Source organism: Onychomys torridus, chromosome 7 (assembly GCF_903995425.1).
Source record: "Onychomys torridus chromosome 7, mOncTor1.1, whole genome shotgun sequence".
NCBI lineage: Eukaryota > Metazoa > Chordata > Mammalia > Rodentia > Cricetidae > Onychomys > Onychomys torridus.
This window is the reverse complement of record NC_050449.1, coordinates 29,688,417-29,742,998: the sequence shown is the minus strand read 5'-3', so window position 1 is coordinate 29,742,998 and position 54,582 is coordinate 29,688,417. Positions and strand designations below refer to the sequence as shown.

Sequence of the window (54,582 nt, the reverse complement as noted above, 5' to 3'; positions counted from 1 at the left end):
TTTCAGCAAAAAAGGACTATATATAATATATATATATATATAATATATATTATATATATGAAAAAAACTTATGTAAAATTACAAAAGTTGGAGAAAAATGCAAAATGGTTTAAGTACCCACTGTTAGAAAATAACAGCCAAGAAATAAAACGGCTTGTAGATTTATTTTAAAAACATTCCTTCCACGCCTACACGCGAGTAGGGATGTTAATGTAAACCGTCAGTATTTAACACTGTGTGTCCATCACACAGAGCCCAAAGGTGTTTCCAGTTTCCCCGCCTTGGGCGCTGGGCAGAGGTGGGCCCTCTCCACTGCCACAAACCGTAGCCAGCCTCCTTAGGACCTCGCCGCCTTCCTTTCCCTTCCCCACTCCCTGCCCGCAGGACCAGGAGCTGGACTAGGACTCGAACTATATTTGTCCCCCCACAAAAGTCATTAGTAGACCCTGCACCCAAGCAGGTGCAAAACCCGCAGAAGCCGAGTGAGACGCGAAGCACGCCGGGAAATGGAGTAGCGGCCTGGTCTCCCAGAGCATGCCGGGAGTTGAAGTCCAACCCCTCACAGGCTGTGAGGGAGCGCAAGGGGCGTGGGCAGCGGCTCAGACGTGTAGGCGCGTACGGCTCTCCCAGGCAGCATGGCGGATACGGCCCCTCAACTCAAAAGAAAGCGCGACCCCGAGGCAGAGGAGGCAGAAACCCCCAGCACAGACGAGAAGGAAGCAGGCGTTGGCAATGGTGCCTCTGCCCCTGTCCGCTTACCGTTCTCCGGCTTTAGAGTACAGAAAGTGCTGAGGGAGTCTGCGCGGGACAAAATCATTTTCCTGCACGGGAAGGTACCATTAAGCACAGGGGTTAGGGGACGGAACACCGCAGGAAAGAGGGAACCAATCTGCGAGCGGAGTTTTTTCACTCCGGGAACTACCAATCACGTTAGTCGGGCAAGGTGGAGTTACCACCACTAGGATGCGTGGGGCGACAAGATTGCCGGAGGGATTAAAGAGTGCACACATCTAGGTCTGTTTGCTCCAATTTCTCCTTCCCTGCAACTATCCGCCAGTGTCAGAACCGCGGGTTAAATTCCCCACACCATTCATGATCATTCATCGTACGTATAAAGGCGCCAGGAACTCGGCAAATATGTGCTCCGGGCCCTGTCCCTGAAGATGACGAGATTCAACTATGAGATGTGGTGCCTGCTCCCCACGACCTCAGCCCACGTTGTTAACCCATTCCACACGCTGTGCGCTCCCAAGTGTGAAAGGGACCCAGGGGTGTGTTTGGGATGTGGAGATGATAGATGGTTCCTGGACTGCAGAGCGTGTCTGTGGAGGTAGATATGTTGCTGGCTCTAACACTGCTTAGCTATCTAGCAGCAGAGTTGGAGACCATCCCAAACTACTGAGGAGGCCTAGTCAAGGCAGATGTCAAGGTTTCTCTAGAATGGACTGCCTAAAACTTTTCCACTCGTGACTTAATTCTGCTGAGAATGGTTTACACAACCCTGGGTATACAGGCGTATAAAACAGGTATTCAAATCAAACATTTACTGATCATGACTCATAAGGAAATTCATTTTTCCCCCAAGACAGCGTTTCTCTGTGTAGCCCTGGAACTCACTGTAGACCAGGCTGGCCTCGAACTCAGAGATCCACCTGCCTTTGCCTCCCAAGCATTGGTATTAAAGGCGAGTGCCACCACCACCCAGCCTGGAAATTAATTTTTAAACAATTCTTTGGTGTCTATATAATTTTTATTAAAGATGTCAACAAATTTGCATGCTAATGAGATGGATTGCTTGCTTATAAAGAATGAGATCTTGGCTGAATATTTACTACTGCTGAATATAGAGCATCTTATTAATTTGTGTGTGTGAGCGTGTGCGTGTGTGTGTGTGTGTGTGTGTGTGTGTGTGTGTGTGTTTGAATGTGTGTTCATGTGGAGACCAGAAGTCATCCTCAGATATTGTTTCTTTTTTTTTTTTTTTTTTTTTTGGTTTTTCAAGACAGGGTTTCTCTGTGTAGCTTCCTGGAACTCGCTCTGTAGACCAGGCTGGCCTCAAACTCACAAAGATCCGCCTGTCTCTGCCTCCCGAGTGCTGGGATTAAAGGTGTGTGCCACCACCGCCTGGCTTTCAGGTATAGTTTCTGTCTTGGTGGTTTGGTTTGTTTTTTGTTTTGTTTTTGCTTACTTGTGTTGGATAAGGTTTCTCACTACTGAAGAGCTCACTAATTAGGCTAGACTGGCTAGTTAGGAGGCCCCAGGGGTCCACTTATCTTTGCCTTCCCGCTTCCAGGATTTTAAGTAGCAACATCACGCCCAGCTTTTTGACATGGGTTCTGGGGATGGAACTCAGGTCTTCATGCTTACATGGAATGCACTTTACCAAGAAAACTGTTTCCTAGCCCCAAGTGCTGGGATTTCAGAGGCTTTGGAGGCTTCTGCTTGTGGTGTGCAGCTTTTCTAGTGGCGTTGGTCGTGGACCCACTGTTGATGTCTCTGCCTGCAGGTGAATGAGGACTCTGGGGACACACATGGAGAAGATGCTGTTGTGATCCTGGAGAAGACACCATTTCAGGTAGAACACGTGGCACAACTCCTAACAGGCAGCCCTGAACTCAAGCTGCAATTCTCCAATGATATCTACAGCACCTATAACCTGTTTCCTCCAAGGCATCTGAGTGGTGAGCAAATAGTGGTTGCATGTGGGGAGAATGGGGTGGTGGGAAACCAAGGGCTCTTTCAAATTTGAAAATTCTAATACAGTAATTCTAAATGAAAGAGGGAGGGCTTTTCCCTCCAGAGAACCCGGCAATCTCTGAAAACAATCTTGGTTGTTGGAACAGGATGTGTATGTGCTACTGGCATCTAGTACATGGAGGATAGGCATGCTGTGAGACATCCCACCATTCTTAGGATGGGCTGCCACAACAAAGAACTGCCATGACCGCTAAGGTTGATACATACTTCATGGTGCAGTACAATTGGGAGAGTAAGTGATTCACTGGATGGAATAGTAAATTCATCTTTTTTTTTTCTGAGACACGGTTTCTCTGTGTAGCCCTGACTGTCCTGGAACTCAATGTGTAGACCAGGCTGGTCTCGAACTCAGAGAGACCTGCCTGCTTCTGCCTCCCAAGTATTGGGATTAAAGATGTGCACCACTATGGCCCGGCAATAAATTCATCTATTAGTGAACATAACTGACAATTCCCAACACTTTCAAAACCCTTACTATTATACTAACTTGGGATGTAGCATTTTAATACATTGCATCCATGGAACAACACTATTGTGAGAGGACTTTATAGGTGAGGAAAAGCTAAGTAACCAATTCAAAATCACAGAGCAGTAGGTGGCAGGAAAGTGAAGTATTTCTTTTTTTAAAAAAAAATTTATTTATTTATTGTGCATTGGTGTTTTGCCTGTGTAAGGGTGTCAGTTCCCTGGAACTGGAGTTACAAACAGTCGTGAGGTAACCATGTGGGTGCTGGGAATTGAACCTGGGTCCTCTGGAAGAGCAATCAGTGCTCTTAACCACTAGGCTGTCTCTCCAGCCCCAAAATGAAGTATTTCAGTAGACTAGATCTCCACCATGTACTGTGGCAGCGTGCTGGAAGCTGCACAGGTCTCCACTTCCCTGAAGAACCCCACTTCCTGGTGAGAGAGACAAACTGTATGATCAAGCAGAATGAGCTTGGGTAGGGCAGAAACATACGGGTAACAGAAATTTGTTTTGATTAAAAACATTCGTGTGTGTGTATGGGTGTACGGGTGTTGGCGTGTATGTCTGTACACCGTGTGTATGCAGTGCCCACAGAGGCCAGAGTGTTGGGTCCCTGGGACTGGAGTTACAGAGACTCAAGAGCCTCCATATGGGTGCTAGGAATCAAACCCAAGTCTTCTGGAAGAGCAGCCAGTGAATGCTTAAACAGAGCCCTCTCTCCAGCCCTGAAAGCATTTTTTAATTCACTAAAAAGACAAACATTCCATGCCCCAATCAAGACATGATGTGTCAAGATTTTTGTAGGCAACACATGAGGGAAAAGGGTTGACCTTAACGGTTCCCAACCAGGAAATTCTAGGCTGTGTTTTGCACACATGGTGATTTGGTCACATCCTTGTGTATTCTCATTTGACCCTTGGCATTTAAGAACAGTTTGGCTTGCCAGATATCCTGTGCCAATGTCTCTTTCATAGTATTTCCCACAGCTCTATAAATGAGGGCTATTGTTCTTTGAAAATGCACGTGATCACTTGATGACAAGCAAACCTTTCAGAACAGATCCTGCTCTTCACTCAGCGGCAGCCAGATTCTTTGCTTTAAGGTGATGGGAATGGGCAGCTGTATTTATTTTCTTAAGCGTTGACCTTCAAGTAAAGTGTTCCATGGCATGGGGTAGCAGAAGCGTGACGGATGGCACCTTAGCCAGGCGTGGCTCACAGAAGCCACCCAACTATAGACTGTGGGCCGTGACTTCACTACCATCCTCTTTCCCTCCTCCTCCTCCATCCCGTCCACTCCCCTTCCCACTCCTAGCCAGAATTCAGGAGGTTCTGTTGCTGGGATCAACCTGCGGCATCCACAAAGTCTCCTTTGTTGTTGTTGTTTTTCCTTTCAATAGTACTTCTGTGACACTGCACATAAGTGGAAGTGATCACTGCCCTCTGTTTTTCTTCCAAGATGAGTATTGATAGTGGCAGTTGGTGAGGGCTCCTCCCCACCCAGCCCCACATGTTTCCATAACCCTTTCCTCATGGTCACCCCTGCCTACCTGGGAGTCTGGGATGGGAGCTCTTCTTTCCCTGCTTTGTTAGCACAGGTGCCTTTTTTTGTGGCTTGCCTTCCCTACCTACACCTGGCCTAGAGATTTGGAAGTCACAACAGTTGGCTTCAGGGCCTGATCTGGGTTCCTTCCTTGTTTGACTCTTTGTCCTGTCTGCTGGGTGACTTCATAAATGAGTGAGCTGGCAGGCTCTTTTGGTAAAGAACCGAAGTAAATGTTCTGAGCTTTGAAGCATGGATGGTCTCGGACTCCTCATTCCTTCTCTTCCTCCATGTCTCTAAAAATGAATGTATCACCTGTAGCTTGCTGGGTGTTCACTCAGGTAGTGGGTCAAATAGCACCTATAGGCCATAGTTTTTCAGTCCATTTCCCAGGGTTTTGCCATTCAGAATGTGATCTGTGGAACAGTGCTCTAAGCACCGCCTAGGAGCTTTTCATGCACAGAATTCCAGACCCTAATGCAGGCTACAGAACTGGAGCCTATGTGCTAGCTAGATTTTCTACAAGTCATATGCACATTATAATTAGAAAGATAATGGTTTTTACTCTTTGCTAAGGATGCCTGCCTTTATTTCTGAGTCATTGGCCTCTTCAAGAACTCCCAGCTGGTATTGAAATAAACATCTACTTGTGGTTTGCATTTGAAATTCTCATAGGTACTGTGTAGGTAAAATTCAGGAATGCAGTATGTGATCTATGCAGAAGCAGTCAGCACCTATTTAATAGTAGCTGCTGTTACTGCTTTAGTGTGCTTGGCTCAGTGCTAAGTACCATTACTTCAGAGTTCAGTAAGATGCCATCTCTGCCCGTAGGTATGTTTCGGGCAGTGGCAAGAGGACCACATATTACTGTGAAGAGATAGGCAAATGCTGTGGTTCCTTCTACCTGGATGGAGACTGTAGGTAAGAATCCAGCTTTGGGCATAGGCCGTAGTCCTAACTACTGGAAGGCTGAGGCGGAGGCTCAAAAGTTTTAAGGTCTCTGTGGGCCATAGAGCAAGTTCCAGACTAGCCTGGACAACTTAGTGAGACCCTATGTCAAAATAAAAGTGAAAGAACGCTGAGGTTGTAGCTTAGCAGTAGACCACTTGCACAAGTGTGGGCGGGGCCGAGGTTTAATCTCCTTCACCGCACAGAGAAAGAAAAGGAGTCAAGTCACGGTGGTTGCGGAGAAACTCTTCCTGTGGGGTCTCTGGCGCTTTTATATCCCGTGTTTGACAGCAGTGAGCAGTAGCAGCAGGCACGCAGACATAGCAGCACAGGTACCCTCCTGATTAGAATTCAGTGTTCCCATCCTTGTTCAGGCCTCAGGTTAAAGAGCTTGTGTAAGGCAGGATTCCATAGAATTTGATACCAGCCAGTCTTCGATCTTTTGGCCTAGGGTGTCTGAGAATGTTTGTTTTAATGAATTGACAGTTTTCTGGAACTCTTCTAGCAATCAGAGTCTGTAGTTTTTCTTCTCTGATCCTTATAGTCTTTTATCCCCTTTCACCCTCTGCCCCTTCTTGCGTTCTCTCTACTTAAAAAAAAAAAAATGTTTATTTTTATGTACGTGGGTGGGTGTTTGCTTGCATGTATGTCTGTGCACCACCTGTGGTCAGTGCTCTTGGAGGCCAGAAGATGGCATCGGATTCCTTGGAACTGGAATTACATATGGTTGGTTATAGGGATCAAGTGGGGAGCTGGGGACAAACTCCAATCTTCAGGAAGAGCACTGAGTCACCTCTCCAGTTCCCTCCTCTCTACATCTTGTTTCTCTCAGCCTTCTTTTCTTTGTCTGTCCACTCCTGAACTACGCAGCTGCTGCTTCTACTGTCCAGCAGCCAGCTGCCTTGCTGCTTCTGCAGCTCGGCTTGTGGGCTGGTCTGCCGTTGCCAGTCTGCTTCCTCTGTGGTTGCTGCCATGCTGCTGTGTCTGTTGCTTCTCTCCCTATGTTGCCAGCTCAGCTGCATTAACAAAAGTAGGCAAGAAAAGACCACTCATGGGAAGACATTTATTGGGTCTAATTGGGCAGAAGAGTGTCTTTTAGCCTGTCTGCTCATATAGCCGAAGAGGGGATGGTGCCTCAATTATGCAAATGGAGGTTTGTGTTTCCCATGAATCATGGCATTGTCCCTTTTGTACCAGTCACAGCCATCCCTCTGCCAGCCCATCAGGATAAATGCTCCTTTTCTAGCCTGGTTATAGGATATCACAGCCCACTGAGGGTTGTGATGGCAAAAAGCCTGGTGCAAACTCTGAAATGGTTGTGGCTGGGACTGTACCTTCAAGAATTACCTCTCAGTTTACTTAAATGAACTGAATTGCTGCTCCCAGCCAGAGAGGGCATGGAAAAAAATCACAATACACCTCACATGCAAATGAAGGTTTGTGTTTGTGCCAATTACAAGTATTCCTTTGGCTAGGCCACTAGAATAAATGCTCCATCTATGGCCCATGGGTAAATGGTTGCAGAGTCCTCTAGAGTTCAGCAAAGCTTGTGATAGCAAAAAGTCTGTTATAAACCACTTGAAATAGCCAAAGCTGAGTGAGCTGCCCATCAGGAACCCTTAGCTGTGATTGTTGAATAGTTTCTTCACTTCATCTATGTAGCTTTTAAAATAAATGGTCAGTGCTGACTGGCTGGCTGACTGACAGCCCTTTTGCGCAAGGCAGCCAGGGCAGCAGGAGTCCAGCACCTCACAGTTATGCAATCAGGTTGCCCCATTACCCAGTGACTTGGCTTATTTACAGAAAAATGAACATCAGAAGTAATGTTTACTATAGAGACGAACCAAAATTATTATTAGCACTGACAATAGTTTTAACAGATTTCAGCAGTACAAAGAGAATTAACAAGTGATCTATCCATAGAGTCCTTTCTCTGTGAGACAGGCATTCCATAGCCACAAGGTGGCAGCGTTACCAAGGTATTCCACCCACTCTCCAGCTCCTGGCATTCTAGTCAGGGCCTACCTAGAACCTTGTATGGCCCTTGCCTCTCTGTCCTGTTTCAGATTTACAGCTCACCATTGCTACCTCATGTACCTTAAAGTGAAGTTCCTGCAACCTTAGTCCTCTGTGCCCAGTACACAGTTGTATCTTTGAAGTTTTTTGCAGATCTCTGGCTGCCTCTCTAGCCTTCCTTCCCATAATATCACTTGACTAGGAGTGAACCCCACCCTTTATTTTCTGAGCTGGTTGCAATCCTGGACTCAGCATAGAGCATGTGTTTGACTGATTTCTTTTGTTATTTCTTCAATGACTGGTAATGTTTTCCTCTTGTTCAAATCTGAGAGTGTGCAGTCTCCTCTCTGATTTCTCCCTCCACATTCTCAGCTGACCACAAGGGGCAGCCTCTGGAAAGCCACCATGGTGGGAGCATGGGCTTAGGAACTAGGCTTACTTCAGCTCTATCCCGGTGCTAACACTTTCCTAATGGTACAGGGTAAGGATCAAGTATTGGGTCAGGCAGATTAGGTTTGGAGTCCTGGCTCCGGCCTTGGCCAATGAAAAGCCTGGGGCATTCCTTGTTCACTTAACAGTTGTGAGGTTCTGCTCTGTCCAGTTGCTCTAGTGGGTGATGCAAACAATGTGTCCGTTCCCTTTTGGAAGGGAAGACAGACAGCAAACAAGTGAACAGTGTCTCAGTTGCTGAGGTCAAGAGCTGCCCAGACTGGGGGCTCTAGGGGGCTCTGCAACTAGACGTCACACACAAGCAGAGACCTGATGGTTGAAAAGGAACTAGCTCAGGAAGGATAAGGGGAGAGTGTTCTAGGTTCTGAGCACAGCATGTGGTCTGGAGAAGAAAGAGGAACAGAAAAGAGGCTGTGGTGTTGAAAATGCAGGTGAGAACAGTGGCTGAGGCGTGGGGCACAGGGGAAGTTGATGAGGTGACGTTAGCTGTTTTCTTTGTTAAATGGGATTAGTAACTGAATACATCTCGATGGGACAGTTCTGGGATGGATAAGGAAGTATTTTGCAACAGTTTCTAGTCTCTATCCTCAGTGAGAGGTACATTTTATGTTATGATTCTGAACATATGAATAAATGTACACGAATATAAGCAGACCAGAAATTTCCCAAGACAAAAGGCCAAAGATAGAGCATTAACTCTAGTGACCTAGCAAGACTTTATAGTGTAATCACCAGCCTTATTTACCACTTATTTCTAGTCTTATTTGTTCCTTTTTGAAATGCTGGGTTAACCTCCTCAAAGTGATGTCATAGGTTCCAAACCACTGAGATAAGTCAGTTGTACAAAGCTCCTAACACCATGGTGGGCATATGGCACAGATCTAAGGGCGTCACTATCCAAACCACGGAGATAAGTAAGGTGTACAAAGCTCTTTTTTTTTTTTTTTTTTTTTTTTTTTTTTTTAAACAAAGTTCTTAACACCATGGCGGGCATATGGTACAGATCTAAGAGCGTCACTATCCAAACCATGGAGATAAGTAAGTAAGTAAGGTGTACAAAGCTCTTTTTTTTTTTTTTTTTTTTTTTAACAAAGTTCTTAACACCATGGCGGGCATATGGTACAGATCTAAGAGTGTCACTGTCATGTTACCACTTACTGCTTTTCAGCTTTCTCTTATCTGACTGACCCTTGAGAGATAAGACAGGAAATGTGGCTGGTTCTGGTCACGGCAGGTGGCAAACATGAAGAGCCTGTGGGGCATCATGTTGGCATCTCACATGGTTGGTCTTCCTATGCCATCCTGGTAGCGCAAAGCCTGTGTTGGCTCCTGCAGCCTGTTAATGGAGACTTTCTCTAAGGTCTGTGTTCCCTGACCCAGGGAAGAAGCTGGGGAGATAATAGGCGAGAGGTGTGGCTCAGAAATACAGGCTGCCTTTTAAAAGGCCAATTGTTTACCTGTTATAAAGCAGGGTGTGGAATCTCAGGTTTACTGGAGAAGACAGAAGTCTGTCTATGTGTGAGAGGCCAGGCCAGGAAGCAGAGGGCTGGGATCCTGGGAATCACTCTGTTGGTTGCCTAAAACACTCAGTACTTTAGCCACAGGCCAGGTTTTTCTGCTTTGTTTCAAAGGAGCAATTTATTTATTTATTTTTTATTTATTTTTTTTATTTTTTTTGAGTTTCCCTGTGTAAGAGCCCTATCTATCCTAGAAATCGCTTGTAGACCAGGCTGGCCTCAAACTCACAGGGATCCTCCTGCTTTTTTGTCTCCTGAGTGCTGGGATCAAAGGTGTGCGCCACCATGCCCACTCAGCTCAGGAAAGGACATTTTAAAAGATCCTCATACGAGTTTTTCTGGCTGAGCCGTTCATGATTTTAAAAAACAAAACAAAACTAGAGTTAGTCAGGTAGCAGTGTCAGTAGCCAAGATCAATACTTAGTCAATAGCCAAGGTATCGTCCCAATGTGGACTCTCTCTGGCAAGGGAAATGAACTATAGCTGCACGTATCCATGGTGGCTAAATCACCAGGTGGGGCAAGAAAGCCAGAAGTGCATGTGATGTGATTCTGGCCACATAAACAAGCAGATCTAAACAGTATTCTACTTGGCAGGCATGCATTTATAATGACACTGTGAGGACAACAAAGAAATGATTAACCCTGAAGTCAAAATGGTGGGGCAGGGCCAGGAAGTTCAGGTAACATTCTGTTCTGAATTGTGGATATTCTTTTTATTTTAGTCTTTATGTGAGATATCTCTTTCCCTCTCCCTCTCCTACCCCCCTTACCGGGGATGGGGACTTAGAGTTAGAGGCCAGTCTGGACTACATAGTGAGGCCCTGTCAGACAAAGAAACTAAGTCACCACTACAGAAACAACAGCAGCAGCAACAACAACAAAAACAATGAAGTTCCTGGGGTTTGTGCTCCTGCTGGCTTCCTTCAAACATTAACGATAAATATTCAATTATTCAATTTTTTTTGTGGGGTGTGGTTTTTAGAGACAGGGTTTCTCTGTCCTAGAACTCATTCTGTAGACCAGGCTGGCCTCACACACATAGATCCACCTGCCTCTGCCTCTCGAGTGCTGGGAATAAAGGCATATGCCACCACCACCCAACAGTTATTCAGTTCTTTCTTGATTCATTAAGAAAGTAAAATATTGTTGGGCTTGGTAGTGCACGCAGGTGGATCTCTGAGTTCGAGGCCAGCCTGGTCTACAGAGGGAGTTCCAAGATAGCCAGGGCTACGCAGAGAAACCCTGACTCAAGAAGAAAGGAAGGAAGGAAGAAGGAAGGAAAGAAAGAACAGTATCAATTCCTTTTCCTTGTCCCTCATTCCCTGCACTCCCGGTGTATATCTGCCTTCAGAACCCCAAGTGTCTTTAAACCTATCCTTTCTTATGCAAATCAGGTAAAAATATGAGTGCAGCCAGTGTTTCCACGATCTCTTCTGCCTTCCACTGTCTCTTAACTCCCCTCACTGTCTTTTGAACTTTCATCTTCACAGTGTCAGTGTGTTCTGGTAGATGGTCTTTGCTTGTCTTTGTTACACAAGGGATTGAACCTGGGGCCTCGAGCATGCTAGGCAAGTGCTCGACCACTCAGCTCCATCTCTGGCTCTGTTGGGTGATCTTCCATGCTTTGCCTCAATGTTGGGTCTAGGTTGAAAACCACTGAACAGTGCCTGCCTTATTTTGGCATATTAATGTTTGCTGCATGCTAGAACTGGAGCTTCTTTCCCATCTGCATAGTGAATATCACCGTGCCGTGCAGAGTGCCTGTGATAGCCCAGTTCAGGGATTGTCATTTCCTAGGCCCCAGCAGCTCCTCTGAATCCTACTGCTTTTTAGTCTGAGTAATACTTGAACCACTGCTTTTTAATCACCTTTTACTTTTTTTCATTGGGTTTCTGATTGCCTCTCTTTGCCGTGTTTGAAAGAACACTATACCTTTTCTCTCTACTCTAATACATTTGGCTTTAGTTTGATAATCATTCATGGCATCTCCTTTCCGTTTGCAGAAAGCCCTTCCCTGTTCCTCCAGTCTGGACAGCTGATGCTGTGGGCATGCTATGTAGCTCTCAATCAGAAACTTCTTTTCACAACTTCCCTACATCAGACAGTCTTCTAAATTCTCTATCTTTTTCTGTCTTGCTTTCCTTTCTTGATTGTTTTCTTGATTAGCTGAAGCAATTATTAAATAAATTCCTCAGAAAGAATATGTGGGAGGTAAATTCTGAAACCCTTGTTTTGTTGTTGCTTTTGGTTGATTTAGTCTAACTAAATTTATTTTCCCTCAAAACACTAACAGCACTGATCTGTTGACTTCAGGCCATCTGTGTCACTGTTAAGATATCTGATACCAGGACTGGAGAGATGGCTCAGACGTCCAAGGCTAGGCTCATAACCAAGAAGACAACATAGCCGATACCAGCCTGATTCTCATTGATTCAAAGATACCTTGGGGTGGGTTATTTTCATTTTGTCTCCTTCATTGGGTGTATACAATATATTCTGTTGATCTTTGTTTTAGGTTGTTGTTTGACTCTTTTTTGCTCTTTGGGGGCCCACCATCCAGCTCCCAAATAAAGCACATATGGAGGCTTATTCTTTTTTTTTTTTTTTTTGGAGCTGAGGATCTAACCCAGGGCCTTGCAAGCACTCTACCACTGAGCTAAATCCCCAACCCATGGAGGCTTATTCTTAATTATCAATGCCCAGCCTTAGCTTGGCTTATTTTCTTGCCAGCTTTCCTTAACTTATTCCGACTACCTTTTGCTTCTGGGCTTTTCCCATTCTCTAACTTCTGTAAACCTTACTCTTTCTCCGTGGCTTGCTGTGTGGCTGGGTGGCTGACTCCTGGAGTCCTCCTCCTTCTCTGGCTTCTAGATCTTAGATCTTTCCTCCCAGATTTCTCTTTCTATATATTCTCTCTGACTGCCAGCCCCACCTTTCCTTCCTCCTGCCTTGCTATTGGCCAGTTATTTATTAAACCATCAGGTGTTATACACAGACACAGTAACACAGCTTCACAGAGTTAAACAAATGCAATGTAAACAAGAGTCACGCATCTTATAATACTCCAAGGATTTTTTGTTGTGTTGTTTTTTTCTGTCTCTGTCTACGTTGAACTTTCTCAACTACTGCTCTGAGCAATCTTTGGCCGTTCAGTTTGAAGTCTTTGGGCATTCTTCTGTATACATTTTTCCCTCCCTGCTTTGATGATTTTTTTTCATCCATTTCTTTTAGTTTGACAGCCCCTTTGGTGGTTTGAATGAAATGGCCCCCATAGGTCCATAGGGAGTGGCACTATTAGGGGATGTGGCTTTGTTGGAGGAAGTATAGCACTGAGGGCAGGCTTTGAGGTCTCAGAAACTCAAGACAGGCTTAGTGGCTCACAGTCTCTTTCTGCTGCTTGCAGATCAAGATGTAGAATTCAGCTCCTTCTCCAGCATCATATTTGCCTGCATGTCAACATGCTCCCTGCCATGATGATCATGGACTAGACCTCTGAACTGTAAGCCAGCCCCAATTAAATGTTTTCCTTTATAAAAGTTGCCATCACTGGGTGGTGGTGGTGGTGGCGGCGGCGGCGGCGGCGGCAGCAGCGGCGGCAGTGGCGCACGCCTTTAATCCTAGCACTCGGGAGGCAGAGCCAGGCGGATCTCTGTGAGTTCCAGGCCAGCCTGGGCTACCAAGTGAGTTCCAGGAAAGGCGCAAAGCTACACAGAGAAACCTTGTCTCGAAACCCCCCCCCCCCAAAAAAAAAGTTGCCATGGTCGTGGTGTCTCTTCACAGCAATAAATCCCTAATTAAGACACCTCCCCACCACCACCACATTAGGCTCAAACTCAGGTTCTTATGTGTGCTATTAATGAGTAGACTTCCAAGATTGAGCACATGTGCCTTTCAGTTGTCTTTCCCCGCCTCTCTTCTGACTATGGTTTAATGCATTGTCTTCACTTCCTCCTCCAGGTGCTCTAGTCTAGGTATTAATTTGGCAGTGATACTTTTAAATTCTCTTCCCTCTGGTCCTCCAGTTTCATACTCCTAGCATCTTGCTCTTGCTTTGTGGAAGCTAAATTGTGTTGGGTTTCTCTGACACACTAATTAGAGTTGTTGTTTTTAAATTATCTCCTGACCCTGAAACCGCTTCATTCCTCTGGGATCTGGTTCCCTTGTTTATCTTGGTCATTCTTCTTCAGGCTTCTGTTTTTCCTCAGTGTCTGCTGATGCACAGTAGCTCATTCATACTTAAGAATGAAGCAGTGGTGGATATTCCTGAGAGCTGATGTTTCAGTTGCTAGCACAGTAGTGGATCACTTTCCACAGTGGGCCTCTGCCCTGGGTGTGAACTACTGTGGTACTGCATGGTTGGGAAAGGGGCTTATTGGCTGCCAGACTATCTTAATGGTATGGTCTGACTTACTGTTAGCTCATGCTCCCCAATGAAGAATAGGAGCTAGAGACCCCTTCTGGCCTACAAAGCCTGAGGTATTTACTAGCTGGCTCTTTATAGAAGTTTGTCAACTTCTGCTCTAGTCCATTGGTTTAATATTTTGGAGGTTGGCCCTCCTGTTTTTACCTAACATTAGCTGCCTTCCCTGGGACATGACAACGACAGAGCCAATTAGTGCACTTGTTCTGCAGGCGGCCCTCAAGTTGATCTCAGTGTTGCGCTTCATTTCCCTTCCTGTCCTCGGTAGTTGTTTCTCAGAACCCAGATTCCCTCCTGGATTCTCTGGGCAGGTCTGAGGAGCACCTCCATGTAGCCCACTAACTGCCCATGTGGCAGCTTCCTCCTGTGCTGTCTTGTACATTCACATTCGAACTTCAAGAAGTGAATTGGTCCCGTTCCTCCTGCCTCCCACCTTGTTCTTGTCATCATTGTCACTTTATTCGTTTTATTTCCATTGTGGTGGACCTTTTTTATTTTTAAAGACTATATAGCCTTGGCTGTCCTTGAACTCACAGAGATCCACCTGCCTCTGCCTCTTGAGTGCTAGGATTAAAGTTGAGCGCCACCCCACCCCAGCCCACCCCACTCCGGCTGTGGTGGGCTCTTTTAATGACCAAAGAGTCACCATTAAATAAGAATTGAGTATCTCCCACATATGTCTGCATTTGATGGCTGAAGGCCCTGTAGATATCTGTAGCATAGAGCACAAGCAAGTTACCTCATTGAGAGTACACCAGAGAAAACAGGACAGATGGAGACCTCAACGTCTCCCTAATTGTCATGCTCCTGTGCAGTGGGTATAGATGAACATTAGACATGACCAGATCCATGGACATCCACCTTTGTTAAAATAATACATCCCTTTGAGCTAGCTTTTCCACTTCTTATATCTGGCTTATATATATGCTCATATGTATGCATACAGGGGTAGAAAATATTCATTGCTGCATCATTTGTGATTAAAAAAAACACAAGAAAAACAACTTATGACCCTGTGTGATCATTAAAGCATTGTGTATGCATATTACGGGCTGCTCCACAGTATTACAGAGAAGAGAAAGATCCTTGTGGACCCTGGAAATCTCAGGTGATCACTTGTGCTTAGAGAGAACTAAATATGTGTATGCTCATATTAATATAACTCATAAAAGGTAAGGCTGAGATAATGAAGATCTAACAAATATTAATATTGAAGAGGACTGGGGCAGGCTGGGTGTGGCGGCGCAAGCCTTTGATTGCAGCTCTTGGAAAGTGAGTGGATCTCTGTGAGTTTGAGGCAAGCTTGGTTTACATAATGAATGCAGGCCAGGTTAGGATACATAGTGGGTCCCTCCCTACTAAATAAATAAATAAAAATAAATAAATAAATATAAGTGAATGAATGAATGAATGGAAAGAAAAGGAGTGGGTCTATACCTGACAGTTCTTCAAGACTAGTCATGTGATGCTTGAACACCTAGATAATCATGTGATACTTGAACACAGATAATTTTTAGATTGCTAACTCAACAACTAAGACAAAGGAGAAAAATAAAAGCCTGTCTGAGGCTTCTGTTGCCTCCTTTGCAGCACGCCTGTGACTCTGGTCAAGTGAAACCTATCAGTTGACCACTAAGTATTGCTTAGCCCCAAACCATGTGTGTTCCAGCTTTGATGATGACCTACGCCTACCTTTAGGGCAATGGTTCTCAACCTTCCTAATGTTGTGACCCTTTAATACAGTTCCTCATGTTGTGGTGACCCCAACCATAAAAATGATTTTTGTTGCTACTTTATAACTGTAATACTGTTATGAATCATAATGTAAATATCTGATAGGGGTCACAACCCATAGAGCAGCTGCTCTAGGGTACATAATCTGTGAGATGCTAAATTAAGTGAGGTGGTTGCAGAGTGGGCAGCCCTGGAGAAGCCTTGGGCTGGAGGTTCCTGCTGTAGGGACAGGTGTGGGTAGCCTTGCCCAGATGGACTGTGTTTAATGATGTGGAGAGCTGGAGGTAGACAGGGTAGCAATGTTGCTTCTTCTTCTTTTTTTTTTTTTTTTTTTTGGTTTTTCAAGACAGGGTTTCTCTGTGTAGCTTTGTGCCTTTCCTGGAACTCACTTAGTAGCCCAGGCTGGCCTGGAACTCACAGAGATCCACCTGGCTCTGCCTCCCGAGTGCTGGGATTAAAGGTGTGCGCCGCCACCGCCCAGCTGCAATGTTGCTTTATTAATAGGATTGGAAATGAGTTCTACTTTTAAATGACAGGTTTCTCTTCTGCTCTTCCCTGGTGTGTTCAAAGCATCTAACCTGAGTGCACCAGGGCCCTCTGGCCTTAGTGGGACCGAGGAAGACAGTAAGCAGAAGGATTCCACGGTGGGGAAGTCCCTGATCCCCAGTTCAAATTCTTGACCCACGATCTGTGCCCCTTCTCCTGATTGTTTGGCTCATGTCTCTTCCACTAGCCTCCAACAGCAGAGGCGTCTCTCTTCAGTACTCTCTTTAAATGCTGGAGGAACCATTGCATTCAGAGCACTTTAGAAATGGATAGTTCTAGGGTACCGAGAAGTAGCCACCACAGCAAGAACTCCCTCACATGGGACAAGGCCCCAAGACTGTGGCATTCGTAAGGCATGAGTCAGCAGGAAAGTTGGCTTACCCAGTCCAGTGGGTGAAAGCTGATTACCCACAGCCAGACCCTCCCACACACTGCTTTGCACCACTCGTGATGGCAGCTAGTTCTGTTTTCGTTCCTCACTCGTACGTCTTAGTAGGTAACAATCTTGAATTCTCAGATCCTCTCTTCGGGATTTATCCTGTGCCTTGGCCTTCTTTCCCACATGGGGTCCAGGGGTGCTATGTTGAGAACTGACACCCATATCCCTCTGAGTGAACCAAGCAAATACTTTGAATACAAAAGTTGAAAGAAGGGCGGTATTTTGGAGTGTTTGGCTCTTGTGGTCTGGTGTACTCAGTCAGCACCAAAACTAGTTTCTTCCTACATATAGGGAAGCAGGTGAGTTCTCAGCTCTAAGGCCAGGACTGTCATCCAACAATTCATCTCACCGTGGATCAGCTCTCTGACTTAGGCTAAAGTGGAGCTTTTCTGAGAGCTCTTTGCCCCACTGTAGCGTTCCCTGTGCCCAAAGACTACCACCCCAGCTAGCCATATTTACAACTGCCAAATTTGTCTAGGGACACGGACACCTAGGGGTTTTGTTTTCAGGTGCTGTCACATGCTCCTTCTGGACTCCAGATGCAGAGGAGTTGGCTACAGTCTTGCTTATGGTCTTGCTAAAGTCAGCATCTGCCTCCCCTCTGTGCAGTACCCCTGTGCTTTCACAGAGACAGCTTATTAGCAGCCCCACCCTCAGCCACGTCAATCCTTCATGTGGAGGTCTCTTCAGTCCTCTGCCGAGTGTTTCCAGCATCCCAAAGTGCAGGACAGTGGAACCCGCCCAAGCCTGTGACCCACGGCCAGCCTCTGCCTCACGCTCTGATCCAGCCAGAGGACATCTACAGAGGACTGTGAATACAGATCCAGCAGGTAGCTCTCCCACCTGCCTCTCCTGAAGGCTTCCTCTAGGAGTCTTTCTACCCAGTGCCTTACTGGGCCTCCTGGGTTGTGCAGGGAGGCTCTCGCAGAGGCAGACATTACACTCCAGTCATGTTCTGCTCTTGCTTCTCTTCTCTCCCAGGGCCGCATCTGGGTCAAATCAGTGGAAACTGGCTCATCAGAATGAAGGGAAAGCAAAAGCCACAGACAGAGCCATTGAAATGACCTCATCCCGCCAAAGTCCGGGGCTTGGCTGGGGAAGCAGCCTTGTTTGAACATGTGCATAGGAAGGAGAGCAGACTGTCTGTGGTCTGCGTTTTCATGTTCATGTGCTGCAGCATTTTCCTGGGGATTTGGCTAAGCTAGCCTTGGCAGCGAGTAGCGAGGCAGCTGCTCTTAACTTTCTTCTGGAGAGCTCTGTCTCCCACCTCTGAGAGCAGTTGCGTTTCTGTGTCCAGCTTGGGGACAGGGTGGCTTTATTTGCTGGAGAAGGCCTGGCAGGCAACCCACAAGGTCTTAGCGGTCAAGGTGGAGCCTCACTAGCCTGCTCATGTGAGCCACAGAGAGGACTATGGGCTGCTGTTCAGCTGGGGTGCATCAGTGTGACCATCCCACTGCTAGAACATTCCTGTGGATAATGAGCTGCTGCCAGAGCCCAAGGGCTGGGAACACAACCACCGGGCTGCTCTTCTGAAACTCTCTACCCCATGCCTCTGTCCTCACGAGCTCACACTAGTGATGGGGAAGGAGTGGAGGGGGCTTGGTGCCACCCATGTTAACAGTGTTCGCAGTTGCTGCCAGGAACAGTCAGCTAGAGCAGGGTCCTTTCCAGTTCCGCTCTGGATACTCCAGGGCCTATTTCCCAGTCACAGCTGGCTGGAGTGTGTGTACCATGCCCAAGAAAGGAGGGGAGTAGGGTTTGGGTGTTCTACTTCCCAGGAATCATCCTGGTGAGACAGGTACAGTGGTAGTCCTCTCTCTACACTTTGATCAACACCAACACCACCCCACCCCCGTTTGCACTCCGGTCACACTGGCATCTCCTGCCTGATGGTTTTCCTGGCAGCTGTCTTTGTGTCTAGGAGTTGGGTTGGGACTGTCATGTTTCTCCTATCTGATAGGGCTGCTTTTGGAAAACATGGCCACAGCACAGAAGAGCATGGTCCTATGGGATGAGGGAGATTGTATTGCATAAAGGAGCAGATTCCCTGGATTCTGACCCCAACCCTTCCACTTGATAGCTGTGTGACCCTGGGCAGATTCCTTAACCTCTCTAGGACTGTTGGTTTTTGAGACAGGTCTCACCATATAGCCTACCCTGCCGTGAACCTTGTGGTGCAGCCCAGGGCAGCTTTGAACTTGTAGTCCCGCTTCTACCTCCTAAGGACTGGGTGATAGGTACACACTGCCACACCCTACTTTTTTGTTGTTTTGTATTTTTTTGTTTGTTTTTGTGTGTGTTTTCGGTTGGTTGGTTGGTTGGTTTTTGGTTTGGTTTGGTTTTTGACGCTGTGTCTTGCTATGTAGCCCAGCTGGCTTTTAATTTGGGGCTGTTTAAAAGAATGGCTTATTTTTCTGTTTCTGATTTTTTTTTTTAATGTGCATTGGTATTTTGCTTGCATCTGTGTCTGTATGAAGATGTCAGATCCACTGGAACTGGAGTTACAGACAGTTGTGAGCTGCCATGTGGGTCCCCTGGAAGAGTAGCAAGTGCTCTTAGCCACTGAGTCATCTCTACACATTCACACACACACACACACACACACACACCTTTTTTCTTTCTGTCTTTTGAGACAGGGTTTCTCTGTAGCCCTGGCTCTCCTGGAAGTAGCTCTGTAGACCAGGCTGACCTCAGCTCACAGAGATCTACCTCCCCTTGTCTCCTGAATGCTGGGGTAAGTGTGTACTGCCACTGCCCAGCTGGGATCTACTTTTTTTTTTCCTTTTTTTTTTTTTTTTTTAAGACAGGGTTTCTCTGTGTAGTTTTGGTGCCTGTCCCGGATTTCACTCTGTAGACTAGGCTGGCCTCAATCTGCCTGGCTCTGCCTCCCGAGTGTTGGGATTAAAGGTGTGCACCACCACCACCACCCACTTTTTAAAAAAATATTTAGTTATTTTGTATATAGTATTCTGTCTGCATGCATGCCTACATGCCAGAAGAGAGTATCAGATCTCATTATAGATGGTTGTGAGCCACCATATAGTTGCTGGGAATTGAACTTAGGGCCTCTGGAAGAACAGCTAGTGCTCTTAACCACTGAGCCATCTCTTCAGCCTTTTCCACTGTATTTTTATATAGTGATTCATATTTATTTTGGAAAACTATAATAATAAAATGATTTTTAATTTTTGTTGTTGGTGTTGTGTTTTGTTTTGTTTTTGTTTTTTGAGATAAGGTTTCTCATGTAGCTTTGGAGTCTGTCCTGGAACTCACTCTGTAGACCAGGTTGGCCTCGAACTCACAGATACCCACCTGCCTCTGCCTCATGAGTGCTGGGATTAAAGGTGTGTGCCACCACTGGCCAGCTGATTTTTAAATTTTTGATTCTATTGAAAGAAGTAAACTGCCAGCAGGTGCTTTCTCAACATGCTGGAGTATGTCCTTCCAACCTCTTGGTGCTTATGTGTATGCAGTTGTGTGTGCACATACTTAAAGTGCTTTATAATGCATTTTCTCTTCTTTAGACTGTATTGATCCAGGTTGGTTCTGTAGGTAGATTGTGGCCTCGCACAGCAAAGCACCTGGGTTCCCCAGCACCTTCTCAGTTGGGATGCTAGCACACAACAAAGCTGCTGCTCTCAGGAGCCGTGCTTGAGATCGCCTTTCAGGCCTGGCGGTGGAAACAACAAGATTTCAAGCTTGGGAAGCAGAGGAGGAGACCCAGACCTAACAGATGTGTGAGCTGCTTAAGCGGCAGAAGCTCATCAGCCTTGGGATCTCTACTCCAAAACTGAGTGAGTGGGTGGGCAAGAGTGGCCAGAATGCCGAGTAAGGCCTCAGTTGAAAAAGACAGACAAAAATAAGACAAAATTTGGAGGGTGTAGAGAACTGTACAGCAAAAAGGAGGTTTCCAAAGCTATTAGTAATGTCAGGAAAGTGCAGTATATCAAATAATACCGAGAGTGGGGTTTCTAGTATTTATTTTTATGTGTAGGAATATTTTGTTTATAGTATGTATGTATGCACACCACAAGATTGCCTGGTACCTACGGAGGTCAGAAGAGGGAGGGAGTTGGATTCCCGAGAACAGAATTTTCCAGAACTCAGAAATTAGAATACAGCAGAAACAAAATCTAAAAAAATGGAAGAGTAGATGAAGTTAAGTCATCCCCTCCCCCATCTCTCTGGCCACCTTTTGGTAGTGTTGGTGATTGATTGAACCCAGAACCCTGCACTTGTTAGTGAAGTGTTCCAGCATTGAGCAGCCCCAAGAAAAAATGGGAGAGAAAAGTGAAGAAAGAAATCTGGACAAATCCAGGAAGATAAAATATCCAAGTGAGAATTCCAGAAGAAAAATCAGAGTTTGTTCACGGCTGCTTCCCAGGACTGAAGATGACTTCTAAGATTAAAACTCCCTGTGTCCCCCATAAAAAGAAAGAGCCCAGCAGTTGGCTATCATGGTGGATGAAAATAAAACTCAGTGCAGTGCCCAGCGATGTGATTAACACATTGGGAACAGATAGAAACAAAGAGGCTGCATGACAGAATCAGAATGACCTTAGACTCCTCAACAGTAGCTTTAGGATTTTGAGTGACTGTTTTCCATCTTAGAATTCTTACTGTTTTAAAACATTTTAAAAGAAAATTTAGTGTTTGTGTGTGTCTGTGTAAATGAATTCAGGTGCTGGCAGAGGTCACAGGAATCAGATGATCCCCTGGAGCTGAAATTACAGGTGGTTATAAGCTGCCCAACATGGATGCAGGGAGTCTAACTCTGGTCCCCCATGAGAGCAGTATATGCTCTTAACCACTGAGCCATTTCTCTAGCTCCCCCAAATTTACTCTATTATTATGACTACTTCATATTTATTTTGTGTGTAGGAGAAGGTCAGGTGTGCCACAGCATACATGTAGAGGTCACAGGACAATTTTTGGAGTTCAGTCTCTCCTTCCACCCTGTGGGTTCTGGGGCTCAAACTCATCGTCAGATTTGTCAGCAAGCATCCTTGCCCTCTGAACCATCTCTACAGCTCTCCATCCTAGAATTCTTCAGAAGCGTGACTATGGAATGCAAACATTTTGAGATTCTTCAAGTTGCATGTTAATCTCATTGCACCATCACCGTGGAAGCAGCTTGAGCGTGTGCTTTTGCCCAGTTGTTCTGCATGTGTGGTCCCTGGGCCAGCAGCATCAAGCCACCTGGGGACTTGTTAGACATACAGATTCTCTGGCTCTGCCCCAGGCCTCACAAGACAGGTGGCTGTCCTGCACATGGAGACTTGGTGAGTGAGTTTTTTGGCTGGTAAATGTTCCTTGTTTACGTTTAACATGCTGATGAATATACACAGCTTTATATACAGCAAAAAGAAACATAAACTAAGATTCGTAATTTACAAATTGGATGATTCTATACTCTTGACAGTAATAACAGGAGGTATTTTAATCCTCTTATCTGGAAAGCTGTTCAAAATACAATTTCTCTTCCCTTGACCAATAGAAATCAGCTTTAAAAACATTGGGCTGGGGTAGGGGTATAACTCAGTGATAGAGTGCTTGTCTGCCATGCACAAGAGCCTGGGTTCATTCTCCAGTATAGCAGAACAATAATAAAAATAACTATCAGATGTGGTGTTACACACCTGTGATCTCAACACTTAGAAGACAGAGACAGGAGGATTGCTGCAAAATTGAGGCCAGCCTAGCCTCTATAGCAAGTTCTAGATCAGCCAGGGCCCTATAGCAAGACTTTTCTCAAAATAACAACAACAATAATATGTTTTTCTGTCAGCTTAGCAGCTGCACATGAATCTGCTGATATTTTAATTTTTGTCTGCAGCCTGACGGGGCTTCAGGTCCTGTGGCCCTGGCTCTGCCTTAGCCCTGATGTATAGGTTTGAATTAAGTCTCTATTGTTCTATTTACCAACAAAGACTTGGAAGTCAGATGTGGGGGTGAAAACCTGCTACATCAGAGAAGCCGAGCTGACCTTGCTTTTTGGTTGGAGACCTAATCCTCGCCCTTTCCTTCCTGTACATTTTCTCTATCCAAATTGCTGGCTTCTCTATGGTTAATTCCAGTGAGGTAGTCGCTGGCTCCACCCCCTGATACAGGGTAAACTTTATTGACAGTATAGAGTGTCACACTATGATCCAAATATCCCACAACCATAATTGTTTACTGTTAATTTATTTTTGTTTTTTAAGACAGGGTTTCTCTGTGTAGTTTTTGGTGCCTGTCCTGGTTCTCGCTCTGTAGACCAGGCTAGCCTTGAACTCACAGAGATCTGCCTGGCTCTGCCTCCTACGTGCTGGGATTAATGGCATGCGCCACCGCTGCTCAGCTTACTTTTAATTTATATATGCCACTGACTTCATGTGTTTTCAAAACAGGGATACTGTAATGGTAAATGCAGCATATATATGTTGTAAACTTTGGCGCTAAAAGTTGTCTTGTACTTGGCGTGTTAGTGCACACCTTTAGCTAGCTAGAGGCAGGTGGATCTCTGAGTTCAAGGCCAGCCTGGTTTACAAAGTGGGTTTCAGACCATCCAGAGCTATACAGTGAGACACTGTCTCAAAAAAAAGAAAAAGGTTTGTTAATTAGACAAAATAGTGGGCTTCTTTAGGACATTCTCACACATGTATATTATCTTAGTTAGGGTTTCTGTTGCTGTGATAAAACACCATGAGCAAAAGCAAGTTGGGGAGGAAAGGGTTTATTACACTTCCATAGAACTGTTCATCATCAAAGGAAGTAAGGACAGGAACTCAAACTGGACAGGAACCTGGAGGCAGGAGCTGATGAAGTGGCCATCAAGGGGTGCTACTCACTGGCTTGCTCCCCATGACTTGCTCAGCCAACTTTCTTGCAGAACCTAGAACCATCAGCCCAGGAGTGGCACCACCTGGTCCCTCCCCCTTCAGTCACTAATTAAGAAAATGCCCTACAACTGGATCTTATGGAGGCATTTTCTTAATTGATGTTCCCTTCTTTCAGACAACTCTAGCTTGTGTCAAGTTGACATAAAACTGTCCAGCATGTGTATGTTGATCACATTCACTCTTATTCTCTTTCTCCTCCTCCCCTTCCCTTGGAGAGCCAAATGTAATATTTGCTCTCTCCTCAGACAGTCCCAACAACAAGCCAAGTTGCGATTCCCCCAGAGTGAACTCTGGGGAACCAGTGAGTTTATTGGGTTTACTCACAGAGCAGTCAGTGAGGGGTTGCAGGCAGGAGCATGGGTGACTTCAAAGTAGCCACACTGGAAGGTCTACACGCAACATGCATGAGCACACCCCTTGACTGTGTAGATGGAGACCCTCCCCATTTCCTTTCCTGTCCGTATCCTTTAGTCCCTCCCAGAGACTACCAGGCCATGTGCAGTTAGGGCAGAATTACATACACACAGCTTGTTGGCAGGATGGCTGGATACTTAGGTAAGGATCCCATAACTCTCCCCGCCCCCTCCTTCAAAGACAGAACTCAACAGTCAACAAGCCCAGCTATGATGATTTTTGGTAAGTAGGCCTAACCAAACTCCTAAAGATGGAAGCAGTTTGACTCAGAGGATGGTCCTGTATAATGAATGGTCCCCTTCTACTTAAATGACTTCTTTACAAACTTAGATTCCTGAGGTTCCTATCTCCAGATCTTCAAATGTGAGTACATAACCTAGAGTAACTGCAGAAACCAGGAAAGTAAAAAGGAACCATTGCTGGGGGGTTGGCAACAGATGTTCTCCAGTTCTCTCAGTATCACTGCAAAAGACGTAAGTTCACCTTTTTTTAAAATGGGATTTTTGTTTTTTGAAACAAGGCTTGCTATGGCAGCCTAACTGGTCTAGAACTCATGATGATTCTCCTGCCATAGCTTCCAGCGTCTTGGGTGTGTTTTGCTGGAGACTGAATCCATGGCCTTTTGCTTGTTAGGTAAGCACACAACTATAGAGCCATATCACATAGGGGCCTGTTTTAAGCACTGCCCCCAGGGTATCATCGTGTAACCTTGACTGTCCTGGAAACTCTGTTTAGACCAGGTTGGCCACAAACTCAGAGATCTGCTAACCTTTGCCTCCCAGGTACCAGGACTAAAGGTACCCACACCCAACCCTTAAGATTTGTTTTGTGTTTCATTTGTATTACACTGAAAATGATCTTGTACATATATTTGTGTGTATGTGGAGGGCACATGGGAAGCTCCGTCAGAGACAGCTTTCAGTTGTTCTTCTCCTTCCACCGTGTGGATCCCAGGACTGGAACTCCAGAGAGAAGGCCATCAGGCACCTTATCCACAGAGCCATCCCACAGGCCCTTATTTTTATTTTTTAAATTATGTCAGTGTGGCTATGTCTGTGTGGGTTTGTGCACATGAGCATGTATTGGTAAGTCGAGATGAGGGCAGCAGATCCTGTGGAGCTGGAGCTATAAACCCTTGTGAGTTGTCTGATTATGGGTGCTAAGAACCACACTGGTCCTCTGTAAGAACAGAATGTGCTCCTAATTGCTGAGCTGTCTCTAGGCCCCTGCCCCGCCCAACTTTATCTTTTTAGTGGCTGAATAATATCCCATTGTATGTGCTTTTAAATTCTGCCTGAGCACTGCTTCAGCAAAATAAGGAAATAATACAGAAGAGGAAGATTATCTTTCTAGTGCCCAGTTCCAGACAAAGGGGACAACAGTACCAGGATGGTTAGTACCTTGGCAGAGGCTCCAGGAAGACATATTCATTGCTCATATTCCTGATGAGTTGAACATGTCTAAAGATTTATGTAAACAGGACAGTGAGTTTTGAGATGGCCCTGGGTTTTGGTTTGCCACGGTTTCCTTGTGGTGGATTTGGGGTCTGCATTAGCAGTGAGGTTGAGAAGGGGTATATTTTTCCTATATAATCATTGAGTAACCTGTGGGAAATGCAGAGGTTGCATATATGTCTCCTGTTCCCCAGCTTTTTGTTTTGTTTTCCAAGACAGGGTTTCTCTGTCGTTTGGGTGCCTGTCCTGGATCTCGCTCTGTAGACCAGTCTGGCCTTGAACTCACAGAGATCTGCCTGGCTCTGCCTCCCAAGTGCTAGGATTAAAGGCATGTGTCACCACACCTGGCTCCCCAGCAATTTTTTCTTTTTTTTTTTGGTTTTTCGAGACAGGGTTTCTCTGTGTAGCTTTGTGCCTTTTCCTGGATCTCACTTGGTAGCCCAGGCTGGCTTTGAACTCACAGAGATCCTCCTGCCTCTGCCTCCCAAGTGCTAGGATTAAAGGCGTGTGCCACTACCGCCCGGCTCCCCAGCATATTTTAACAGATATTTTTGTGTGTTTACAGATCATTGATTCTTGACCAAACTCTTAAAGTGATGATCTTAACAGAAAATTAACCAAGTAAAATAATAATTACTAATTTTGAACATTAGAAATTATGGTAAGAAGGAAAAACAGTGGTAGCATTGACCATCAGTTTATCAAAAACTGATGTTGCTACAGTGAGAAGGGGGCCTGGGAGACGTGGCCAGATGTGTGTTTGTGTGTGCATAAGCACCAGGTGGAGGACCAGCTGGAGGACAATTTTATCTTCCAGAAAGAGCGGCCAGGGCAGTGATAGCACACCTCAAAAGTCAGGTAGGAATGAGAAAAGTGAGTGGAGTGTATGGGCGTGTATGGGGCTAGAGACGGGGAGCAGGGGCAGCGAGGAATTGTGAAGCAACCACTACTGGACTCTCCATTCAGCCTCTGCAAATGCAGCTTGGGTACAAAATAAAAAGTAAAATTTAACAGAACATGACAGGAGGAGTCTTTGTGTGGAGTCCCATGGAATTATTTATTATATTGTGGACATTCAAGGGGTGAGCTTTGGGAGGATTTAAGGCTGTCCTGGTGTGATCTTTTAAAGGACGCCAGCAGGAGGGCATGGCTGAGGATCTCCTTGTTACTTCTTATGCTACACAAACAGGAAAGGTTTGGGGTGCGAGAGTTGTGGGGTATGGACCACGCCAAGAAGAGTTGTGGGGTATGGACCATGCCAAGAAGAGCAGGTGATCCCTCAAGCCAACTTGCCTGGTGGCATCTGCCAAAGAGGAATCCCAAGTAGTTTTGTCTATTGGCTGGACAAGGCTGCCACTATGGTGCCAAGGGCCTCAGGACTACTCAAGCTTTAGCATCTGTTTCCTCATATGTAGAATGGGACCATTGTAATACCCAGTCCCTTTGCTTGTGAGAAACAAACGTGTTAATACACTTACTGGCTTAACATGGAGTCTGGTACATCTGTTAGTAACTCAAGCCAAGGTTCTAAAGGATATTGATACCTTTTCTGTTTTGTTAAGCACTTACTTTGAAAAAAATGAAAAGACAACAGTAACAAAAACATCCTACAGGAAAGTAGTGGAAACGATCGAAGACCTCCCTGTCTCTCTTTGCTTTAGATACAGTGCTGTTCTGGATGCAAGTCTGAAAAGTGACAAACTATTCATTTTAGAAAATCGCACATTTTTTAATTTTATTTTTATTTTAAGGGGTGTGTGTGTGTGTGTGTGTGCACATACATGTGTGTGTATGTGTGTTTGCTCGAGAACATGTGTGGGTACAGGTGCTTGCAGAGGTCAAGGAGTCAGGTCCCACTGAAGCTGGAGTTAAAGGCAGTTGAGAGCCACCAGCTTTGGGTGCTAGAAATTGAATGAGCTTGGATCCTCTGGAAGAACATGCCGCCAGATTTCACATTTATACAAAGTTGTTCCATGCAGTAGGGTCCATGATTAACTGTGCCTGTTTCAGTGTTCTGTGTAAAGCAGGACTTTTGTTCCACACAGAATCTGCTGCAACCCCCTCAGGTACATCTGTTTAGTCTCTTCTGGAGCAACTCCTTGGCCTTTCTCTTTTCTAGCTTTAACATTTTGGATTGTTTTGTTTATTGAGAGGGGGTCTCCTATATTGCCCATGCTGGCTCAAAATCCTGGGCTCAGCCTCCCAAATGGTGGGGCTGCAGGCATGCACCATTGCATCCTTAACGTGGACCTTTTGGAAGAGTATTAAAGCCACTCTTGATGGGAAATGTTCTTGGGGTTTGATTTGCTGGGGTTTCTTTGTGATTGTGAATTCAGTGTCTGCACTAACAGTAAGGTTGAGGAGAGGGCCTTGTATTCTTGTGTAATTATTAGTGACCTGTGGGAGCTGTAGCGATTGTACAGGTGTCTCCTGCTCTCCAGCATATTTTTAATAGGCGTCTGTGTGTTTATTGATCATCAACTTTTGACCAAACTCCTCAAGTTCAACTGCAGGTGAGACTCTGGAGGTGGTTTGGAGGCTGCCAGTGGAAAACAGTATTGAGAAAGAAGCATTGATTTTTTTTTTTTTTTTTTTTTAATCAAAGAGACTTTATTCCATTTGGGACACAAATGTCCTTCCAAGGTTTAAAGTCTGAAAAAGCCAAATTCACGTGTCCATTTGTGTAGTAATTATTATTGAGTGTTTCCTGCTTGCAGGTTCCAGGAATAAATAGTAAAAATAAATAAGTCAAATCTCTTATTGGACTCTTTGTTCTCATGGGGAGGTAGACAGGAAAACTGTGCAGTAAGTCAGTGGTAGGGGGAGAATAGACCAAGGAGGGTCATGGAATCTGACCAGGCTGTCAAGCTGGCCTGAAACCCAAGGGAGGCAAAGAAGCTTCAGGAATCCTCTGCTGGGAAGATCTGGTTGGCACTGGGAATTGCCACACCAGGCTTAGAGAGAGGCACTTGTCAGTGAAGTGTTAGATGACTGAGCAGAGGCAGAGGAAAGAGGGTTGGATGGAGTGACTGGGCCCTAGCCTCACACTGGCAGGCAGGACTCCAAGAGGGCTACCTGTGGGGTTCCAGCAGCTTTGGGGGAAGGAAGGTCCACGCCTCGGGAGTTTCTCAGCACTGAGGTGGGTGGAAGGCAGGTGAGGGCTGGCTTGGTAAGATTCTTGTCTCCTTGCACTCTGGGTGGCTGGGCTGGATTCTTGACAAGCCTGGGCAGACCAGGGCTCGCTCTCAGAAACATCTAGGAGCCCCAGGCTATATGCCCAGGGCTGTGTGCCCCCTGCCAGCAGAGTCAGGCTGTTTTCCAGTGTCAACCTCACCTTTGTTCCAGGATCCCTTCCCAGCTTTCACAGATTTCCCTTGCCAAGGCACAGCTCTCTCCAGTTCAAGCAACTGACAGCACAATAAAACGTGGGTAGACAGACACTGGTGTCTGTCTGTCCCTCCTGTGTGTGAGAGAGAGTTCCTAAATATCTTCTGCCCACTGACTTCTGTAGTTCTCATACCAACACTGCCAGGATGATGCTGTTGTTGTGACCCCCAGGTCATGTGGGTGAGGGGAATTAAGCAACAGAAAGGGTTGGCCACTTGCCCTTGATCACGCAGCTAGTGAATGCAGACTTAGGGTTTACACTCTGGCTGCTTGGCCCCAGACCTCTGTTTTCATCCTCTGCCTAGCACTACAGATGCCACAGTATTTTTCCTCGAGGCCCCTGCCAGTTCCAGGGTGGTGCCCTTCAGCCTGTTTCAGGCAGTCTCTTGCCTCTTGAAATGTATGTGCTTGGTGTCTAACCATAGGTTATTAGGGAGTCGTGAAGAGTGAAAAGCAAGAGTCCTTTTTTCCAGAAGATTGTGAGGATTGTGTGCCGCCTTTTCAGGGTCAGGTCCAGAGAATTGGGCTAATGCCTCTGGTGATCCAGATGACATGCTTTACTTAGTGCCAACAACAGCTGGGAGGCAGTTTTTGTGATCACCCTTTAACAGGAGAAGAATCTGAGCCTCTAGGAGCCATATGCCCAGACTCACCCAGCAGAAAAGGTGAGCAGTTTGGCTTCTCTGATCCCAAACTTGGGTCTCCCCACCATGCTACCTTGCCCCAGAGCTGATGGAATGGAATGCTTTGTGTTCGCTGGAAGTCATGTGCTTGGTGTGTTACCTGCATGTGTTGACTGACTTGGCTTTAGAAGAATTCGACCACTATCTTGAAAAAACACTCAGTTTTAGGCTAAGATGTTGTCTTAAAGTTTCTGTTGTTGTGAAAAGACACCATGACCACAGCAGTTCTTTTTTTTTGTTTTGTTTTGTTTTTTTTTGAGACAGGGTTTCTCTGTAGCTTTGGAGCCTGTCCCGGACTAGCTCTGTAGACCAGGGTGGCCTCGAACTCACAGAGATCCTCCTGCCTCTGCCTCCCGAGTGCTGGGATTACAGGCACGTGCCACCGCCCGGCTACAGCAGTTCTTATAAAAAAAAACATTTAATTGGGGTGGCTCACTTACAGCCCAGAGGTTCAGTCCATTATCATCATGGCAGGGAGCATGGCAGAGTGCAGGCAGACATGGTGTTTGCGAAGTAGCTGAGAGTCCCACATCTTGCAGACAACAGGAAGTGGTCTGAAAGTCACACTGAGGGAAGCTTGAGCAAAAGAGACCTCAAAGTCCACCCCTATAGTGACACACTTCCTCTGACAAGACCACACCTCCTAATAGTGCCACTTCCTATGAGCTTATGGAGGCCAGTTACATTAAACCACCACAGGCAACCTTTGTTCCAGTCTTGCCTCTGCTGTGTCTCCAGAACCACACTGGATGAGCTTGGAGTCCCTGCCACTCTCCTGTCTTATTCACAAAGTGCAGTAGAACGACCCGCATCCTCAGACCCAGTCAGAAAGTATAGGCTGCTGGTTCTTAGCTGGGTGCTGATGTATAGAACGAGTGGTATGCCCTAGAAGGGCATATCTGAATCCCACATAATGGGGCATGTGGGCCTCTTCAGAAACATCCAGCTGATTTGGCAACACCTAGGTCACCATCCTTCCCTCCCCTGGCAGTCTTTGTTGAGGCACCAGCTGTGCCAGATGTTATCGACAATAATGGGGAGGACTTAACCATAGGCAGGTGGTGCTAGGCCGGGGCATTCAGCTATAATCTGCTAAAGAAAATCCACAGGATTTCTTTGAGTTTTGGTTTTTCGATGGGGTTTCTCTGTGTAACAGCCCTGGCTGTCCTGGAACTCACTGTGTAGGCCAGACTTGCCTACATAGACATCTGCCTGTCTCTGCCTCCAGAGACTGGATTAAAGGCACGTGCCCTCACATCCGGCTCAGGATTTCTTGCTGATTAAAACTGTTATGACAAAGGCAAGATCTCCACATGTTCTACTCCAGCCTGATCTACATGGTGATGTCCAGGCCAGCCTGGACTACAAAGTGAGACTATATCAATTAAACAGACACACAAATAGACAAACACTGTCCTTGTTAGGGTTGCTATTGCTAAGATGAAACACCATGACCAAAAGCAAGTTGAGGAGGAAGTTAATTTGGTTATACCTTCCACAGCATTATTCATCTCTGAAGGAAGTCAGGACAGGAACTCAAACAGGGCAGGAACCTGGAGGCAGGAGCTGATGCAGAGGCCATGGAGGGGTGCTGCTTACTGGCTTGCTCCCCATGGCCTGCTTTCTTATAGAACCCAGGACCACCAGCCCAGGGGTGGCACCACCTGGTCCCTCCCCCTGCAGTCACTAATTAAGAAAATGCCCTACAACCGGATCTTATGGAGGCATTTTCTTAATTGAGTTTCCCTTCTTTCAGACGACTCTAGCTTGTGTCAAGTTGACATACAACTATCCAGCACAGTTGATGCCTTGTCACCTTGACACCACACACATCACTGTTAAACTGTAACTTTTCCTTTCTTAATCATCTCCAAATCATACATTAGTAAAACTACAATATAAAATATTTTACAAAATTAAAAATTCCCAGTCTTTACAAATTGAAACACTTTAAAATTAAATCTCTTTTAAAATCCAAAGTCTCTTTTAAAACCTAAAATCTCTTGAAAAATTCCAAAGGACATTTTGGAAATGTCTGGAGACATGTGGTTGTTACAGAGGAAGGGGACACTAGCATCCAAGTTGAGGCTGGCCTGCTGCTGAAGTAGACGTGTTGTGTACATTGCACCAAAGAGCCATCCAAACCAAAGTATCGATGGTGTCAACTGAGAAACCTGGATTGAATGTCCAGTGCTTTATGCTTTATATTTATATGTGTGTGTGTGTGTGTGTGTGTGTGTGTGTGTGTGTGTGTGTACATGCCACAGTATATCTATAGAGGTCAGATCCCAACTTGCAAGAGTTGGTTTTCTCCATCTACCATGTGGATCCCAGGATTTAATCAAGTCATCAGGCTTAGCATCATGTGCCTTTATCCCCTGAGCCATCCCACAAGCACCCCATCCAGCACTTATGAAGTGTTTCTTAGCAGCAGACATTGTTCTAAGTGTTTCTCAGGTAACTAACTCAATTCTTCTTCTAGTATTGTGCCATAAGAACTGTTGCTATCTTCATTTGGTATATGGGACAGTCAGAGCACACGGAGGTTAGGTAAATAGACCAAATTTCCAACTTGGAGTCACAATCCCACTCAGAGTGAGTGAGGAGCAGGCAGAGGCAAGCCTTGAGCCTAGACAGCCTGGCTCCAGAGTCCACATTGAGCCTCTGAGCTGCACTGTATTACCCCTCCTTAAGGGAACCAGTGGGCTTCAAGCCACACTTCCAGCTTTGCATCCAAAAAGCCACATACCTAGACATTTGTGTGTAAGAAGTGAGAATCCTTTGGTCATTGTGCCTAGAACGTGGAGGTGGAGGGTGGATATAGTTAATGTCATGAGGGGCCAGTGAGCCATCAGCCAAAGCCTTGTCCTGTGAGGGGTGTGGTTCAGCTCATGAACTTAATGGTCTTTCTTTCTAGTTACCCTGTGCTCTGTCATTGTAGATATAAAGACAACTGTGGTGTACCCTGCCACAGAGAAACACCTGCAAAAATACATGCGTCAGGATCTCCGCCTGATCCAAGAGACTGGAGACGACTACAGGAGCATCACTTTACCCCACCTGGAGTCCCAGAGCCTCAGCATCCAGGTGACTAGCTGCAGGGACTCAGGATCTCTGCATCCTGGAGCTGCTTTCTCTTCTTGCAAGCACCTGTTGGGGCCATCGCAGAGATAGTGCGCAAACACCCTGGGTCTGGGCAGTATATGTGACCGAGACTGCAAAGAGGAACATGGGCAGAGCCTCCTGGTGTGGGCTGGTTGCCGTTTTATCCAGGACAGTCAGGGCAGGCTTTGTGATCTTGGGCCCTTTGTGAGGTACTGATGTTCTCTGAGAAATCCATCCTGCACGAGAAATCTTCCCTGCTCTGCAGTAGCCCTGTATAGCCTGACTGTGTCTTCACTAAAGATCTGTGGGCAGGTAAAAGCCTTCTGTTGGATTAGGTGACCTTGATCCAGCCTCGGATCCCTAGTCTTTCCTGCAAGAGACAAGTCTTAGAGCTAAAACTTCCCTGCCCCTCCTCCCCTTGCATTCATTCCACAGCAGACTGTCCCCTGTCGTCCCTAGTGTGTGTTTGGTATAGACCTGTGTATACAGGGTGACAGAGTGCTCTGGCTGAGCCAGAGACAGGATGCTTAGCTCAGAGAGCCTGGCAGTTCTTTGGGTTTAGGCCGAGTGCCAGCCAGAGCCTCTGCCTGGAATTGGCCCCATGTGACTACTCACAGTTAAATATGATGAATGCATATTGATGAGTCACTTCCTTGCCCACTCACTGGCATTCTCTGGTTCCTTCTCATTATCGCTCACTCATGTTTTCTTTGGGCCTATTTTACTACTCTTCCCATACTTGGGGTACATGGTAGAGAGTATTCTTATGTGGGAAGCTCACAGCCATTCCTCAGACGAACGGCGGACACCAGGCTTGAGGGTGCTGTTCTATCAGTTGTCACAGAGAGAAATCAGGAGCGGGAGGCTGTCAGTGTCGGAGGAAAGCAGGTCCCCTGGGAGAGCATGTGCTGACAACCCTCTTCCCAGTGTGTGAGACTGGGAAGTCCAGTCATGACCACCCGCAGCAGCACTTGTTCACAGTTCCACTGGCTCAAGATCTTTTATTGTCTCCTCTTTTCTAAAATTTGAGGCAAGGTGCCCTAGTTTCATTTCAGTGGCTGTGATGAAAATATCCTGATAAAAAGCAACCTGGGGTGGGAACTGTTAGCTCACAATTCCAGATTATAGTTCACCACTGTGGGGAAGTCCGTGTCAGGAGCCGAGACACCCGATGGCATCACATCCGAGCAGAGAGAATGAATACATGCCCGCTTAGTGATCAGCTTACCTTGTCGGCTTTTATACAGTCCAGGGCTCCAAATCAGGGAATGTTGCTGTCCACAGACCGAATCTTCCCACATCAATTAAATCAATCAAGATGATTCCCTACAGCAGTGGTCCTCAACCTTCCTTATGCTGGAACCCTTTAATACAGCTCCTCATGTAGTGGTGACCCCTAACCGTAAAATCATTCTGTTGCTACTTCATAACTGGAATTTTGCCACTGTTATGAATCATAATGCAAATATCTGGCATGCAGGATATCTGATGTGTGACCCCTGTGAAAGGGTCATCAAGCACCTTAGGGATCGTGACCCATAGGTTGAGAACCACTGCTGCAGGCATGCACACAAGCTGATCTAGGCAAGCCCTCTTTGAGACTTTCTCTTTCCACATGATTTTGGTTTTGTCAAGTTGACAAAACCAACAATCATGCAGTGGTGGCGCACGCCTTTAGTCCCAGCAGTTAGGCTGCAGAGGCAGGCAATCTCTGAGTTCAAGGCCAGCCTGGTCGGCAGGTCAAGTTCCAGGACAGCCGGGACTACACAGAGAAACCCTGTCTCAGAAAAACAAAAAACGAGCAACAACAAAATTTAACTATCACACAAGGTGTCATACAGCCCAGGCTGGCCTCTGACTCATTGTGTAGCAGAAGATGACCTTGAACTTCAGATCTTCCTGCCTCTGCTTTCCCACTCCCCAGATGCTAGGGGCACAGATGTGTATCATCACACTCGGTTTACGTGATACTGGAGGTTACTAGGTAAACTGTAGCTGAGCTACACCCCCAACCCCTTTCTTTTTAAAAAACGTACTGGCATTTGTTTTGTCTTCTGGGTGGAAAGGTGTCTCTCTACATTGGTAGATAACTTGTGTTTAGGATCCTAGAGGGGCCTTCTGGGACATAAGTTCTGTGGGACTGTTTGTATGTATCTGGGATCCAAGAGACGAGGCCCTCGTCTAGCTGATGTGAGTCATGTAACTACCTTACGGTACACCATTACCCAGTTTGCAAACAAAAGTCATTCAGCAGAACTCCTTTCTTCCAAATCCTGATTGACACAAACTTCTAGCGTAACTGGCAGCAGTCTTTGTATTATTGAGTATCTGCTGTGCTCTAGGCCCTGTGCAGGGCTTTAAGGAGACTCCAGCTGTCAAGCCCTTGCTAGTGTCTGAAGTCTCAGGGAAGATGGACATGCAGATAGACAGTAGTAATAATGACACAGGCCCACCGGTGGGGCATGTGAGTGTAGTGGTGATGCAGTGAGAGGGACCAGTGTAGACATGGGGTCACATAGATGGAATCCTTCCCCAGAGTTTTAGGAGACATGTAGAAGTTGACAAGATGGACAAGGCAGAGGAAGGAACAGGTCCAGAGGTTTGGTATTGGTATGACTGGGCACAGGTTACACGGGCTCAGTGGGGATGGCCCTGAGTGACCTGGAGGAGGTCTGTAGACTGTGTTCAGGAGGCCAGAAGTTTACAAGTACTGGAGGACATTCTTAAATATAACAGCAGGAGATTCTGGTTTTTATCCACTGTCTGGCCCTTCAAGGACTAAACCTGGTGCATGTGCATTTTATTTTCTTAATGAATATTTTACATTTAATTTATTTTTATTTTATTATGTATGTGTGTGTATACATATGTGTGCACTATAGTGTACAGGTGGAAGTCAGAGGACAGCTTGTGGGTTCTGGGGGTCAGACTCAGGCCATCAAGGTTGGTAATAAATGCCTTTATCTATAAACCATTTTGACAGCCCCACATGTATATTTTAAAAATCTATGCTCTTTTTTTTTTGGCATGTGTACAGGTGTCTAGTGTGTGTACATATGTATATAGATATTCACATCTGTGTGGGTGCACATGTATGTAGATGCAGGTACACATGTCTGCTGCTTATGGCAGCCAGAGGTCTCCATTATTCTCCACTTTATTTGCTGAACTGAGAGAGTGCAGATTCAGTTAGCTTAGCTAGCCAGCTTGCCCTTGGGACCCCTGTCTCCGCCTCCTGAGCACTGATACAGATTACTACCAGCAGCTTTTTTATGTGGATGCTAGGGATATGAACTCTGGTTGGCCCTTTTGCTTATGTGGCAGGTGCTTTATCTCCTGAGCCATTCTTCAAGCCCTAAATATCTGTGATGTTTCTAAAGATTTAGATAGTGTGGCCAAATGTAGCAAGTGCAAATGGAGGAGGACTAGAGACCAGCATGGATCCAAAGCAGGGAGAGACAGGAGCCACTCAGGAGGAAGCCCCCGCTGGGTTACAAGGCTCAGAATGGTGCTACAGAGAGGAAGGACTGTGGGGTGACGCTGGGTCCTACTAGAATGAAGAATGGACAGTGGAGCCTTTGTTAACGAGGGCAGGATGTTGACTGTTGGGGAGGCGGGGGGGGGGGGGGGGGGACCTTATGTGGAAGACAGCATGTTCAGTTTGGGATTTATTGAGCACGTGCAGGATGCCAGGAACTGATGTAGGCATTTTACATGCATTACCTCAGTCTCCACACAGGTCTTTTCAGAGGCATGACAGAAAACCAGGCTGTCTGGTTTCAGTGTCTGGGTTCTTAGAAAATGACTTTGTCTGGTTCCTCAAGTTTGAAGTACTTCTAACTTCAGTAAAGGTTCAATAAAAGACAGGAAATGGCAGTGCTGTGTCCTGACCAGAAGCCTTCAAGATCATCTGGCTAAAAATGTCCATTTGCAAGCCATCACATTCAGCTTCTGCATCTGCTGGTATTTGGATTCTCACTCTTCTGGCCGAAAGCAGTGGGGCATTTTCCTTAACCCCTGAGCCCCAGTTTCCTTGTCTGGAAGTTGTGCCTCACACATCCTCCCAGTTAGGTTTGTGAGAACTCAGAGGCATCCCATTGACCATGTGCCCACCGCTGTTGCCAGCACTGGAAAGGGTTCTGAGTGGAGCTGCCATCACCACACACACATAGTGTAGGGGAACAGGGAAGAAGTATGCTGTGCAGACAGCTGGATGGCATAGACAGGAGGGAAAGCATGGCCAGAGGAGAGAGCAGGATATGTGAACAGAGTGGAGAACGGAGAGGGAATGGAAAGGGACCATATGTCCCTTGAGAGGTCCATGGAGGAAAGAGGGTGTAGAAGTTGTAGTCAGTGTAACACTGCAGCTCCGTGGAGTCTAAACTGCCCACCAGGACTGGCTTTCAAGGGCAGTCCTCCCATTCCTGACTCTGTGTAATTGGTGTGAGTTTTGTGTGAATTTCATTCCCTTCTTTCCCTGCCTTTCTTCTCTGGGCTGCTGGCCATGCCACTTCCTGTGGTTGCAGGTTCCTGCTCTTGGCCTGGCCTTTCCCAGGAGGCAGGATGTGCTGTGCCCTGGTTCCTAGGCTTGGAATTGTATGGGCTTGCCTGAACTTCCTCATGCCTGCTTCTTCCTCACCTGCAAACCGGGGATGATGGTAGCAGGTTGCTGTGGCCACTCAGCCTCCAACCACCCCTTTCTCATTTTGCCTCCTCCATTAAACTTCCCCATTGTCACCTCCGCACTGTTGCTGTGTCTTGGGCACCTTCTTCATGCAGGCTCTGGGATAGTGCTTTTAAGTGCATGTCCTGGTTAAAATCTTCCTCCGAGCCTCATGCATAGACCTTAGGAGACTGTTTTGGGTAAGAGGGGTTCAAGTTGTTTGCCCATGGTGGAAGGAAGCAAGTCAGAGTGGAGCTGAGGACGGGCTGTCATGCTCCAGAGCTCATTCGTGCTTTGTGACAGTATGTGTTGCTCTCCAGTGGGAGAGGTGTGTGCCTCTGGGCAAGGGATAGTCCTAGAGGACAGCTGTGAGGTGCACCAGGACTTTCCATGATAGAAGTCGCCGGGGTCTCCCTCCTTCCTGTTTCTGGGAGGCTTTAGTTAGCTTTGCTGGCTCCTTTTCTTCCAGCAGCACATCCCCAAAGATGTCTCTGGTGGCAGAGGAAATGCTTCTGGAATCTCGACCCTCAGCCGCAGGCATTTGTGAAGAAGCCATCTCCAAGTTGAAGGGCTCTAGCAGGCCTGGGCATGGCAAACATGGCGCTGGCAAGCCTTGCCCTTCCTCCTTCCTTCTCCCTTGTAAACCACAGATTACATCCTTAAAGCTAGCCACCAAGGTCTGTTCCCTTATTTGGACACTTTGTCTTGCCAGACTCATTCCTAAGGCTGATTACCAAGGTCCAGCTATCAAAGTATTGAAGTCTAACAATCAAAAGCTCCCTTTTTGGCTACCCTAATTAACATGCCCAATCAAAACATGCCATCACATCCTAGCCCATTCTAACACAGATCTCCCCTTTTTTCCTCTTAAAAATCACACACACACACACACACACACACACACACACACACACACACATACACACACCTGCAAGGTCATTTGCTGCTGTTTTCTGCCTGAGTCCGAAATCAGCCACTTTGCTTTCCCTCTTGATAAAGAATCTCTCTGTGAAAATAGATGTTTGGATGTGGTTTGTTCCTAATCCAGGATATGCTGTGTGCAAACTGGTACCTTTACAAGTGTTCTCCAGACAACTTCCAGGAAGTGGCTCATCCTGGCTTGTTCTAGGGAGGCCCTTTGACACATTGGTCTGTCCTGCAAATCTAATAGGGTCTGCAAGCCCTCTGAACTGAAGTGTCTCCTTGAATAATTGTTGGGACCCCAGAAGCCCAGGTATCTCCAGCGGATGTCCTCTACCCTCTGCCCTTATTCCAGCTGGGTACTGACTAGATGGGTACAGACCCCAGGCCAGCCCCCTGCTTTTAGCTTTTGGGGACACTGCCTATGCCAGCACCTCTGAGAGTGGGAAGAGGATTTTCAAGGCCTTGCCTCTATCCATGAACCTGGAAGTCCTCTGTCTCGGAGAAAGAAGGGGTAGTAGTTCATTTCACCCCATTTACTCACAGATGTGTCTTTTGGATGTGGGGCACCCCTGGGTGCAAAGGGTTCTCACAGCTGGGGAAATAGAGGTGAACCAGAGGCCCTGGGCTCTTGAGTGCTGTGAACTCGGGAGCCCCTCAGCCTAACCTTGAAGTCTGGTTTCCTCACAAATATCCCCCCCACACACACACACACACTCCCTAAGATGTAACTATACATCCTTGGAGTCTATTCAGGACTAGGGAAGGGTCCTCCAAAGACTGTCAGCTGCTAATCAAAAGGTAGTAAGAGGGCTGGAAATCCCGTGAGAGTATCATTGAAACCTCCCGTGCCTGTGTGACTTTCTGTTTTGCTTTGACTTGGGGGGCCATCAGCGAGGCCTGCTGATACATAGCATTTCCAGCATCTCCAGGTTACAGTTCTCACTCACTGGCCTGTAGAACCAAAGGCTTTACTGCAGTGTGCCTGGCTGCCATTACAGAAAGAAACTGCTGTCCTTTTGGCCTCCTTGATTTGTCTATAGTGTCTCCCCTGCTCTGGTAGGCACTGGACAGGTTAGTACAGGGGCAGGGATGGGGTGTGTCTGTCTATGTTGACCTGGAGAAACCTAAAGGGCCCAACCCCGTCTGAGCTGCAGAGACCTGAATCACTGGTAACAGTGATAGCTAGGATTCAGCTGTGGTAGAAGTGGAGTGTCTTCCAATGCCAGTGATTGCACATCCTGAGTTTGTAGCCTTTTAGAGTGGGACCATTGTTCTCGGAAGGCCCCAGTCAGCTAGAGTGAATCTGTAAACCCTTTCTTTCTCTCCTTCCAGTGGGTGTATAACATTCTTGACAAGAAGGCTGAAGCTGACCGGATTGTTTTTGAGAACCCAGACCCTTCTGATGGCTTTGTCCTCATCCCAGACCTCAAGTGGAACCAGCAACAGGTAAACACCAGGTGCTGGAGCACTCCAGCTTCTAAGCTCCTGCCTCCCTGCTGCTGGCCTGCCTTTGGGGGCCTTGCTCCCTTACAGCGCTGATTACTGTTATCCAGTAAGGAATGGCCTGGGCTCCTCCAACTGACAGCGCATAGCTGTCCTAGGCAACCACTTGTGCTTCCATGGATCATCTTAAAGCCTTTTCTGACTCTGCTCTTAGCCAAAAGGTAGCATGGGGGGGATGTTTGCCTCCATGGCTATAGGCTGTGTGTCCCTTTAGGCAGCCTTGCACCTGGAAATTCTGGGTTAAAGCCTAGTTAGTCATGGGAAGTAGGTGTGGACAGGAAGAACTGCCTCATGGGACTCCTGAAGACCAAAGAGCTTGTGACTGCAAGGAGATTACAGCCTAGGGATCACAGAGAGACATCAAGGTAGACTTGTACACTTCCATTACAGAAGCCCTGAATGCGCTTGAGCTGGTGGCACAGAGAACAGAAATCATCAGCATCTGGCCCAGGGTTGTCAGGCATCTTTCCGCCTAGTGGCAGAGCTTCCCATTTCCTGTTCTCTTTAAGGTAGGGAAGGCTGTGGACTCTGCGCTGGGCCCCGCTACATGGCTGGAACTCCTCACTGCAGGAGCAGTGGAGGGCCACCTTAAGTGTTACACCTGGCTTCACAGTGGAGGCTGGCCCTTCCTAACCTTTCCTTAGTTGTGTTCATGGTGCCGTATTTTATTCAGTGCCTCAGCTCCTTGACTTGTGACAGCAGTGAACTTCATCGCTCCTTTAGAACTTGGCAGCGTCCCCAGCAGTAAGACAGGGCATAGCTGAGCTTCTGACTCTTGTTCTAAGGGTCAAAGGAAGAATCAAGGAGATGGAGGATCCTTCCTGGAACCGCTTGCCACATTCTCCTGGAAACATTGTTCTCCTCTCCCTTTCTGCTGAGAGTCAAACCTAAGATGCCAAACACAGTAGGCAAGAGCTCTAGCCGTGAGCTGTGTCTCTAGCCTTAGAAGTAGGTTTGTTGTCCCCAAACAGGTGGCCCTGGTTGTATCCATTTGTTCTTGCTTTCATCCATTCATCAAATGTGTAGCAAGTGTCTCATGTTGCTAGAGGTTATGCCTTCCTAGGTCATGCTCCACCTAGTCCTTGCCTTGTTTAGTGTATACATTGTCTTGATCTCTAGCCCAAGCTAAGCTCAAATTTGTGATTCCCCGGCCTTCATGAGGACTGTGTGCCACCACAGTTCTGTTAAGTTCTATTAAGAGATTGCCTATATGTTGGACAGTGGTGGCACACGCCTTTAATCCCACCACTTGGGAGGCAGAGGCAGGTGGTTCTCCATGAGTTCGAAGCCAGCCTGGTCTACAGAGTGAGTTCCAGGTCAGCCAGGGCTACACAGAGAAACCCTTGTCTCAAGGGAAGAGAGAGAGACAGACAGACAGACAGAGAAAAAAGAGAGAAAGAGATAGAAAGACAGACAGAGAGAGACAGACAGAGAGACAGAGAGAAAGAGATAGAGATAGAAAGACAGAGAGACAGAGTGAGAGCTAGAGAGAAAGAGAGAGAGAGAGAGAGAGAGAGACACACACAGAGAGAGAGAGAGAGAGAGAGAGAGAGAGAGATTGCCTATATGTTCTTTTGTGATTCTTTTGTTGTTATTGCATGCCCATGGTTAAAATATATCTGATACAAAGGCTGTGAAGGAAGGGTAGATTCCCTCACTCCACATTCCTCAGAACCCCTTGTTCAGAAACCACTACTGTCACCTCATCTTAGCCTCCAGAAGTAATCCTTGTATATCGTGACTATAAATATGTCACACAGCTTAAACTTTCCCTTGACCAGAAAACTTATTTTGATTTTTTTTCCCCCATCCTGCTTTATAAAAAGTCTCCCCAGCATGACCAATGAGCCACCTTCTGGAGTACTGGTCTGAAGCCTCACCTGTTCTTGTCTAGCTTTTCTTGGGTTATTCCTCTGTGCCAGGAGAATCTGGCTGCCTGCAGAAAACCTCTCATCATGAGTAATGTCAAAGAATGATTCCTTCTCCTTCTCGCACCCAACCTGCGAGCTGACACTCAGCACCAGGCCCCATGCCTCGTTCCATGCCAGTAGAGCAGAGAGATACTGTTTAGTGTGGTGTTTGGGATCTTTTAACTGATATCATTTAAAACAAGTGCTTTATTATTTTGAGTGTCCCGTGACAGTAATATATCCTACAGCCAAAATATATGCTCAAAATCAAGCACTTGTGTTTCCTGGTTTCCCCTTGGTCTGCTCACTAATGTGAAAGTACATTACCTGGACACAAGACATGCAGGAAGACTCCAGATGGGACTTTTGTAAAGAAAGGCCTAATGAGCATAGCTCTGACAACAGCTTAGGGGCAGAGCCCAGATTCTTGGAACTCTGTGGGAAGAATGACTGCCACGAATAGAATGACATACTTGGACACCAGGCATTGTATGGATGCTCTCGTTCCCATTTCTCAAGTTAGGGCTTTTGGGGATTTGGCTGGGTGACTCATGGTCTCCAAATAATCTCCTTGAGGAATCTAGCAGGTCAGACCTCAGGACTAGGGGCCGGCCGTTGGATTCTTTCTGGACTTCACTCCTTGGCCTGGCACATGGCTGTGATAACCAAGCAAGGCCAAGGATTGGGGAGCAGGGAGAGTGTGGGAAGGGTTTCTGGGAAGGAGAAAGCGTTCATTTGCTCTCTGGCATAAGATCTTGTTGACACGGGCTCTGTGCTCTGTTGTGACCTCCAGGTTTTCAGCCAGGCACCATTGCAGGAAGGACTGCAGGAAGGGCCTTCTGTGAACTGAGATAGGGAAGAGAGAAAGAGCTGACAGTTACTGTGGCGCTTGGTGCGAACAGACCCCTGGCCTCCTTCCCTCCATGTGTCCCCCACACCCTCGTGTGCACCTTTGACTCTGTGTACATTCAGCTGCTTCCCTCTGGGTCTTCACTGTCATAGTTCTCTCCAGATCCATTCCCCTGCCTTTTCCAGGAGCACTTTCTGGGTCACCCAGCTAGCTGGAGTCTCTTCCCTCTTGTGTGTGGTTACTTTATGTCACAGGGAAGCAGCTCACTAAGAGAGATTGTGAGAGGCATGCAGAAGACCCTGGGTTCTGTTCTCAGTACTACAAAAAGAGAAAAGCTGCCATGCTTTATTTCATACAGTAGAACGACATGGCTTAGGTTGTAAATTCTTCAGGGCAAAGACTTATGCTTGTCTGTTTCCAAACTTGCCTGTCTCTCCCTGTCAGCTCTGTAGAGTAGTATATAGACATTCCCAGATGATGGGTTTTGTTTTTTGAGAGATAAACTTTCGTTTGTTTCTGTTTTTGTTTCTTTTTCTTCCTTCCTTTTCTTTCTTGATTTCTTTCCCCCCCCCCCCCCCCCCCCCGAGCTGAGGACCAAACCCAGGGCCTTGTGCTTGCTAGGCAAGCACTCTACCACAGATCTAAATCCCCAACCCCTTTTTTCTACTTTTTGAGAAAGGGTCTTGTTGTGTAGCCCAGACTGGCCTTAAACTCTCAGTCCTTCTGCTTGAGTGCTGGGTTTACAGGCATGTATCACCACACCTTGTAGTTGGAGTTTTCCTGCCTGGCCCACAGTCAGGACAAATCTCTCTTACCCGTCAGTCCCACGGTCGCTTAGACCCAACCAAGTAAACACACAGAAACTTATATTGCTTATAAACTGTATGGCCGTGGCAGGCTGCTTGTTATCTACTTCTTCTATCTTAAATTAACCCATTTCTGTTAGTCTATACTTTGCCACATGGCTTGTGGCTTACCAGTGTCTTTACATGTTGCTTCTCATGGTGGCGGCTGGCAGTGTCTCCCCTCCCCAGCCTTCCACCTCCCACAATTCTCTTCTCTGCTTGTCCCACCTATATTTCCTGCCTGGCTACTGGCCAATCAGCATTTTATTTATACAGAGTGATATCCACAGCAACACCTACATCTTAAAGATGTTTTAACAGGAAGAATACATAGAAATCCTGTTTTTCGGCTGGTCTTGTCATCCAGGTTAGACAGACTCCTATAGTACCTGCTCACTGGTCCTGCTGTAGGGTCTCCTGGATGGGCCTGTGGGTAGGTGTGCCCTGGCTGGTGGCCTCCCTGCTGAACCGAGCACCGTCCCCTTTCTCTTTTGGTGTCTGCATAGCTTGATGACCTGTACTTGATCGCCATCTGCCATCGCCGGGGTATCAAGTCACTTCGGGACCTCACTCCAGAGCACCTGCCACTACTGAGGAACATTCTCCGAGAAGGACAAGTGAGTGAGTTGCTTCACAACACCCAGGCTTCCAGCAGATTCCAGTGTGTCCCCTGGGTCTTTTTCCTCACTCTTCTCAAAGTCCGTCTGGATTTCAGTCGTGAACGCTCCTAGAACTCACTAGGTTGGGCCACGGGTGGTCCTGCCCGACACTCCAGCGCTTCTCTCACCTGCTTCCCTCGCCCCAGACTTGCCCTCCCCTGCCTTTGTCTGCAGGTCTCACGTAGGATGCTCCTCTTCCCCATAGATTGAGTCCCTCTCAGCCCAGAGTCACCTGTCTTGTTCATGACAACCACCTTGTGCCGGACAAGTTCCTTGGCTGTTGGTCACATGACTTGTATATGTGCACACACCTTCTCACCTAGACTGAAGGCCAGCTAATTCTGCAGCACCTAATATTCCAGAGGCACTTTATCAGGGACATTATGGGATAGGGAAAGGAGGTGTCGGGGCAGGGGAGGGTGAGAGAAGAATGGCTAGAAGCCTGGGTTTGTGGTCCTAACCACCACAGGGCCTTGAACAGGTCACGTTCTTTACCTCTGAGGTCCCTGGACCTCAGCATCTGTGGGATTCCTTCTGAAACCGCTACTGTACAAGCTGAGTCTTAGCCTTTTTTCTGGAATGCGTCAAGGCACCTGCCCTCTCAGGGCCAACAGCCCGGAAGCTCTCTGCCTCTCAGGACAGTACTGAGGTGCTTACTAGATTCTGCTTCCCTTACCCCTGCACCCTAACTGCCTTCTCCCCCTGGTGCCCTTCTCCGGCTGCCTTTTCCTTTTTGGAGCCACTAGTTTCTCTCAAGAAGAAGCCTTTGGAAACAACCAGTGGCACAGAGCAGTGTTCTCTCGGGGAGGAACTGAGTCTCACTTCCCTGCCCTGGCAGTTTTGGGCAGCCTTGTCCTGCCCATCAGCTCTGCTTATCCCAGAAAGCTCCCTCCCCGCCATTCACCCTGCAGCTGTGATTCTCCACTGGTAGCACCAAAGACAGAGTATGATTGGGGGTTAAATTCTGAGCCCACAGAGGCCGAAGTGGTTTTCTCTTCTGTGGGAACTCTGGGGTTGGTAGGACTCTTTCTGTCTCTGAGTAAGGTGGAGGTGGGAAAGGGAACCAAACCAGAGCCAACTTAAGTGCTTTCTTTTTTAACAAGGAGCCCTGCTGAGGTCTGCAGCCCTCCTGAAATCTCTCCCTGCATCCTTTCCCTTTCACCAACTTCTCAGCACAGCCCCATCTCCACATAGCCTCATCCCAAGAGGATGCTTCCTTCTGCCTACTCCAAAATTGAGAGGTGCTACAGGTCTCCAGTCCCGGGGCTCTGGGCTGACTTAGGAGCTGGGACATCCTGGACTCCCAAAGGAAAGAGGCCCATGTTTTCTGAGGCTTGGAGTGACCGACTGAGAGCCATTTCCATTGGGGGGTGTCTCAGCTTGGCTGCCTCCACGTTTTTCAGCATCTTAGAAGACCAGGATCGAAGGCAGGCGGGGCAGAGAGCTGGCGGGGGTTTTGTAAGCCCTCCCAGGCCAACTGTAGCGAGGATGTAAGGGGTCCAGTGAGGACGGGATGCTGGCCGCTTGGCACCATGATGACCTTTCGCCACTGTCTTTCCTTACCAGGAAGCCATCCTGAAGCGCTACCAGGTGACAGGAGACCGCCTGCGTGTGTACCTGCACTACCTGCCCTCTTACTATCACCTGCATGTACACTTCACTGCCCTGGGCTTCGAGGCTCCCGGCTCAGGGGTGGAGCGGGCACACCTGCTAGCTGAAGTCATTGAGAACCTGGAGTGTGACCCCAAGCACTATCAACAGCGCACTCTTACTTTTGCGCTTAGGACCGATGACCCCCTGCTTCAGCTCCTACAAGGACGCCAGCGACCCTGAGTTGCCGAGAGTGCCTGAAGAGTGGGGAACTAGTGGGCCGGGCTTGGGGTAGTGTGGGCTGGATTTTTTTTGTTTTTTTGTTTTTTTGTTTTTTTTATCTCTGAGGGATTTTCCTGAAACGTATTTTGTAGTTTCTTGGCCTTTTCAGCAAAGGTCAAGTGTATGATGTATTTTGTACTGTTTTATTCCTCACAGGAGAATAAAGTACTTTTTTATTGGTGAGGACCGATGGTGTAGTCTGGCGGAGGCAGGGGGTGGAGGGGAGACAAGTGATAGGGAAGATGAGTGGGCAGAGCTGGTAGGGACAGCTTGGGAAGGGTGGAAAGTTTCAGGGTGTCACCACAGCCAGTGAGTCACAGCCTCTTGGAAGGTTCAAGGACTTCCTCCACCTCCCCATGCTTTCTGTACCTGTCGACACCTTGTCCTGAGTCTGCACCACTCGCTACAATTCTACTGCTGTGTTCCTCTCTCACCAACTCTCCTCTTGGGCACGTTACTCCCACCCATAAAAACCAAATTCAAAACCTTTCCGGAAATAGTCTGTGGAGGCTTTAGATGCCACTTCCTTCTTCCCTCCCCAGTAATGAGGTCACACCCTGTGTGTGCGTCAAGGCTGTTGATCAGTGTGATGAGGGGGCTGGGGTTTGATGCCTGGAATGGGGAGCGTTTTCCCGAGAAGCAGATGATGCAAACCCCAGAAGCCTGCCTTTGCTTCTGTTACTTGGTCGGCATGTCCCCGGCCTTGAGTTTGTTATCTAGGAAGGAAGACAAAACAAAGTCATACGGGGCAGCCAGAAAGTTCAAAACACTTGTCACAGCAAAATGATCTGGTTGCAGTGGAGGGCCCAGGGGCCAGGCTATGACAGAGCTTTGCTTCACAGAATCTTGAGGCCAGGAGCGGACTTCGGGGTGTCAGAGGCTGATGGCCAGTAATGGAGCTGGCAGGAGCCTACCTCTGAAGAGTGACATCTGCTACTGTTCAGCAGGACAGGGCCACAGAGAGCACCATGAGGTCACTCTCCAACACAGGACAATTGTATCGTACTGCCAGAGAAGAGCCAGTGTTTACTGTTGGGCAGGGAAGGCTAAAGATATGTGCCCTGTTCTGGAAGCTCTCTCCCCACATGCAGGTGTTGGACTCTGAAGTGACTAGGAGGAAGGCATGAGGGAGGGGGGGGGGGGCTGTGACTCTGTACCCCTAGTCTGAGAACCAGGAGACATGATTCAGTGCCCTCAGTGTGGCCCTGATCCTGTCACTTGCTCCAGGTCCACATTGCCTATGGTGGAGAGCCCTTGGACCTTAGTGCCCCTGAGAAAGGGATTCCCTATAAAAGAGGATTGGAGCAGGTAGTTAGAGCCCCTGAGGCCACTCTAGCCTCCAGCTAGTCCTGGGGAGGCATGGCAGCTACTACCGCCTTAACCCAGCCTTCTCTGCAGTCCTTCAAGCACCCCAGGTAGAGGTATGTCTCCAACCACCACACAACTTGCAGTTATTTTGGCGGTAACCAAAGCAGGTCTGTCTGTTACAAGTGTAGTTACAAGTGTAGGCCAGACCTTTTCATGGCTGCCACACAGACAGACCAGTGGTTTCCTGAACAGAAAGCAAACCCTCTGTTGCACAGGGTTATGTGCCAATGCCGAGGGTTTGTGGAGAGAAGGCTGATGGAGAGATCTCTTCTTAGAGCGGCTTGTGGTTTGCAGGGCTGCTCCCTGGGTCTCACCTGCTCCTTTTCCAAGTACCAGGGTAGAAAAGCGACCTCTCCTTGGAAAGCAAATGGCACTGAATGTGCCCTGGAGCCTCGGGAATGAGACACTGTGGGTGGGAAATACATTGCAGAGGTGCCAGATGAGGCCTCCCTCCAGATCACAAAACACCTCTACCACATCACTCTCTGCTCCTTGCCCCACTGCCCCCCATACCAACTGTGCTACCAGTCGGTTCAGGCTCCCACACAGGCTGACTTTTGTGTTGCATGCCATAATACCACTGTGTTTGGCTTGTATGGGGCGGGGTGATGGCTAGATATACAACCTACAGGGAGGGAGCAGCCTGCTCACTCAAGCTAGAGGGGTCAAGGGGTTATAGTTGCAAGGGTAGTAATTAAATCTGGAAAGGCCAGGTATACCTCCCTGGGGCATAGACCTGTGCTCTGGATGACTTTCTGGCTCCCCACTCTTGTTAACCAATCCTGTCTTCCTTTTGGTTTATTCTGCAAGGAGGTACCTGTCTGAGATAGTGGCATATACCTTATTTACCTGATATCTCAGAGAGGTGTCCCCTAGGCCTCACTACTTAGCTTTCTCATACTGGTCCAGCCTCTGCCTGAGGTCTGGCAAGGGTTGTTTCAGCGTCAGCCAGTTCTGGGCACTGTCCACCAAAGAAGATGATAGCAGCTAGTACCCGACTCCCATCTTTGAGCCCCAATGCCTCATCCACTGAGGCTCCTGCTAGGCAGCCTGGCTGCAGTCTGGTGGTGTGGAGATCCTAACAATGCCCTTTATGTCTTTATGGAGTAACCTTTACTGACAGACTCTTCGACATGACTTGTCTGCATATCTTCACATACTTGGCCTCTTTCCATTCTTGCTGTTATCTGTTGGTTTGTTGCCTTTCCTGTTGGACTGAGAGGACCTTGAAGATAAGAACATCTTCCTATTCTGGCTTCCCAACACCTGGAATTCTGTCTGACTGGGCAAAACAGAGTTTAAGGCAAATTAACATTGTGACAATTGACATTTGCATAGCAAATCATTTCCTGGAGCTCTCATCCTCTATTTTACAGAGAAACACTCTTGGTGCCTTGTTACAGGGTGAATGTGAGCCCTAGGAAGCTGAAACGTCTGCCCAAGGGCCTGTAGAAATCCGTTCGTTAGACGTGGTTCGTTAGACGTGGTGAACGTAGGGAATGGAGCTGGGCCTGAGTTCCCAGACAAGGGCAGTGTGGAGTGACAACCACTCCTCTGCCTCAGGCTTTCCTCCTGCTGCCACTTCAGAGCTCAATGTCTTGTCTCCTGGGACAGAGCTTCCTGAGCAGGGTGCATTATGCTTAGCCCCCCCTGACCAACTGCAAATGCCAGCCCTGCTCTTAGAGTGAGATCCTCACATGCATGCCGGGGCAATGGCAGCTGTCACCCTTCCCAGATAAATCAGGGCCACCTCCACAAGTGGCATTAGCCTCCAAGGCTTGGCTGTTTTCTTCCTGGCCTGGTTGGAGAGGAGAAGCAAAGGACACATGGATGCTATTGTTCCTTGTTTTCTCTGTGTATTCCAAAGCCGCCTCATAGAGCAAATCGTCAGCACAAAGCCAAGAGAAAGATTATATTCAAGCTCCATTTTGCATGTCCCTGTTGAATAAAGCGCTCTAAAAATGAGAAACAAATCAAGAAACAATCACACACAAAGTAATATTTGAAAACATTTCTCTTGTGATAGTTCCTCACCCAGGGCACTTGAATAGTCTTTACCTACGTGTCCTTGGGAGTTTGATTATAGGACATATACCCTGAGGCCCAAACTCTAGATGTTTAAGTATCTCAGGTGGTATAATATTGTCAATACAAATCCTTTATGCTGAGTCACCTTAAATTACTTATAATGTGTAATGTAAACACTTGTTACTCTACTTTGTTTAGAGAATACCAAGAAAAACATCTGTACTTACATATATTCATATATACTTTTACATTTTTTAAATTTACTATGTATGAGTGTTTTTCCTCCATGTATGTCTGTGTACATGTGTGTGCTATGCCCATGGAGGCCAGAAGGACGTCAGATCCCCTGGAGCTGTATTTACATACGGTTGTGAGCCACCATGTGAGTACTAGGAATTGAACCTGAGTCCTCTGGAAGAATAGCCAGTGTTCTTAACTTCTGAGCTATCTTTCTAGCCCCATATATATATTTTTTAAACAGCCCAAAAGATTGAACTCATGGCTTCATGCATACTAGGCAACCATTCTGCCATTGAGCTACATCCCAACATTTTTCCTCAAAAGAAAGTTGTGGGAAGCCGGGCGGTGGTGGCGCACTCCTTTGATCCCAGCACTCAGGAGGCAGAGCCAGGCAGATCTGTGAGTTCAAGGCCAGCCTGGTCTGCAGAGCAAGATCCAGGACAGGCACTAAAACTACACAGAGAAACCCCGTCTCGAAAACAAAACAAACAAACAAAAGAACAGGGGAAGAAGGCAGAATCTGGAACTCAATGCTAACTAATTGATAACTCACTGGTAAGCCACTTATCTTTGCCTGTGATTACAAATATGTGTCACCCTGACCACACTAGTGGAAGCCCATGAACTGTGGACTGGTGGCTGTGGAGCCCCCTCGGGACTGGACTAGGCTCTCTGGATACAGAAGATGGTTGTTTGGCTGGAACTGTTTGGGGGGCACCCAGGCAGGGGGATCAGGATCTGTCCCTGGTCTATGGGCAGGCTTCTGGAATCTGGTGCCTGTGGTGTGACACCTTGCACAGCCCTGGTGCAGTGGGAAGGGGCTTGGACCTGCCTAGGCTCAGTGTGCTGGGCTCTGCTGACTCCCCATGGGAGACCTTGATTTGGGGGATGTAGGGATGCAGGGTGGCTTGGGAAAAGAGGGGTGAGGGGCAGGAGGAGGTGGGATCTGTGAATAGTATGTCGAGTAAGTAGAAAATTTCTTAATAAAGAAAAATGAGCCGGGCGTTGGCAGCGCATGCCTTTAATCCCAGGACTCGGGAGGCAGAGCCAGGTGGATCTCTGTGAGTTCAAGGCCAGCCTGGGCTACCAAGCGAGTTCCAGGAAAGGTGCAAAGCTACACAGAGAAACCCTGTCTCGAAAAACCAACCAACCAAACAAACAAACAAAAAACAAACAACAAAAAGAAAAATGAAAAAACACCAACAAAAAAAACCAAGTATGTGTCACCATATTCCATGTTTCAACATGGGTTCCCTGGATTAAAGTACTTTGCCAACTGGACTATCTCTCTAACCCTAATGGGTAATGCTCTGTTCCTCTAGGCTTGGGAAGCAAAGCAGTCTGATGCCTCCAACATAGACTCTGCACCATACACAAGTCTACTCTGGAGCAGTTTACATACGACTCATAAAATAGGGTGACAAGCTTGCCTACTCCATGTGAGGACTAAATAAAAGGATGGCTGAGGGGCTGGAGAGATGACTGGTTAGAGCACTGGCTGCCTTCCAGAGGACCTGGGTTTGATTCCCAGCACTGATATGGCAGCTCACACCATCTGTAACTCCAGTTCCAGGGGATCCCACACCTTCTGGTCTCTGCAGGCACTTACATGGCATCTATACGCATAGTTGTTTTAAAAAATATTTTTAAAGATTTATTTATTTATTATGTATACATAAGAGGGTGCCAGATCTCATTGCAGATAGTTGTGAGCCACCATGTGGGTGCTGGGAACTGAACTCAGGACCTCTGGAAGAGCAGTCAGTGCTCTTAACCTCTGAGCCATCTCTCCAGCCCTTAAAACATATTTTAAGCATAGTAAAATTTTAGCTATTTTTCTGCCATGAAAGTGATCTAGAAGGAAAGATTTGGGGGGCTAGATACTTGCTATAGCCTCTATATGTTAATATTCTAACATCTCAGGGGACAGTATTAGAGACAGGGCCCATGGGAGGTGATTAGGCCATGACAAACAGCATCCTCAATGCTATTAGTGTTGTACTACCATGCCCAGGTGTTTTGAGACATGGTCTATAAGCTGGGTTGGCCTATGTCTTAGGGTTTCTATTGTTGTGAAAAAACAACATTTCCATGATAACTCTTATAAAAGAAAACATTTAATTGAGGTGGCGACTTACAGTTCAGAGGTTCAGTCCATTATCATTGTGGCGGGGAGTATAGAGGTGTGCAGACAGGCATGGTGCTGGAGTAGTACCTGAGAGCCCTACATCTTGCAAGCAACAGGAAGTCAACTGAGACACTGGGCAGTATCCTGAGCATGTAGGAGACCTCAAAGCTCGCTTCCACAGTGACACACTTCCTCCAACAAGACCACACCTACTCTTAACAAGGCCACACCTCCTAATAGTGCCACTCTCTGAGATTATGAGGGCCAATTATGTAAATTCATACTACCACGGCCTAGTACTTCTGATGGTCCTCTTGCCTCAGCTTACCCAGCTTAGATTTTAAGGGAAAAAGTCACAAACTGTGGTTAATTGATTGCGCCCCTAAAATAGGCAGAGCTACATGCAATGACTTCTTGGGATTTCTTCCAAACTAAAAGTTCCTGAAATGCATTTTAGCCTTGGCTTCCTGGCAGGTTTCTAATACTACAATACAGATGTCCCCTGTTACTAAGATCCCTGAGAACAGATCAGCTCGATGGTCCAGCCATATAAATCTGATAAAAATAGGAGCTGAAATACCATCCTGGGGTTGCTATTTTTAAAAGCGTCTGAGATGCTGGATTGGGTTTATTTCTTCCTCAAACGGTATCTTGCTGTCCCCTCCTCCGGGTAGGCAGGATGTGAGTGTGGCACATGTGAGGGACAGGAGCCGGAAGTCTGGCAGGCACATTTCTCAGGCAGCTGCCTGTCCAGGAGGAGCCTTCCAGGCCCAGATGCACCTGCCCCTTCTCACACCCTTCCTCCTCTGTCTCCTCCCTCTGTTTGAGAGTCCTATGGTTGTCCCAGCAGTCAGGTGTTCTCCACATCTACTGTAGGAGAACAGAAAAGGTAAAAAAAAGGAGGCAAAGGCATGGGGTTGGAGGTGGTATTGCTCACCAGCTGAGTAGGACTCCCTGCTGTTATTCTGAAGGTTGTCTTGGCCCACCTCTGCACAGCTAACCAGACGAACAGTCCCTCCAGGCCAGAGTCCAGTTTGTTACCCCCCTGCCTCTTGGTAAGCAGCTTGTAGTGTCCTGTCAAGGGTTTGCAGTGGGATTGGTGAGGACCTAGAACCCAGGGTCTAGGATGAAAGAGTACCTATGTATTAGAATTGCTCCCCTCTCACCGGGTGGTTGTGGCACACACCTTTTAATCCCAGCACTCAGGAGGCAGAGCCAGGAAGATCTCTGTGAGTTCGAGGCCAGCCTGGTCTACAAAGCGAGTTCCAGGACAGGCACCAAAACTACACAGAGAAACCCTGTCTTGAAAAAACCAAAAAAAACCAAAAACAAACAAACAAACCAAGAATTGCTCCCCTCTCTTCCACAAAAGACACAGGGGCTTTTTTTTAGATTACTGGCTCAGCTTCTATTTGTACTGTTAAAAAACTGGACGGGAAGCCTGGCATAGTGGCACATCTGTAATCTTGGTTCTCAGAAGGCTGAGGCAGGAGGATCACAAGTTTGAGTTCAACCAGGGCTACTTAGTGAGACTATCTTTTTAAAAGAAGGAGGAAGTGGAAGAGAAATGTCATACACAGTGACCTAAAGCAAATGATCAGGACTGGGATAGGCTAGGAGGTTGTGGTTTGAATGCATTTTATAAGTTAAAAAGGTATTCTTCTTTGGGGTTTGGGAGAAACCTGGTGCCAGGGAAACTCCCAGGAATCCATAAGAATGACCCCAGCTTAGACTCCTAGCAATAGTGGAGAGAGTGCCTGAACTGGCCTTCTCTTGTAATCAGATTGGTGACTGTCCTAATTGTCTTCAGAGAGCCGTTATCCAGTAACTGATGAAAGCAGATGCAGAGTCCACAGCCAAGCACTGGACCAAGCTTGGGAGTCCTCCTGAAGAAAGGTAGGATGGATTATATGAGTCAGGGGGTTCGAGGTCATGATGGGGGAACCCACAGAGACAGATGACCTGAGCTCATGGGACCACATGGACTCTGGACCAGTAAGGGAGCCTGCATGAGACCGACCTAGGCCCTCTGCATGTATGTGACAGCTGTGTAGGTTGGTCTGTTTGTAGGGCTCCTAGCCATGGGATCAGGCACAGAGCTGGCTTTTAGGAACCTGTTTCCCATGCTGGATTACTTCACCCAGACTGGAGATGGAGGAGTGGATAGGGAGGGGGTAGATGGGAGGTGGAGGGAACTGGAGGAGAAGAGGGAGGGGAAAGTGTGGTCTGTATGTATAATAAATGGAAAAAAGAGTTAACTAAGTAAAATAAAAATTTAAAGTGTATTTTTATTAAAATTACTTTTTCAACAACAAAAAAGGTATTCTTTTGCATTTTTATTTTTTATTTATTTATTTATTTATTTTTTTTATTTAAGACAGGGTTTCTCTGTGTTACAGCCCTGGCTGTCCTGGAACTCACTCTGTAGATCAGCCTAGCCTCAAACTTACAGAAATCTGTCTACCTCTGTCTCCGGAGTGCTGGGATTAAAGGTGTGCACCACCACTGCCTGGCTTTTTTTTTTTTTTTTTGCATGTTTAATAAGAGCATAATTATACATATCATAATGTGATTTCAGGACAATTTTACCTCCATTGCCTCATTCAGTACTAACAAAAGTCCTTTGAATAAGCTCAGTTATTTCCATTGATTTTTCTTTTTCCAGTAAGAAAAGGAAAGGTATTTAGTGGCAGAGCCAAGATTGGAACTCAGGTCTCCAGGAGCAAAAAAGCTGATTCCTTTAGACTCAGTTTTAATGGCAGAAGGATTTTTCCATGGTCCTTAGCAAGAAGTGTGAACTTGTCTTCTAACCTACTTTGGTGAAGACTGCG

The 54,582-nt window shown here is 47.0% G+C and overlaps 1 protein-coding gene across 3 annotated transcripts; it reads left to right on the top strand.

The window, feature by feature from the left end:
- Positions 1-567: 567 nt before the first annotated feature.
- Dcps (decapping enzyme, scavenger) lies at positions 568-46,173 on the top strand. Of its 3 annotated transcripts, none has more exons than XM_036194213.1 (6): positions 568-833; positions 2,507-2,681; positions 32,598-32,743; positions 39,681-39,794; positions 43,963-44,073; positions 45,682-46,173. In XM_036194213.1, the coding sequence occupies exons 1-6, from the start codon at positions 636-638 to the stop codon at positions 45,946-45,948; spliced, it is 1,011 nt and encodes a 336-aa protein (XP_036050106.1). In that variant the 5' UTR covers positions 568-635; the 3' UTR covers positions 45,949-46,173. The 3 variants fall into 3 exon arrangements, with proteins under 3 accessions (XP_036050106.1, XP_036050108.1, XP_036050109.1); XM_036194215.1 differs by lacking the exon at positions 568-833 and adding an exon at positions 1,116-1,330; XM_036194216.1 differs by lacking the exons at positions 568-833; positions 2,507-2,681 and adding exons at positions 20,402-20,631; positions 21,868-22,119.
- Positions 46,174-54,582: the final 8,409 nt, after the last annotated feature.

Excerpts from the sequence above, each read along its gene's own strand:
- Dcps (XM_036194213.1), top strand. The coding sequence starts at position 636 with ATGGCGGATACGGCCCCTCAACTCAAAAGAAAGCGCGACCCCGAGGCA. Across the intron at positions 834-2,506 it reads TCATTTTCCTGCACGGGAAG|GTGAATGAGGACTCTGGGGA; the intron begins GTACCATTAAGC and ends CTCTGCCTGCAG. Across the intron at positions 39,795-43,962 it reads TCAAGTGGAACCAGCAACAG|CTTGATGACCTGTACTTGAT; the intron begins GTAAACACCAGG and ends GTGTCTGCATAG.